We start from the raw sequence: 54,903 nt of genomic DNA on the forward strand, positions 1-54,903 counted from the left end.
CTGATCCATGATGGTGAATTTGTGAAGATTGAAATCTAGTATAGACATGTAAATCCACACCTCTGCTCCCAGATGTTGCCAGATTCATAAAAAAATGGAATTGCTCGTCACTGAAACAAATAAGGGGCAGGTGGGTAGCTCTGTCGCCTCACAGCGAGAAGGTCCTGGGTTCGATCCCCAGGCGGGGCGGTCCGGGTCCTTTCTGTGCGGAGTTTGCATGTTCTCCCCGTGTCTGCGTGGGTTTCCTCCAGGGGGTCCGGTTTTCTTCCCACAGTCCAAAAACATGCAGTCAGGTTAATTGGAGACACAGAATTGCCCTATAGGTGAATGGGTGTGTGTATGTGTGTCTGGAACTGGCGCCCCGTCCAGGGTGTTACTGTGTGCCTTGCGCCCATCGAAAAGCTGGAATAGGCTCCAGCACCCCCCTGCGACCCTAACTGGATAAGCGGTTAAGAAAGTGACTGAGAGTGAATCAAATAAAAATTTGGTTCGGCGCTCAGGTGGCGCAGCGGTAAAACACCATCTCGAACTGCTACCAGCAGGCTGGGCGCCTATGCGAACAATGATCGTCTCATTTGCAGGGAGGGTACTAGAGGGGATTCCTCATAACTGATTACGACCTCTGCTGGCTGATTGACGGCGCCCTTACAGAGGCTGATCCGCATATGAACCCGCCTCATGCAGGTGGAAAGATGCAGTCGGCTACTTCGCACGTGTCGGAGGGGGCGTGTGTTAGTTACGGCTCTCCTCAGTCAGAGTGTTTGTCAATATCAGTAGTAATCGGATACGACTAAATTGGGAAAAATTAGGTTTAGTAAATTCGTGTTTTTTTCTCCTTAGATCTGTCAGCACAGGACGTTTGTCAGAGCACCCGGTCAGAATCACTCTGGGAGGGCAGCCGTACCAGGGCAGCACGGACAGCTTAAACACAGAGAGACCTATGGACACAGGTAATTGCTATAATCCGACAATAATTGCTGTCATATACACCGATCAGCCAAAACATTAGGACCACCTAGCAGAAATGTGCACTTGTCCACTTCACGGCCAGGAATATACACAGACTGCAGCTAGACGGGCTGGGAGTGTCTCGATAAGATCCTGGTAGGTTGCCACAGGTATCTGGAGCCATGCTGACTGCAGTGCATCTTACGGGTGCTGGAGGGTGCCTGGGGGAGGATCGAGGTGGTCCCAGAGGAGGATCGAGCTATTTTGACAGTCTGTTAGGCAGGTGGTCATTATGTTTTGGCTCATGGGTGGTTAATGAGCTGCATGAGATGCTCTAATTGGCGTCTGGTGTGTGTCGAAAAACCTGTGAGTGACCCCTTTGTTGTGTTTTTTCGTGTGTTTGTGTGTTTGTGTGTATGTGTGTGCGTGACACCCCTACCCCCAGCAGGGTCGTGTAATTTGGCAGTGGGCGGGGCGAGTCCCCGTGCTGTGGTGTTCACTGTGGGTTCACCCCCCAGCAGCAGCACTCCTCCCACCTGCAGCCACCTGAGCACACGGCCTCGCACCACATCAGGTGAGAGCTTCGCCCCGCTACCGCCGTCCGTCCCAACTCAGTTAGCATAGTCTATATTAAAAGCGATACCTTGCTTGGCTGTTAGGGTATGTGTTGTGCTAATAACTAAATTCTAAATACTAAGTAACAAAAACAAGGATACAGAATTGTTTCTGGTGTGGATTCTTTTCTGGGGTCCACATATAGGAGATAATTCGAGGCAATTCGAGGCAATTTCCGCATAAATAGTGCCCCATTCTTCTGAAAAAAAGATAAAGAATGCCAGCATAAGCGCAGGCGGAAAAAGCCAGACTGAGACCAGCAAAGCAGCCTCAAAGCGAGACTGAAAATTCAAGGAACTCCTCCAGCAGAAGTGAGTTAATGCCTCCTACTTGCCTATAGTGGCATGGCAGGTTGGCATGATACTGTAATCTGCACCCCCTGCCGACCTATATAAAATTTACAATTGTGACCATATAAGGCTAAATTGGAATCAACAGTGGCAACCTGGCAATAGTGGGGCTTGAACCATAGACCTTCTGATTTACATACTGATGGATGTTGGTGTGTATGTTTCTCCTCAGTGGGCTCCAACAGTTCAGCAGGCTCGCTGTACTCCACAAGTGGAAAGGTGTGTGTGGGTTCTCCCCCTTCTCTGCCCATGGGGAGCTCTCCCCCCGGGGCGGAGGCAGCCCCCAGCAGCCTGCGCTACGTCCCCTACGGCACCTCCCCGCCCAGCCTCGATGGCTTCATCACCTTCGAGGCCCCTGAGCTCCCCGAGGAGACCCTGATGGAGGTAAACACGAACATATAGAGTGAATGACATTACCCTAAATGTGTGTGTGTGTGTGTGTGTGTGTGTGTTCGCCCCGTGACGGACTGCCGACCTGTCCAGGGTTTCCTACATTTCGCCCAGTGAATTAGACCCACCGTGAACCTTAATAGGATATAGTGGTGGTAAAACAGACAGTGAATTAAAAAGAACAATGCTTTAATAGTACGCTGGTGTGTGTGTGTTGGCAGAGAGAGCACACGGACACACTGATGCACCTGCGAATGATGCTGTCCTTTACCGACTGTGTCCTGGAGATGGCCGCTGTGAGGGCCGGAGGAGCCGACCTGGGCGTTTCTGCAGCCTCACTGTACCCACCTCAGGAGAGCATCGTGGTGGATCAGATCAGCCAGCTGAGCAAAGAGTGGGGGTAAGACATGCACAGAGAGTTCAATAAATGTCAACTTCTAATGACTTACTTTACATTTACACTTTTGGCATTTAGCAGACACTCTTACAGAAGTGCTTCCACAGTAAATATTTCCCTACTCAACACTCCAGTTTAAGTAAACAGTAGGATAAGAGCGTTAGTAGGTATGTGTTAGTTCTCAGCTTAAGTGTTTAGTACAAAGGTGAGTTTTTAATAAAGCAATAAGCCACGAGAGGCCGTGCGTTACTGTGATTTTAGCACGGGGATGACGTTTTCGCGAGTGGCTTATTGCTTTTATAAAACGGCGGTCAACATAAAATATAATAAATACAACGTTTAATTCATAAATGTATTTATTGTGTATAAACTTACATTATAAAACGGATAGTTCCGGTCCTAAAATCTGATTGGCTGAGCCGTTGTAAAATCCCCGATAAACGCACACCTATGACCGCCTCACATCATTCCATATTAATACGCCACTGAAAAGAAAAAGTGAATGTTATGTTCGCCCTCATGTTGCCTAGCAACACTGTTAATCGAACTACCTTGCGTCGCGGAAGAATGCTTTATTGTAAGTTTATACACAATAAATACATTTATGAATTAAACATTGTTGTATTTATTGTATTTTATGTTGACCGTCGTTTTATAAAAGCAATAAGCCACGAGAGACCGTGCATTACTGTTATGATTTTAGCACGGGAAAGAAGTTTTAGGCACGACGCGGAAACGTCATCCCCGTGCTAAAATTACAGTTACGCACGGCCTCTCGTGGCTTATTGCTTTAATAAAGCATTCTTCCGCGACGCAAGGTAGTCCGTTAAGTGTTGCTAGGCAACATGAGGGCGAACATAACATTCACTTTTTCTTTTCAGTGGCGTATTAATATGGAATGATGTGAGGCGGTCCTGGGTGTGCGTTTATCGGGGATTTTACAACGGCTTCGAACGCGGCTCAGCCAATCAGATTTTAGGACCGGAACTATCCGTTTTATAATCATCTTTTGAAGACAGTGAGAGACGTTAGAAGAAGTTAATGCTGGTTCTGATAGAAAGGTGTCGGAATACACAGTTAATCGCAGTTTGTTGCGTGTGGGACTGCATAGCCGCAGACCAGTCGCCAACAGGGGGCACGTGAGCATTGGAACTGGACCACGGAGCAATGGAAGAAGGTGGCCTGGTCTGATGAATCACAGTTTCTTTTAAATCACATGGATGGCCGGGTGTGTGTGTGTGTGTGTGTGTGTGTGTGTGTGTGTGTGTGCATCGCTTACCTGGGGAACACATGGCACCAGGATGCACTATGGGAAGAAGGCAAGCCGGCGGAGGCAGTGTGATGCTTTGGGTAATGTTCAGCTGGAAAACCTTGTGTCCTGCCGTCCATGTGGATGTTACTTTGACACGTACCACCTACCTAAGCATTGTTGCAGACCATGTACACCCTTACATGAAAACGGTATTCCCTAATGGGTGGATAATGCACCCTGCCACAGAGCAAAAATGCTTCAGGAATGGTTTGAGAAGCACAACAGCGAGGTGTTCATACCTGACCTGTTCATAAATCCAAATCTGATTCACAGTAGCTGGTTACATTTTGATAACATGAAACGTAAACGCTTACATTACGTATTGAAACGTACTGAGAGTACAAATGAAGCTTCAATAAACTGCAATACAACTGCACACCCAGTTCATTATCAGATTTCTTAGTATGCAGCTTTGTGTAAGTGCAACTACTAAATGTATATGTTCTCACATTTTTCTGTATCGCCCCCTGCAGGCAGGTGGAGCAGCTGGTGTTGTACATGAAGGCAGCTCAGCTACTGGCCTCATCTCTGCACCTGGCCAAAGCTCAGATCAAATCAGCCAAGCTAAACCCTTCGACTGCAGTAAAACAGGGTGAGTCCGTATAGAACTTAATCTTACAGTCTAGTCATTTCCAGTTCCTGACTGCCTGGTTTTCTTTCAGCCTCCATATTTAGGGGTCGCAAGAGCAGATCATTCTGGTCTGCATACTTGATCTGGCGCAGTTGTTATGCCAGATGCCCTTCCTAATGCAACCCTAATTTTTACTAGCACACCAGAGCTGACATTTCGAACGCATCGGTTTAAAACTCCATCCGGCAGGCTGTGCACCCACATAAACAACGATTGGCTGATGTTCTAGGGGGATGCCGGACGGGACCTCATAACTGATGCAATCACGACCCCTACTGGCTGGTGGCGCCTGCACAGAGTCGAGGGATAATGCGTCAATCAGGGGGTGTCTCTCTGTACACAGAGCTGATCCGCATATGAAAAGACGCAGTCGGCTACTGCACACGTGTCGGAGGGGGCGTGTGTCAGTCTCAGCTCTCCTCAACCAAGGTGGAGATTAACATCAGTAGAAAGGAAGCATAATGTAATCGGGTAATTGGATATGACTAGATTAGGAGGAAGATTGGGAAAAATGCTAAAAAAAGTAATTAATTTTGAGAGTTATATAAAAACTGAATAAACGCTTCCTTGTGGAGGCTTTATGTTACATTTTGTAAACCACAGTGGGATCAGATTGCCACAATTTTTTTATTAATTAAGGACATTTTGTATGATGTTTTGATTGATGCATTGCTTGTGTTGCCTGGGTCGCGGTAAAAATCATGGACAAGTTTTAAAATCCCTGGTATACACAGCATATCTGCTTCAAATACGCTTGTGTACAGATTTGTCTTAGACTTGTTGGAATGGATTGGAGAGTTACTATAAACAAGTCACAAAATACGAGTTTGAGTCAAGTCACGAGTCTTTAGGCTAGAGTCCGCAAAACAAAAGTGCGCGATAAATCACGCAGCAAAAAAATCATAACCGCTGCTTACCTTAGCTTATGTTCTTCCAGATGCTATTAAATTTATAACCGTGTGTCCCATTAGGAACAGAATCTGTTATTTTGTAAATGTGCTTATAATTAAAAACCTCCAAACTTTTCCAGGTTGTGAAGTAAAACACGAACTCGTTAGAAAGCCAATCAAGCGTTTCATCGACACATCATCTGTGTGACGCAAACTGAATAAATGCAAATAACAGCATTTCTTACTAACAATTAAAATCAGAAGGTCTGATTGGTTCAGAAAGCGGTCTTTCGACCATTAGCGCCAATTCAGTACGAGCGTTCCATTCACCCCGGTTGTTCCTGTGAAGTGCATTACATAGGGTATTCCAGCTTTTCAAGTGAGATTCCAATCCAAAGGTAACGAAAATGTTTAAATGAAGTGAACAACAAACTGTGTAGGGAGTAGGGAGCGACGCTTCATCACTACGCCGGAAGCTGGCTGTAACATTTACCCATTGCGTGTGTTGCAGGTATATATACAGTGTATCACAAAAGTGAGTACACCCCTCACATTTCTGCAAATATTTCATTATATCTTTTCATGGGACAACACTATAGACATGAAACTTGGATATAACTTAGAGTAGTCAGTGTACAACTTGTATAGCAGTGTAGATTTACTGTCTTCTGAAAATAACTCAACACACAGCCATTAATGTCTAAATAGCTGGCAACATAAGTGAGTACACCCCACAATGAACATGTCCAAATTGTGCCCAAATGTGTCGTTGTCCCTCCCTGGTGTCATGTGTCAAGGTCCCAGGTGTAAATGGGGAGCAGGGCTGTTAAATTTGGTGTTTTGGGTACAATTCTCTCATACTGGCCACTGGATATTCAACATGGCACCTAATGGCAAAGAACTCTCTGAGGATGTGAGAAATAGAATTGTTGCTCTCCACAAAGATGGCCTGGGCTATAAGAAGATTGCTAACACCCTGAAACTGAGCTACAGCATGGTGGCCAAGGTCATACAGCGGTTTTCCAGGACAGGTTCCACTCGGAACAGGCTTCGCCAGGGTCGACCAAAGAAGTTGAGTCCACGTGTTCAGCGTCATATCCAGAGGTTGGCTTTAAAAAATAGACACATGAGTGCTGCCAGCATTGCTGCAGAGGTTGAAGACGTGGGAGGTCAGCCTGTCAGTGCTCAGACCATACGCCGCTCACTGCATCAACTCGGTCTGCATGGTCGTCATCCCAGAAGGAAGCTGACGCACAAGAAAGCCCGCAAACAGTTTGCTGAAGACAAGCAGTCCAAGAACATGGATTACGGGAATGCCCTGTGGTCTGACGAGACCAAGATAAACTTGTTTGGCTCAGATGGTGTCCAGCATGTGTGGCGGCGCCCTGGTGAGAAGTACCAAGACAACTGTATCTTGCCTACAGTCAAGCATGGTGGTGGTAGCATCATGGTCTTGGGCTGCATGAGTGTTGCTGGCACTGGGGAACTGCGGTTCATTGAGGGAAACATGAATTCCAACATGTACTGTGACATTCTGAAACAGAGCATGATCCCCTCCCTTCGAAAACTGGGCCTCATGGCAGTTTTCCAACAGGATAATGACCCCAAACACAACCTCCAAGATGACAACTGCCTTGCTGAGGAAGCTGAAGGTAAAGGTGATGGACTAAACCCAATTGAGCACCTGTGGCGCATCCTCAAGTGGAAGGTGGAGGAGTTCAAGGTGTCTAACATCCACCAGCTCCGTGATGTCATCATGGAGGAGTGTAAGAGGATTCCAGTAGCAACCTGTGCAGCTCTGGTGAATTCCATGCCCAGGAGGGTTAAGGCAGTGCTGGATAATAATGATGGTCACACAAAATATTGACACTTTGGGCACAATTTGGACATGTTCACTGTGGGGTGTACTCACTTATGTTGCCAGCCATTTAGACATTAATGGCTGTGTGTTGAGTTATTTTCAGAAGACAGTAAATCTACACTGCCATACAAGCTGTACACTGACTACTCTAAGTTATATCCAAGTTTCATGTCTATAGTGTTGTCCCATGAAAAGATATAATAAAATATTTGCATAAATGTGAGGGGTGTACTCACTTTTGTGATACACTGTATATACAGTATATCAGGGCTGTCGTTAATCACGTTAATTATCGCGTTAAAATTTTAATCGCGATTAAAAAAATGTATCAAGATTAACATTTTTAATCTAACTATTTTTATTTGGCACATACATGTGTGTCTCTGTGGTAATTATCTGTATTTCAGATGAATTAGGATGTAAAGCGCATGAACTGTCCGATGATAAACTACTTTTAGCGGTTTTCACTTTTTTTACGTGTTGATGAAAAGATGAATGAAACCACGCGATCTCTGTAACGAGTATTTCCATTGGCTGCTAGAGCTGTCCATCAAAACCGTGTAGCTCCGCCTCCTCCCCCTCCGGTAAAAAGTGAAACTCTGTGTGATGTTTCATCTCTACAGTTTATTCAGGTTATTCTATCACATGGTTATAAACATGATTTATATTTGTGATGTTTGTAGTTTTCTAAAAACACATTCGTATCTGATATTTATATGGACTAAGCGTTTACATGGACTGTTTTAATTAACACTTTTTTATATAGCTACAGTCAATTACTTATAGATAATGTCTGCTAACTTGACTGTTTCAGGTATTTATAGATGTTTAAATGGTAATGTAGAACAGTATTTCCCAGTATTCTTTCTGCACAAACACAGTATTAAAGGGTTTTCTTAATAGATCTATGAAATAATCATATCTGTGTTTTGATGCTTTATTGATGCCTTATATTAGATCAAAACATTATGGTTGGTGCACCTGTTTTCAGTGTCAGGGTCATGAACAGGAAAAGATCCTCACTTTTGTCAGATAATGTGCTTTCTACAATGAATTTAGATGTAATAATTTTATCATATTTTATGAATGTTTTATTGGTAAACACGTTCTTGCAATAACAATGTGCATAACTGTTCAAATGTTGCTTAATTATTAGTTTGCGATTAATTGAGATGAATACATATATATTAGGGCTGTCACACGATTAAATTTTAATCGAGATTAATCGAGATTAATTTTGTTCTTTAATCGCGATTAATCTCGATTAAAATTTTTAATCGTGTGACAGCCCTAATATATATATATATATATATATTTAATTGTCACACATAACTAATGTTAACACATGCTGACACTAGGGACTCTTGTTGTTTACGAGTCATGAGTCGAGTCCGAGTCATTTGAAATGAGTCTGAATCGAGTCTGAAGTCGCTGTGTGTGCGACTCCCCATCTCTGGTTACTATTGAGCAGTCTTAACCTAAACCCCTCCAAAAAGAGCCCACTACCCTAATTCTCTCCATTACCATACAAAGCAGCTATTTGACCTTCCAGAGACATTGTACGACTGTACAAACACTAGCATGAGGCAGAAACGCCAAATTTCTCTACATCTTGTTTATACTGGTACTTTCTATGACCAATGTAGTGCCAGTCAGCTTTACGCTAATCATTACACACTTCAGGAACAGTCAACTGAACGCTCTGCTTTCGTCCGCAGTGGTGAAAAGCCTGAACGAGCGCTACAAGAGCTGCATCCTGCTGTGCCGTCAGCTCACAGACAAACTGAACCACTTCTTCTCCGACAAGCAGCGCTTCGTGGACGAGATAAACAGCGTGACGGCCGAGAAGCTGATATACAACCACGCAGTGGAGATGGTTAGAAAGATGGCATTAATAAATGTGTGTGTATGTCTGTGTAATGGATCAACAAAACGTTTGATATGTGTTTTCGGGACAGGTGCAGTCAGCAGCGCTGGATGAGATGTTCCAGCAGACCGAGGACATTGCTTACCGCTACAGCAAAGCTGCCATGCTGCTGGATGGCCTCTCGAAGATCCTGCAGGATCCAGCAGATGTAGAGAACGTCACCAAGTGTAAGTGTAACGCCACACAGCTTACAGCAATAACGATCAGCCATAACATTAAAACCACCTCCTTGTTTCTACACTGACTGTCCATTGTATCAGCTTCTCTTACCATATAGAAGCACTTTGTAGTTCTACAATTACTGACTGTAGTCCATCTGTTTCACTGCATGCTTTTATAACCTGCTTTTACCCTGTTCTTCAATGGTCAGGACCCCCACAGGACCACCACAGAGTAGGTATTATTTAGGTGGTGGATCATTCTCAGCACTGCAGTGACACTGGTGCTGGTATGAGTGGATCAGACACAGCAGCGCTGCTGGAGTTTTTAAATACCGTGTCCACTAACTGTCCACTCTGTTAGACACTCCTACCTAGTTGGTCCACCTTGTAGATGTAAAGTCAGAGACGATCGCTCATCTATTGCTGCTGTTTGAGTCGGTCATCTTCTAGACCTTCATCAGTGGTCACAGGACGCTGCCCACGGGGCGCTGTTGGCTGGATATATTTTTGGTTGGTGAACTATTTTCAGTCCAGCAGTGACAGTGAGGTGTTTAAAAACTCCACCAGCAGCGCTGCTGTGTCTGATCCACTAAATGCTGAAGATGTAAACGAGTCTTATTTATGCCTACAATGTGTCTCCTTTGTGTTTGTGTGAACAGATAAGGCCAGCGTGGACCGGAGGATCTCGGCATTGTGTTACTGCACCGTAACACTGTACGAATAACAGCTGTACAAACCACTGGCACCAGAGACCAGTGTTCCTCTCCATTCTCCTTCCTCAATTCTCCCATTTTGTAGCAGCCAGAGAGAGCACTTTCCATTTTTTCCCCATTCAGTACATTAAAAACTAGTATTATTTTTCCATGACGGACACGTCCAAACAATCACTACCAAAGACTGAACGCAACAATAGAGATTCTTCTGTCAAGACTCGCAACAAGCCGTCCTCCGATGGGAGGTTCTCTTCGTTTTTAAACTGACATGAATTGTTTTTATACTGGACTCCATGAGACTGTTGACTTTATTTATTGGTTTGGACCGGCACGGATGCACGGACGCGTTCTCCCACATGAACTCACAGACTCGACGTCTGTAACATCGTACCAATGCACTTTATCGACGCAGATGTGAAGACGTCTTCTAGGAGGCTACGATGGTCAGACTGAGCCGCGCGGTTTAGACCCCTGAGCGGAGAGAATGAAGAGCTTACTAGGGTCTCTCTGCAATCAGGGTCATTACGGGCTGATCGGGCAGCTGCGACGTTCACCAATAACGGTCAAAAATACTTGAGTCGTTACGTAACATGCGTTTTTTTATGTTCTTAATAATACAGTAGCTTTTTTATAAACTGATGTTTGCATTATGGAAGTATTTGTACGTGCATGTCTGATGTCATGGTTCGTTTTCTTGAATGAAGCTAGTGGTAAGAGCAGTCCTGCGATGCCCTGCCACTCGATGGCAATGCCAATCCAGAAGCACAAATTTTTTATTTGTTGGTTGGTTTGTTTGTTTGTTTGTTTGCATTTCTTACCTGTAAAAGAAAAGAGGTTGTAGAGGTTCGATACTTGTCCACTACTGCCACAGGTCTTCTCACGGACTCCTACGCGGCCCTATAGGAAGAGACCTCAGTTTTGTCTTTGCATGGCAGCTCTGAATTCACAACCTGTATCTGTAAAATACATTCCTGTAGAGCGCAGCCTCGATCGGATTGGATTGGAATGTAAAGACGAAGCATGCGCGGGCACTGAAGACCTATTAAAGGAAACTGAACAACTGAAAGCACTATTACGTCGTATACACCGATCAGCCATAATATTAAAACCACCTCACTGTCCATTTTATCAGAAGCACTTTACAGTTCTACAATTACTGACTGTAGACCATCTGTTTCTCTACATACCACCACAGAGCAGGTATTATTTGGGTGGTGGATGATTCTCAGCACTGCACTGACATGGTGGTGGTGTGCTGGTATGAGTGGATCAGACACAGCAGCGCTGCTGGAGTTTTTAAATACAGTGTCCACTCACTGTCCACTCTATCAGACACTCCTTCCTAGTTGGTCCACCTTGTAGATGTAAAGTCAGAGACGGTCGCTCATCTATTGCTGCTGTTTGAGTTGGTCATCTTCTAGACCTTCATCAGTGGTCACAGGACACTGCACACGGGCACTGTTGGCTGGATGTTTTTGATTGGTGGACTGTTTTCAGTCCAGCAATGACAGTGAGGTGTTTACAAACTCCATCAGTGCTGCTGTCTCTGACATGGTGGTGGTGTGTTAGTGTGTGTTGTGCTGGTATGAGTGGATCAGTGTCCACCACCACCCAAATAATACCTGCTCTGTAGTGTTCCTGGGAGAATACTGACCATTGATGAACAACATGAAAGGGGGCTAACAAAGCATGCAGATAAACAGATGGACTACAGTCAGTAATTGTAGAAATACAAAGTGCTTCTATATGGTAAGTGGAGCTGATAAAATGGACAGTGAGTGTAGAAACAAGGAGGTGGTTTTAATGTTATGGCTGATAAGTGTACGTAGCCTGCTTTTATCTGTACATGTGTTAATTAATACATGGTGTTATAAAGCAGCACTGGCAGCGATGATGTCCCCAGTGAGCTACTTTACTATACATTTGTAATGATATTTTCCCTTTATCCACTTATGAGTCTGAAAATGTACAGCAAGATGAAGACAGAAAGGTATTCTAGCTATTTTATTCTATTCTAGGAAATGTATAGCCAGCTGTGTAGTTTGTAGATAGCATTTCCTGATCCTGGTTTTAAGCACTGTGTATAGAGGATGTATAGAGGACGCTCTGTTAGAAAGGAAGAGTTAAGGTCGGTCGTACCTGTGGAATTTAAATAAAAATAACGACCCCTCATGCTCTGACTTGTATCATACAGCCCCGGCAAATGAACCTCAATCTTCTTTTTCACTGACAGAATATTGTACATGATGGATTTAAAAATCCACGTTGGTTTATTAAACAGGTTTATTTGAGCCACCTGTACTGCCTGTGTCTTTTTCTTCACTGCTTATGTTGCATCAAAGATGTTCACAAGTCACAGAATACGAGTCCGAGTCAAGTCACGAGTCTTTAGGCTAGAGTCCAAGTCAAGTCACGAGTCAATATAATCTACACAAAACATATATTGGAAATGTAGCATAGAAATAAACAAATAATATGTAAGTTCAGATAAAAAACAACAGATTAGCGACTGTATTTTGCCGTTTTACTCAGTACCTTTACTTTTCTAGTCATTGTGCAGATGAATGTAATTTCCGTAACAAGAAGGTACCAGTTAAAAGCTTCAACTTTTCATTGCAAAACAAAAGCGCGCGATAAATCACGGCACAGCGGCCAAAATCCAAAACACAGCAAAAAAAAAAAAAAATCATAACCACTGCTTACCTTATCTTAGCTTATGTTCTTCCAGATGCTATTACATTTATAACCGTGTGTTGACCCATTGGGAATATAATCCGTTATTTTGTAAATGTGCTTATAATTAAAAACATCCAAACTTTTCCCGGTTGTGAAGTAAAACACGAACTCGTTAGAAAGCCAATCAAGCGTTTCATTACCACATCATCTGTGTGACGCAAACTGAATAAATGCAAATAACAGCATTTCTTACTAACAATTTAAATCAGAACTTCTTATTGGTTCAGAAAGCGGTTCTTTCAACCTTTAGCGCCAATTCTGTGAGAGCGTTCCATTCACCCCGGTTGTTCCTGTGAAGTGCACTACGTAGGGTATTCCACCATTTTAAATGAGATTTTAATCCTAAGGTAACGAAAATGTTCAAATGAAGTGAACTTCAAACTGTGAGTCATTGCGAGTCATTTGAAAGGAGTCTGAACGAGTCTCACCTGCAACAGGTGAAAAACAGAGGAGTCAGGGTGTGGCTATAAAATAATAGATACCCATATGAAATTGCTCATATCTAAAATTTAGGAGAGCTGAACGGTGATGGAAAAATTGAGCCAGGATCAGGAATTTGTGATTCAATAATGGTGATTTATTTTTCCAAGTCCAATGACCGGTGCACAATATCATTCATAAAGTAAAAAACAGCGGTACCTTGTAACTCAACGTCCCCTAAACTCAAAGCTGGATTTATCACTGTTTCACTTTTAAACTTGTGTTATAGCTCGGTTGCAGAGAAATTGTAAGAATCAGCTTTTTATTTCAGTGTTTTTATATAATATTTGTGTTATTTTTAGTGTTTAAGTGTCAAAAACAACCCCATTATTTTACATAAGCCTACAATATATGCAGTTCCACAGGACCATGGGACACATTAACAGGTTTCCCATATATCCCTTGAAACTAAACGTCTTTAAAACTCAACACCAGTACCAGAACCAATTAACACTGAGTTTTAAGGTACCACTGTAATTTTAATGAGATATACCAAAACTAAGATAAGGCCTAAACTAACAAACAAACTTAAACTAAACTTAAGCTCAAGTGCTTCTTAACTACAGCACCACCATTACGTCTCCACCATGGCAAAAGAAGAACCTCTTTCTCTACATTGGCTGAAGTCTGCTCTTTAAATACTCTGTGGGTTTGGACAAAACCAACTATAGCTAACTTAGCATTTCCCAGGTTCACCATAATGTGATAAACCAATACATTACATAATTACATTAATAAATAATTTTATATTAATTATCTTAAGGCAATATTACTAACACAATTATATCAGAACACCATACAAAGGAATATTAACAATCCCCCCTCCCCAAAATGGTGCAGTCCAAGGACTTCAAATACCATCAACCATCAGTGCTCGGGTCCTTTGACCCCCAGCACAGCTGCCTGCACACCTGATGCAAACCTGTAAGTAAAATTACTTCAACCAAACACTGCTAACCAAACCAAACCAAATCAAACAATTATCCCACTTCTTAAAATCATCCACACAGTTTGCACTGTTTACCAAGCTAATGATTGTGGTGTTTGTACATTGCAGCAAGTCAAACAATAGTGTAGGGGCTGTGTCTGTATTCATTGCTTCCTATTTGAATTCACTTCATTCATAATCATGTTAATAATTATATGAAGACACAAACATTGTTTTACTGACATTTATCTATATATATATATATATATATATATATATATATATATATATGAATATCTATATACTGACTGCCACTGTTAAAAAGTAATATGCCTTACATATTCCCCTGTTAACATAAATAATAGCCATTCTCTTCCCTGTTAAATAAACTAAAGTTTTGGAGATGCTCTGACCCAGTCGTCTAGCCATCACAATTTGGCCCTTGTCAAATCCTAACACTTGTTCATTTTAACTGCTTCTAACACATCAACTTTGAGGATAAATGTTCACTTGCTGCCTAATGTATCCCACCTACTAACAGGTGCGGTGATGAAGAGATAATCAGTGTTATTCACGTCACCTGTCAGTGGTCATAATGTTATGCCTATACATCTGTTTGCTATAATTAAAATAAAGTACTTAATATTAATATACTCCATTAGGAAGAAATCTCACTTATTCCCATTCCGTCAGTTATACATGTGCATGATTGCTTCACAATGTCAAGCAGCTGAATCACTTGGGAATCATCATCACTTATTTTATTGTCAAACACACGATACCTATAGTCACATTTCTCTAGAATCATCTGGAGAGGCTTTCCACTCCTCTTAATGTGTTCTTGAATGCTCTTCCCTTTCAGCTCATTACCCCAGGTAAAAAGCACCACAGTGTGTTTCCAAGCATGCTCCAGAATGCTCATGTATTCCTCCACCGCCCGCTGATCTCTGCTCCTGAAAGCATCCACTGGGATGACCAGCAGAAAAGTCTGCTGATAGCCTGGCAGACACATCATCAGACTGCGGAGGATCTCCTGTCTGACCCGCTGAGCATCGGCTAAACCAAACGTGCTCCAGCCGGGGGTGTCCACAACGGCCAGTCTCGTCCCGCCTACCCAGCCGTGTCTTTTTGCGCACTGGCTGGTCTTCTTACCAGACTCGAAAGCCCTTCTTCCTAGGATGGTATTTCCCGCCGAGCTTTTCCCTGCATTTCGTCTGCCCAACAGGACGAGTGCCAGTAAAGGGATGTTTGTATCTCCAGCTGAGGGAATTAAAACATGTTTCTTTTGTATTTAGCACACATTCCTACACAATACCTAAATCTATTTATATATTTTATGTATTTATTTATAGACAGGTATACAACATGCTCATAAAAAAGCTCAAAAACTCACCATGCACCGGTACACCTTTAAAATCCATTTCCATCACTTAGATCTTCCTCAATGCCAGCTTTTTTCTTATCTCCTCACTTCAGAATAACAGCTTGTTGACATTTTCTTTATCACACCCACCGGTGACTGACTAATTCAGACTGAGGTACTAAGTTCATTTCTTTGGAATAAGGAATTACCCTGTGTGGCATCGTAAAGGTAAACATTTATAGTGCCTCAGTGCACAAAGGTCTACAAAGAGGTAGTTATATATGTGGTGTGGAGGAACTCCACGGATCAGCCATAACATTAAAACCACCTCCTTGTTTCTACACTCGCTGTCCATTTTATCAGCTCCACTTACCACATAGGAGCACTTTGTAGTTCTACAATTACTGACTGTAGTCCATCTGTTTCTCTGTATGCTTTGTTCGCCCCCTTTCATGCTGTTCTTCAATGGTCAGGAGCACTACAGAGCAGGTATTATTTAGGTAGTAGATCATTCTCAGCACTGCACTGACACTGACATGGTGGTGGTGTGTTAGTGTGTGTTGTGCAGGTATGAGTGGAGTTTTTAAACACCTCACTGTCACTGCTGGACTGAGAATAGTCCACCAACCAAAAATAACCAGCCAACAGTGCCCCGTGGGCAGCGTCCTGTGACCACTGATGAAGGTCTAGAAGGTGACCAACTCAAACAGCAGCAACAGATGATCGATCGTCTCTGACTTTACATCTACAAGGTGGACCAACTAGGTAGGAGTGGACACGGTATTTAAAAACTCAGTGTCACTACAGAGCTGAGAATGATCCACCACCTAAATGATACCTGCTCTGTGGTGGTCCTGGGGGGTCCTGACCATTGAAGAACAGGGTGAAAGGGGGCTAACAAAGCATGCAGAGAAACAGATGGACTACAGTCAGTAATAGTAGAACTACAAATTGCTTTTATGTGGTAAGTGGAGGTGATAAAATGGACACAGAGTGTAGAAACACAATCCTGTCAATAATTATATGAAGGCACGAACATTGTTTTACTGAAATTTATTAATATTTTATATATATCTATATACTGACTGCTACTGTAAAAAAGTAGCATGCCTTATATATTCCCCTGTTAGCATAAATAATAGCCATTCCCTTCCCTGTTAAATAAACTAAAACAGTAACAGGTCATGTTCAGCACCACTGTGTATAGTACATTCTCTATATTGCATCGTTTATAAAAATATACAGATAGTGTTTTTTTTTCTTTAAAACATTCTCCCCATGTTGTTCAACAGCATGAATACAACCAGCATGGATAAACCAATCTGAATGATTAGGACGATCATGCGGACTAGACCGGCCTCTCAATTCCATTTTAAGGTTGAGATCAGTAGCAGCCACACTGAACAGCTTTCGCTTAACACGACACACCTCATAAGGCCTTTTCAGCCCTCAGGACGATCAAATAAAGAAAATAATGAAGCAAATGATATTAGATAATCGACACAGACCGACAGGTAAAAGCTAAGAACAGAGAACATTATTACAAACCCCATCCACCCATTCCCAAAACTACAACCCCAAATCAAAAAAAGTTAGGCCAGTATGGAAAATGTAAATAAAATAAAGATGCAGTGTCCCTTACATTTGCTTTGACTTTTATTAGATTGCAGACAGTTTGAACCTGAGATATTTCATGTTCTGTCTGCTCAACTTCATTTCATTTATTAATATACCTCCATTCCTGCGTTTCAGGCCTGCAACATATTCCAAAAAAAGTTGGGATGGAGGCCATTTAGGGCTAGTAATGAGGTGAAAAAACTAAATAATGATGTGATTCCAAACAGGTGATTGTAATCATGGTTTGGTACAAAAGCAGCATCCAGGAAAGGCTGAGTCTCTGATGAGCAAAGATGATCAGAGGATCTCCAGTTTGATTGAAATGTTTAAAAACAATGTACCTCAAAGAAAGATTGGAAGGGATTTGCATATTTCTCCCTCTACAGTGCACAATATCATTAAACTATTCGAGGAATCGGGAGGAATTTCAGTGCCTAAAGGCCAAGGGTGCAAGCTTAAGCTGAACGCCCGTGATCTTCGATCCCTCAGACGGCACTGCATCAAGAACCGCCACTCATCAATATCTGATATAACCACATGGGTGAGGGATTACTTTGGCAAACCTTTGTCAAGCACTACAATACAGAGTTACATACACAAATGCCACTTAAAACTTTACTCTGCAAAAAAGAAGTCTTGTGTTAACCATGTCCAGAAGCATCATTCCAGATGTTTTTTAGACAAAATGGACCCGGATGCTCCGGACCAAAGACCATCCAGACTGTTATCAGCAACAAGTCCAAAAGCCAGGGTCTGGTCATGGTATGGGTTTGTGTCAGTGCCCTTGTCAAAGGTCATTTACACTTCTGTGATGGCAGCATTAATGCAAAATTAATTAATAATAAATAAAAATACAAAAGACAAAATAAAAGCTGAAACACTAAATCGCTTGGTATCCTCTGTGCCAAAATGTCCTTTAAAAGTGGTGAAAAGGAATGGCAACATTACAAAGTGGTAAATGCTTTACTGTCCCAACTTTTTTTGGAATGTGTTGCAGGTCTGAAATGCAGGAATGGATGTTGAGCAGACAAAACATTGAAATATCTCAGGTTCATCCTTAAGTAAATGTAAGAAACTTTGTGTTTTTATTTTATTTGCATTTCCATATTGTCCCAACCTTTTCTGATTTGAGGTCAAAAAGGTCACACAAGTGTGTGACAAATGAAAGAGCCGTGATCTGCAGCTTTTAGTCCAAATAAAAAAGCAAACAGCTCAGAAAACACTCCTAAATCAGACATGTCCTTCTATACTGAGGTGATATTGGACAAAAGGAAGGCGCAGTTGGGACTAGAGTTCGTTTGCAGTGCATAGCCAGAGTCTTGTGGGACGAAGTCAAAGAGGGTTTTTTTTTTACCCTTCACTGGCTCCTGGCTCCCCAGAAGCTGCCCTCAGATACACACACACACGCGCACACACGCACACAGTGCCAGCAGGACCCTTTCTGCTCCGTATTAAAAACGAGCCGGATACATTAGAAGTGCCAGTTGAAACATGTTATTATGTCAGATTTTCAGTAGAGGGCGACAGTGGGTGATGAAGACCTGATGTGACTTGTAAGCCCCTCATAGGCCTGCTCGCTCGTAGAACAGAACGTATGCGTCACTGCTCCGGACCTGACCAGGGGACATTGGTGTTACCCTAGTAAAGAAAAAAAGAGGCAACATGAGTGATTTTACAACCAATCCATACTACTTACACCCCAGTAAAAACATATACTACTAACTATACTACTTTGTAGTTCAACAATTACTGACTGTAGTCCATCTGTTTCTCTGCATACTTTTTTAGCCTGCTTTCACCCTGTTCTTCAATGGTCAGGACCCCCACAGAGCTGGTATTACAGTATTTAGGTGGTGGATCATTCTCAACACTGCACTGACACTAACATGGTGGTGGTGTGTTAGTGTGTGTTGTGCTGATATGAGTGGATCAGAAACAGCAGCGCTGCTGGAGTTTTTAAACACCGTGTCCACTCACTGTCCACTCTATTAGACACTCCTACCTAGTTGGTCCACCTTGTAAATGTGAAGTCAGAGACGATCGCTCATCTATTGCTGCTGTTTGACTTGGTCATCTTCTAGACCTTCATCAGCGGGCACAGGACGCTGCCCACGGGGCGCTGTTGGCTTGATATTTTTGGTTGGTGGACTATTCTCAGTCCAGCAGTCACAGTGAGGTGTTTAAAACCTCCATCAGCGTTGCTGTGTCTGATCCACTCATACCAGCACAACACACACTAACACACCAGCACCATGTCAGTGTCACTGCAGTGCTGAGAATGATCCACCACCCAAATAGTATCTACTCTGTAGTGGTCCTGGGAGAGTCCTGACCATTGGGAACAGCATGAAAGGGGGCTAACAAAGCATGCAGAGAAACAGATGGACTACAGTCAGTAATTGTAGAACTACAAAGTGCTCCTATATGGTAAGTGGAGCTGATAAAATGGACAATGTGTGTAAAAACAAGGAGGTGGTTTTAATGTTATGGTTAATGTAATGCCTTCAGCAAAAAAAACAAAATTAATGGAAAGTAACCACATATAGAATAAGTACCTGGAGTCGTTATATGTGTACCACTCTCCAGATGCTGGATTGCAGCAGTATGCTGTGTAGTGCCCCCCCATGGTAGTGCCTGAGTGATTGGACACTGCATACAGGTTATACACTGCACTACCTAGAGACAACAACAAGAACACATAGACTGAATGATGTAAAAAACACTGTACATAATAGTGTATAATAATAGTGTATGCAATATGATGCGGTCCTAGCATTCATATGGCAATTAAGTTAGTGTAACAGACTTTTCTGTGGTGTAGTGTACTGACAACGTTTGATGTATGTGTTTACATATTGAGTGCGTTTTGTTACTTTGTGGATTCAATAATCAATGGAAAAGTGTGCTTCTTTACACACGTGATCACATGTGCTTACTCTGTATGATCAACAACTATTATTATTGGCAAGGCTTTATTAAATGAATGTTTATTAAATATTCCTTTTATTGACATTAATAAATGACAATACTAACCGCTCCTGTCAGAAGCAAACTCCCTGAGGTCCAGGTCCTTCATGGGGAAGTTGACAAATGTGGTCAGTTTGCTGGATCTTATTCGAGCTTCAGAGAAACGCTTTAGATCTGAGAGTGTTAATCAAGGAAAGACAAGATCCTACTGATGAATACTAGGTTACTAGGTAACATTTGGTGCAAGGCAGTAGTACAGGACAACAATCCATTGCAAAGATTGGGCCACCACCACTCCCTTTACAGACATAGCCAATCATGTCTGTGTAGACACACAGTCGGCTGATAACTGATGCAGGGTTTTTTATGTTGTAACTCAGGTACTCAGGTGGCTTAGTGGTTTATTACACTAGCCCACCATCACTGAGACCTGGGTTAGAATCTATGCCTGAAAAAATCTAGTGTTCCCCCAAAAAACCCTGAACCTAAAATGTACATCATACCTAAAATCACAACATCACAACATTATCCTGGCCAGGGTCACAGTGAGCCTACAGTAGTTCTACTAGGAAACACAAAGCGTATGCCAGGAATACCCTGGACAGGGCACCAATCAATTGCAGGGCTATTGCAATTACCCAATCGTGTCTGTCTAGACAATGCTGGGATTCAAACCTGAATCACAGCGGTCTTAGCGCCGTGCCACCCAAGCACCCCCAGTTTCTGTATTTATTTACTTATTAACTTAGTAATTGCTTCATCATTATTATGGCCGGGCAAGAAGGTCCTGGGTTCGATCCCCAGGTGGGGAGGTCCGGGTCCTTTCTGTGTGGAGTTTGCATGTTCTCCCCGTGTCTGCGTGGGTTTCCCCCGGGAGCTCCGGTTTCCTCCCACAGTCCAAAAACTTGGAGACACTGAATTGCCCTATGGGTGAATGGGTGTGTGTATGTGTGTCTGCCCTGCGATGGACTGGCTCCCCGTCCAGGGTATTACTGTGTGCCTTGCGCCCATTGAAAAGCCGGGATAGGCTCCAGCACACACGCGCGCGACCCTGATTGGATAAATGAGTGATTATTATGGCCTGGTGCCACCCAAAAACACAGGAATGCAAAAATGCCTGCCAGCCACCACACACTCGCCCATTCACTCACTCACATCTAGGGAGAATTAGGATTAGTCAATGCACCGATTTTGTAGTGTTAGGGGGAGGAAACCAGAGTATCCACAGGGAAACCATCAAGGGATTTGAAAGAACATGCTCATTTTGTCACAGACGATATACAGTATGTAGGTGAGGTTTGAAGCCATGTCCACAATACATCCCCACACTAACTGTCTGTTCTGTCTGCACATCTGGGACTCTTTTTTCCCCCTGTAGTTTACGCATTAGAAACTATAACAATGGTTAATATAATATAGTCAAGGATACGAAGCACTAAGATTTTGGGAAACCGCTGAATGGTAAATTTTTTTGTACATCTTCTTCTGGCTTTACATCTGTAGCATGTCTGTGGAGGCAGAAGTGAGAAGAAATTTCAGGACAAGCAGCATTTTGTTAAATAAAAACAGCTGGAAGTTAGCAACAGAACACTCAAGTCTTACCGGTTTCTCGTCTCCATCCAGCACGTCTTCCTTAGTAAAGAGTCGCACACAGTCCATCAGACTGACCTCTCCGTAGCCCTTCTGGGTGCAATAAACACTGTCAGACACTCATTCAGTCTCATTGTACTGTATTTAAATAGCAGAAAACAGCAAGGACACATGTATGTGTGTGTGTGTTTGTGTATGACTGTAATAGAATTGCTGAGTTGAACTGACCTTGGTGATGGGTAAGGAAAGATCCCAGAAGGGATCGAACACAGTGGAACAGTAACCGCACTCTGTGCAGGTCAAGGAGCTCTTCAGCTGCCCTACGAATAAATCTGAACACACACATGTGAACAAAACATTACATATGGCATTTAATAATGGAGCCACTTGTGTGGCACAATAGTAAATTATGCTAGCCTGCTACTACTTGGATCCAAGGTTTGAATCCCAGACGGTGATTGGCTGTGTCTGAGGGGGAACGGGGAACGTGGGTGAAGGCCTATCCCGGCTTTTCAATGGGCGCAAGGCACACAGTAACACCCTGGACGGGGCACCAGTCCATTGCAGGGCAGACACACATGCACACATACACACACCCATTCACCTATAGGGCAATTCAGTGCCTCCAATTAACCTGACTACATGTCTTTGGACTGTGGGAGGAAACCGGAGCTCCCGGAGGAAACCCACGCAGACACGGAGAGAACATGCAAACTCTGCACAGCAAGGACCCGGACCGCCCCGCCTGGGGATCGAACCCAGGACCTTCTTGCTGTGAGGCGACAGTGCTACCAGCCGAGCTGCCCTCGACCTGAAGTTTGAAATGCAAAATAATAAATGATACCGGTCGGCTGGGCGCCCCCAGCAGGCACGTTTGGCAGTGCCTGCAGGGGCAGGGTGGGAAAAGATCGGACAAAAAAAGTGGGTGGGGTTTTTGACGTTGTGTAAGGACCCTGGTTAGTAGCCCGAAGCGTCTGTACAGAAATGAAAGAACGTGTGTGACTCTTCATGAATCAGTGTGTGACTCTTCATGTGCAAGACTGGCCTCACAGTCATCGAAGGGAGTTAATTAAAAGGGATAAAATGCATAAATTAAAAAGAAAATGAAAAAGAAATGTTGGACAACATAAAAGATTTACTTCAAATAAACACCACCACCCACCCCTCCCCCAGACGTAGCCAATCATGTCTGTCTAGACGTCCGACTGACCGATAGCAGGCTAGTGTATTTTACTGCTCTGCCACTCGAGCTCAAGTCAAATCAGGTAAGTACGACCTTAAAGCTTATTTATTGGCTATATACATACCTACAATTTTACTGTCCTCTCTCTCCAGGTACTTGCTCCACATCTTTTTACCTTTCTCCTCATCACTGTAAAAGAGAATTCAATTAACAGTTCAATCAGGCATAACATTATGACCACCTTCCTAATACTGTGTTCCTCTCTAGACCCATGAAGGTGTGCTGTGGTATCTGGCACCAAGATGTTAGCAGCAGATCCTTTAACTCCTGTAAGTTGTGAGGTGGGGCCTTCATGGATCGGACTTGTTTGTCCAGCACATCTCACAGATGCTTGATTAGATTGAGATCTGGGAAATTTGGAGGCCAAGTCAACACCTCAAACTCGTTGTTGTGCTCCTCATACCTTTCCTAAAGCATTTTTGCTTTGTGGCAGGACGCATTACGCCCATCCTTTAATGTGTTGTGCACTTGATTGTGTGTGTGTTTTAGTTTTCATTTTGTATGGTTGGCACAGCTGGATTAAGGCAGTTTATCCCATTGCATTCAAGCAGTGAGCGTATATAAACTGGCATCTTCAGGTCTGTACACAATTGGTGGATGGGGTTTAGGTTAAGTAAGACACTGGCTGAGATTTGAATGTTGTTTCGGCTGTATGCTTAGGGTCCATTGTAGGGCTATTGAAGGGTGAAATTCCACACAGAGAGGACCCAGACAGCTCCACTTGGAAATCAAACCCAAGACCTTGCTGTGAGGCAACAGTGCTACCCACCAGAGAGTCCGAGTCACAGGTAAGTCGCGCACACAGCGACTTTAGACTCGACTCATGACTCGCAAAAAAATGACTCATACACGACAGGAGTCGCTAGCGTCAGCATGTGTTAACATTAGTTGTGTGACTATATATATATATATATATACACTCGTTGTATATACATATACAGTATATATATATATAATTATTACTATTATAAATATTCTGCTCTCTAATAACGCTCCGGCTGTCTTAACCCACAACACACGCAATGGGTAAATGTTCCAGCCAGCTTCCGGCGTAGTGATGAAGTGTTGCTCCCTACTCCCTACACAGTTTGAAGTGTGTTCATTTGGACATTTTCGTTACCTTTGGATTGGAATCTCACTTAAAATGATGTAATACTCTACGTAGTGCCCTTCACAGGACAACTGGGGTGAATGGAACGCTCCTACAGAATTGGCGCTAATGGTGGAAATACCGCTTTCTGAACCAATCAGACCTTCTGATTTTAATTTTTAGTAAGAAATGCTGTTATTTGCATTTATTCAGTTTGCGTCACACAGATGATGTGATAATGAAACGCTTGATTGGCTTTCTAACGAGTTACAACCGGGAAAAGTTTGGAGGTTTTTAATTATAAGCACATTTACAAAATAACGAATTATATTCCTAATGGGACACACAGTTATTAATTTAATAGCATCTGGAAGAACATAAGCTAAGGTAAGCAGAGGTTAGGATTTTTTTGGCTGTGTTTTGGATTTTGGCAGCTGTGCCGTGTTTAATTTTGCAATAAAAACAAAACATATCAGTTTAAGCTTTTAACTGGTACCTTACAGAAATTACATTCATTTGCACAATGACTAGGAAAGTAAAGGCACTAAGTAAAACAGCAAAATACAGTCGCTAATCTGTTGTTGTTTTTCATCTGAACTTACATATTATTTGTTTAGTTCTACGCTACATTTCCAATATATGTTTTGTGTAGATTATATTGACTGGTGACTTGACTCAGACTCTAGCCTAAAGACTCGTGACTTGACTCTGACTCGTATTTTGTGACTTGTGAACATCTCGGCTACCCACTGTGCTATAAAATGGCAATTATATTTATTCAAATTGTGTATAGCTCTGAGCCGGTCTGAGTCATGCCACTCATCCATGTGCTGCTCAACCACACATACAACATGCTTTAGTAAATTCATGTCTGGTTGTGCTTCATTGAGGAGAAAAAACACTTACGACAAATGGTCAAAGTCTTCGTTGGTGGCACGAGGCCGGACTGTAACCCTGTTCACCTCGTTGTGCAGCCCATCCAGCAGAAAGCGCAGAAACTCCTGAGCATCTTGTTGGCTAAACAAAGCAAAGTATTTTTGTCAATACTGGCTTTCTAACAAAAATGTGCCTTAAAAGAAAGACCAAACTTACTTGTAGCCCACAAATCTGGGCGCATATCTCTGGATCTGCGTTTTAAACTCGGATGGGCAGACGGCATCACTGCCGGACGACGCCCACATCGTCTGTATGAGCTTGGCAAATTCTGCATTTGAAGAAAAGAAGAGGGTTTTAAAGAGGGTGTTTGTGGTTTTGCTCGTACCGACCTGTGCGTGACTGAGGAAATACTCTTACCTTCCATTAGAGCAGTGTTTGTGCGGTTGTTGTTGAGGTCGTGGCGGTGGGAATTGTGCAGACAGTAGTCTCGCAGACTGTGTGTGTTGCTTAGACACTGGAGGATGGAGTTCATAAAGCACTGCAAAAAAACACAAAAACAACTGTGTGATAGAACTTCCAAAATTTGGACTATGTCATCCTAAAAGAAACCCATCTTGTCAGGATATAAATGTTCTATTATGCATTATGCCGTATGCATCTTGTCACCTACACCTTGACGAGTGCAGTGCAGCTCAGCACTGTGTACGGAGAAACACATCCTGACAGCACTCTTTTCCCATCTCTGTGCAGGTGCCATCAATCGGCCAGCAGAGGTCCTAATTGCATTAGTTATGAGAGAATCCCTATCCGGCTTAATCCCACCCCTATCTGAACAACAGGCCAATCGCTGTTCATGTGGCCGCTCAGCCCAGCCGGCAGGCAGAACTGAGACTCGATACGATGTATTCGAGATCCCAGCTCTGGTTCCAGCGTGTGTTTTTATCGCAGTGCCACCTGAGCAGCATGTGATAGATAAATCTTAAATTGATTTTAATTGATTATTGACATTCATAGTCACTTGAGTTGCTCAGTAAGTCTCTGACCCTGTGAAACACTAGTCAATTGAGCAATTACTGTGACTAAAGCTCCTGTTTCATTATAAATATCTCAAATTTACGGGTCGCCACAGTGGATCATTCTGATCAGTGTTAGCATCGGATGCCTATCCTTACACAAACCTCCTTTTTCAATTTTTTGCTATTTTATTTATGCATTTTCTCCCCTATTCTCTTGATTTAGTGTTTAGTGCCAATATTCGCCTGACACACGCGACACTCACCCTCCGACACGTGCACGGTCCACCTACCCCTTCTTTTCTGCCCGTACTTCTGTGGACTTGCGCGTGAGGCACCTCGAGCTTCTAACCAGGGTCCTTACACAGCACCCCCTTTCCAGTCCGGTCTTTTCCCACCCAGCAGACTTTAGTGGCCAATTTAGTCTGCTGCAGGCACTGCCAATTGTGCCGACCGAAACCTAATTATTTTTATCCAGGCTTGGGACTGGCACTAAGTGCGCACTGACAAGTGCACCTCCTGGTGGTTAGGCTGTTCAGCCCTGGTCCCCTGGATCTCAGTGGTAGTTGCCTAGAGTATTGTATATCTGTGCCCTTCGAGTGCCCTAACTGCTGCCCTACAATATAAGGTAATGTTATTTTAGCCTGTTATGTACCATGGCTTGTTATTATTACCAACTTTGGTTGGTAATAGTTCTATATGGCAGAAAGCATTAAAAAAACATCATTGGAGGATTAAAGTTTCTTTGCCAATGTACAGACATAATTCATAACTCATTACCTTAAATGCTGCACTATATACACTGATCAGCCATAACATTAAAACCACCTCCTTGTTTCTACACTCACTGTCCATTTTATCAGCTCCACTTACCATAAAGAAGCACTTTGTAGTTCTACCATTACTGACTGTAGTCAGTTTCTCTAAATACTTTTTAAACCTGCTTTTACTCTGTTCTTCAATGGTCAGGACCCCCACAGGACCACTACAGAGCAGGTATTATTTAGATGGTGGATGATTCTCAGCACTGCAGTGACACTGACAGTGATGGTGGTGTGTTAGTGTGTGTTGTGCTGGTATGAGTGAATCAGACACAGCGGTGCCGCTGGAGTTTTTAAATACCGTGTCCACTCACTGTCCACTCTATTAGACACTCCTACCTAGTTGGTCCACCTTGTAGATGTAAAGTAAGAGACTATCACTCATCTATTGCTGCTGTTTGAGTTGGTCATCTTCTAGACCTTCATCCGTGGTCACAGGACGCTGCCCACGGGGGGCTGTTGGCTGGATATTTTTTTGGTTGATGGACTATTCTCAGTCCAGCAGGGACAGTGAGGTGTTTAAAAACTCCATTAGCATTTCTGTGTCTGATCAAACTCCACACACCACCACCATGTCAGTGTCACTGCAGTGCTGAGAATGATCCACCACCCAAATAATACCTACTCTGTAGTGGTCCTGACCTTTGAAGAACAACATGAAAGGGGGATAACAAAGCATGTAGATAAATATATGAACTACAAAGTGCTTCTATATGGTAAGTGGAGCTGATAAAATGGACAGTGAGTGTAAAAACCAGGAGGTGGTTTTAATGTTATGGCTGATCAGTGTAAATCAACATATTAAAATGCTTAGTCCTAAGCAGGTAAAGGAATCACAGGTATTACACAAGCAGTAAGAGCTCAGGTTAAGACCCCTGCATTGAGTGTAATGATTTATTTTAGGACAACTTGATTAGTTGCCTGGCAAAAGTACCAAACGCAATGAGATAAGATGACAAATAATGGTATTATGTGGAAAGACTAAGTGGAATTTGAAAGGGATATCCAAACACCTGCTGGACTCATCTAGAAAAGATATGACAGAATTAACATCCTATTTTAAGCCTGGTGAAGATCCAGCCTACTACACTACTAATTCTTAAGTTTTATTTTTTTGAGTATTTATTTATGCATTTTTACTCCCTTTTTAGCATAGCCAATTCGCTGCTGGGGACCCCGACCCCACCAATCCCTTCTTTTTTACCCATAATTTAATGCATTTGTGCATTTATTTCCATAAGTGTTAAATGTAACACAATCCGGCCCAAAAGATGCAAATCTGTGAACCAGCTTGTTGATGCTGTGTACATCAAGATGCAAATACATACATACTGACACACAATTACTGACAGATGTAGTCAGAGATAAAACTGGCTGAATATAATCCAAGCAACTGAGATAGGCGTCTTGTTTAAGGGTCCAACAATGGCATGAAACAGCAACTTTTTGCTTACTAGTCCAGTACCCCAACCTTACATTATCCGCCAAATTTAGATATTGCCAATTTAGATTTAGCCCAATTTTTCTATAATGTAATAACAGCTGCTGTGATTTACACATCAGATCATGAAAAAGGTTAGCTTGTGAGTATACTCACTGTATTTCCCAGATTCTTCAGTCCCACTAGGCCTTTGACCCCCTTGGAGTTCTGTAAAATACAAACACACATTGCCAGTCAGTCCCAACACAGTGATCCATTACACAAAAAAAAACAAAAATGGCAATTTCTCATCTAAAATCTTAAACACAGTCACATTTGTTTCTGATTTTTATGAACGGAATAAAAGCCAGGGTACTTGGGTGGTGCAGCATGTTTATTATGCTAGCCCAACACCGCTGGCATCCGGGTTCGAATCTTAGCTGTGCTATCGACCGGCTGGGCGTCTACACGGACAGGATTGGCTACGTCTGCGATGAATTGACATTCTTAATCCATAGGGTTTAATATGATGTCGACCCACCATTTGCAGCTATAACAGTTTCAACTCTTCTGGGAAGGCTTTCCACAAGGTTTAGGAGTGTGTTCATGGGAATTTTTGACCATTCCTCCAGAAGCGCATTTGTGAGGTCAGACACTGATGTTGGACGAGATGGCCTGGCTCACAGTCTTCGCTCTAATTCATCCCAAAGGTGTTCTATCAGGTTGAGGTCAGGACTCTGTGCAGGCCAGTCAAGTTCTTCCACACCAAACTGGCTCATCCACGTCTTTATGGAGCTTGCTTTGTGCACCGGTGCGCAGTCATGTTGGAACAGGAAGGGGCCATCCCCAAACTGTTCCCACAAAGTTGGGAGCATGAAATTGTCCAAAATCTCTTGGTATGCTGAAGCATTAAGAGTTCCTTTCACTGGAACTAAGGGGCACGTCTCCACCACTCTACAGTCCAGTGGCGGCGTGCTTTACACCACTGCATCCGACGCTTTGCATTGCGCTTGGTGATGTAAGGCTTGGATGCAGCTGCTCGGCCATGGAAACCCATCCCATGAAGCTCTCTACACACTGTTCTTGAGCTAATCTGAAGGCCACATGAAGTTTGGAGGTCTGTAGCGATCGACTCTGCAGAAAGTTGGTGACCTCTGGCTGGGTGAGTGAATACTTTTGGCGATATAGTGTATATGAATGGTGTGTGGGACAGGAATTACTGGAGTAATTCAGTGCTATTCGACACTTTTGTTGTTTTCCTGAAGCACTGAAGCACAAAACTGGAAACGTGATCCATCTAAGCTGGAACATAATCTAGCAGCTGAGTGACCATGATGTCATTTAAAAGGCCTGATGGTGACGCTGGTCACAGCACTGAACACTTAGGATACTGATGCCCATTTGGGAGTATTAAAGCTCTTACAGCTATTAGAATGCGAGCGAACATGGAAGAACAGGCACGTCAGTGTAACATTTATTTCATTTTCATCGACTGCTTTATTCTGGTCAGAGTTGTGGCTGATCCAGTTCCACTGGGAAACAAGGGTGCGAAGCAGGAATACCCTGGACAGGGCAGCAATCTATCGCAGTGCTTTGACCACCCCCATCCTAGACATAGCCGATCATTTATGTGTGGACGCCCAGCTGACTGAGAGCACAGGTGTGATTCGAACCTGGATCTCAGAGGTGGTGGGCTAGAACTAATCCACGCGAGTGGTGTAACTTTTTGACTTAGCATCGTATTGGAATGAAACATGTTGGATATTAATCCCTGCTCAGTTTCGCTGTCACTGCTGGAGTATTTTGTGGTAGTATTATCTCTATATGGTGTCATTTTATGTTCTACCCTTTGTGCCAACCCTTGTGTCAGTGATCTTCTGCACACCAACATACAGCCTAACCTTGGTGGTTTCACAGTCTATTAAAACAGGGTTGCGACCTTTGGGTGGGTCGCGAGCCCAAAAAATGGGTTGCAGACAATCATAATAATACTTAAATAAACAAATTTTAACAGGCAGATAAAAAAATTTACTTGGCACAAATGCCCCCACGTGGAGGCTTTATGTTACACCTTGTAAACCACAGTGGGACCAGATTAAAGTATAATTCGTTTTGTGTTTTGTTTTCATAATTGTTTTGATGTGTTGCCAGAGTTGCAGTAAAAATGAGCTCCGCCGTCTTATGCAAGCCCAAAATCAAGGGTCTTGGATTTTAAGTTCAAGTCTTGGCGGTGCCACTAGCCTGCCTGGCAACTTTAACACAATCGGCAGTGTCTGAAACAATGGCTCTTGTTGGCCGGGTAAGGCATCATCTTGAGTGGCAAAAGACTACCAAGAGAGGAGCATGGTCCTCTGATGAAGTTGAAGCTCTTAGTGAGAAATTGGAGGTGTGTTTCAGTCTGCGGTTCTCCTTCGTCAGGTTGTATTTGTGCAGATGGTAGAGGTCACCTGAGTGCACAGCGAAAGGGGGAAAGGCTGTGCGTCACCTCTGTAGGAACTGTATGTTATGCTATTTCGAAAGCAGGCACTTCAACTTGATATGTTGTACTCTGCTGAGCGTCATCACTACTGCCCAATATAGAATCCACTTATGTTTGTACACTGGATGGTCCGTTGTATTTAGCAGCACTGATTACATACCAGCCGTTAGGTGATGATGGTTTCCTCAGCTAGGAAACTACTTTACAGACACTAATTGAGGGTATTGCTGAAGAACGCATTTACAGTGGTACCTTGTAACTCGACGTCCCCTAAATATGAAATCTTTGAAACCCGACGCACTTTGTCGAGAAATTTGTACCCTTAAACTCGAAGTTTCCCTTAAACTCAACATGTGTGTGACTGCTGCTTTGTTCCACCTTTTTTTGTAAATTTATTTAACTTCAAATTAACAATGAACAGTGGCTTTGGCCGCTCAGGTGGCGCAGCGGTAAAGTACGCTAGCGCACCAGAGTTGGGTTTCTAGATACATCGTATCGAAAACTCAGCTCTGCCTTTCCGACTGGGTTGGGCGGCAGTATGAACAACGTTTGGCTGTTGTTCAGGGTTAGGGGTAGAGAGTCGGAGCATAGGTCCTCATAACTGGTGCGACTGCGGCCCCTGCTGGTTGACTGACGGCGCCTGCACAGGGCTGAGGAATAACATTGAGGGGGGTGTGACCCTCCGTGCGCGGTGTCTCTCGGTGTATGAACTCGGCTCGTGCAGGTGTAAAATGCAGGCTGTACTGATTGCGTGCCGGAGGGGGCGCAAGTCAGTCGAGTGGCGTCCCCAGTCAGTGGCAAAAAGGGTCGAATCAGTATAGAGGACACAATCAGGGTAGTTGGACACGACTAGAATAGGGATAAAAGTTGCGGGGGGGAGTGGGAAAAAATAGATAATTAACAATGAACCGTGGCTTTGTTCAGCGTTTGGCTTGAGCGGTGCGATAAACCGTCATCAAAGTGCGAATATGAGACGTGTTTTAACTTGTGTTATAGCTCGAGGTTCTGAGGAATTGTGAGAATCAACGTTCCCGGGAAAGTGATAAACAAACTTGTACCCTATATAATTATAAACAATGTTAAATATAGCAATTGGTAAATACACCGATAAGGCATAACATGACCACCTTCCTAATATTGTGTTGGTCCCCCTTTTGCTACCAAAACAGCCCAGCAACTGTGATGCACTGTGTGTTCTGACACCTTTCTATCAGAACCAGCATTAACCTTTTCAGCAATCTGAGCTACAGTAGCTCATCTGTTGGATCGGACCACACGGCCCAGCCTCTCTCCCCAGGTGAATCAATGAGCCTTGGCCACCCATGACCCTGTCGCCGGTTTACCACTGCAGTTTTGGAGATGCTCTGACCCGGTCGTCTAGCCATCACGATTTGGCCCTTGGTCAAACTCATCAGTGTTATTCACTTCACCTGTCAGTGGTCATAATGTTATACCTCGTCTAATAGAAAAAAGAACCACTGCAGACTTTCCAGACTGCTATGGCTTACTGTGGACTCACAAAGTATTCAGACCCCATTGTTCTAAATGGGGCAAACTGGTTTATCAAATTCTTAAGCAAGACAATCAGTAACCTCTTTAAATGTGAAAACAAGTGCTAGGCTAAACTGAAAGTAAAAGCAACTGGTTTTTCAGCACAAGTGAGTCAACATGCATAGTTTGCCACATTTACTCTCATTTTGTTTCTTTTTTATGTTTTACCACCGCTGTATCCTGGTTAGGTGGCTCTGTTTACGTATGTCTTAAATCACAACACATCAATCAATTTAAAACAAAAACTGAAACTAAGCTGGTTCTATTTTGTCAGATTTTGTGCACCCTAACAATTAATACACTTATAGGGCAGTTGTAGACTAGTGGTTAAGGTTGCCACTGTTGGGTGCCTGAGCTTTGGATAAAAGTGTCTGCCAAATGCTGTACACCAATCAGCCATAACATTAAAACCACCTCCTTGTTTCTACACTCACTGTCTATTTTATCAGCTCCACTTACCATATAGAAGCACTTTGTAGTTCTACAATTACTGACTGTAGTCCATCTGTTTCTCTACATACCTTTTTAGCCTGCTTTCACCCTGTTCTTCAATGGTCAGGACTCTCCCAGGACCACTACAGAGTAGGTATTATTTGGGTGGTGGATCATTCTCAGCACTGCAGTGACACTGACATGGTGGTGGTGTGTTAGTGTGTGTTGTGCTGGTATGAGTGGATCAGACACAGCAGCGCTGCTGGAGTTTTTAAACACCTCACTGTCACTGCTGGACTGAGAATAGTCCACCAACCAAAATATATCCATCCAACAGCGCCCTATGGGCAGCGTCCTGTGACCACTGATGAAGATCTAGAAGATGACCAACTCAAACAGCAGCAATAGATGAGCGATCGTCTCTGACTTTACATCTACAAGGTGGACCAACTAGGTAGGAGTGTCTAATAGAGTGGACAGTGAGTGGACACGGTATTTAAAACTCCAGCAGCGCTGCTGTGTCTGATCCACACAGCATAAATAAATAATCAGTTTATTGTCCTGTAAAATGCTGTTTAAAAATAGCACACGGGAAGAATGAAAAGCATCTTTGTAATATTATCAGGTTTCTAGAACTCTTTCATAATCAGATGATACCTTGTGACTCCTGATTTGGCTGTTTAGTACAAATCATCTTTTTAAAACTCCCTTATCAGTTACAAATAAATTATTCACTTTATTTTTAGCCTGTGGTCAAGGCATAGGCCTACATCACATGGTTAATGTATTACAACCCCAATTCCAAAAATGCTGGGACATTATTGTAAATAAAAACAGACAGCAATGATCTGCATATTATTTTTGCCCTGGATTTAGTTAAAAACATCACATTTATCTTTATTATTTCATGTGTATGCTTATACTACAACCCCAAATCAGAAAAAGTTGGGACAGTATGGAAAATGCAAATAAAATAAAAATGCAGTGTTCCTTCCATTTACTTTGACTTTTATTTGATTGCAGACAGTTTGAACCTGAGATATTTCATGTTTTATCTGCTCAACTTCATTTCATTTGTTAATATACTTTCATTCCTGCATTTCAGACCTGCAACACATTCCAAAAAAAGAGCAATTTAGGGCTAGTAATGAGGTGAAAAAACTAAATAACGATCTGATGTCAACAGGAGATTTGTAATCATGGTTTGGTACAAAAGCAGCATCCAGGAAAGGCTGAGTCTTTGATGAGCAAAGATGATCAGAGGATCTCCAGTTTGTCAACAAATGTGTGAGAAAATGATTGAAATGTTTAAAAACAATGTACCTCAAAGAAAGATTGGAAGGGATTTGTGTATTTCTCCCTCTACAGTGCATAATATCATTAAATGATTCAAGGAACTGGGAGAAATATTAATGCGTAAAGACCAAGGGTGCAAGCTTAAGCTGAACGCCTGTGATCTTCGATCCCTCAGACGGCACTGCATCAAGAACCGCCACTCAACAATAGCTGATATAACCACAATAGCTGAGGGATTACTTTGGCAAATCTTTGTCAAGCACTACAATACAGAGTTACATGCACAAATACCACTTAAAACTTTACTGTGCAAAAAAGAAGCCTTATGTTAACCATGTCCAGAAGCGGCGTCAATTTCTTTGGGCTCGGAGGCATCTAGGATGGACCATCACACAGTGGAAACGTGTATTGTGGTCAGATGAATCAGCATTTCAGGTCTTTTTTGGAAAAAATGGATGCTGTGTGCTCCGGACCAAAGACGAAAAGGACCATCCAGACTGTTATCAGCAACAAGTTCAAAAGCCAGGGTCTGTCATGGTATGGGGCCGTGTCAGTGCCCTTGGTGAAGGTCATTTACACTTCTGTGATGGCAGCATTAATGCAGAAAAGTACATTGAGATCTTATGCTGCCTTCAAGACGTCATCTTTTCCAGAGACGTCCATGCATTTTTCAACAAGACGATGCAAAACCACATGCTGCACACATTACAAAGGCATGGCTGTGGAAGAAGAGGGTACGGGTACTGGGCTGGCCTGCATGCAGTCCTGATCTGTCCCCAGTAGAGAAAGTGTGGAGAATTTTGAAATGAAAAATGTCACAACGACGACCCCGTACTGTTGCACATCTTAAGACGTGTTTGCAGGAATAATGGGACAAAATAAAAGCTGAAACACTAAATCACTTGGTATCCTCTGTGTCAGAACGTCTTTTAAGTGTGGTGAAAAGGAACGGCAACATTACAAAGTGGTAAATGCTTTACTGTCCCAGGTCTGAAATGCAGGAATGGATGTTTATTAATAAAAACATGAAATATCTCAGTTTTTTTTTTATTATTTGCATTTTCCATGCTGTCCCAACTTTTTCTGATTTGGGATTGTACACCAGTAACAAGATTTTTTTTTTGTTACATTTCACTGCAAACCTGAGTTTGTACAATAAATCACTACAGCCAGTTTCTAACACTGACTTGGGTTGTGACCTTTGGCATTACTTGACAACACAGCCTGAAAAGGAAACTTCTTAGAAGTTCATTTGTTTATACCTAACCAGTACTCGGAAACCAGTGACGAGCGCAAAGCCAAATGCCCAACAGCAAAACAAGCATAACAGTAACTCAGTCGAGCAGGACAGTCAGTTCCAACATGACACTGCACATGTGCACAGACCTGTCTCAAAAGTCAATGGTGATAAATGACATTTCTGATTACAGCTAAAGTGCTAGAAATATAAGGGGGAGTAAAAAATTCTATATGATTCTGTGTAGAGTTGCAAAGCTCAAAAAATTTAGGACGGAGGCATGTTTACCACTTCTAATACTTCAGATTGTTTTGTACGCCCCTCCCTCCAGGAGCACATATTGGAGACATATTGTCTTGTTTTTAGTTCCTTTGCAAGGATTGGTCAGTGAGGCTAATGATCCACAGCTGCTCCTTGTTGCAGGTAATGCTCAGGGCATTGAAGGGAGCAGCTGTGGATCCCTCAGTGGAGACTATTTTGACTGTCATGCTTTTGGATAGATCTTTGGGATTTCTTGCTCATGTAGATTTGGCTTTTTCATGATTTTGGTTTGTTGGTCACGACTTTGATTATCTTGCTCATGTTCTTGCTGATGTTAGCGTGTTTAAATTACCCTTAGCAATTAGTGTAGCATTTAGCTTAGCTTAGGGTTAAGTATAGTTTAGTCAGGTTTCTTTTGTGTTTAGATCAGCATTTAGACACGGAATTGCCGTATGTGCATCTGCCCGGCGATGGGCTGGCGCCCTGTCCAGGGTGTTACAGTGTGCCTTGCGCCCATTGAAAAGCTGGGATAGGCTCCAGCACCCCCTGCGACCCTAAATGGTTAAGTGGTTAAGAAAGTGAGTGAGTGTTTAAATTCACAAATGACGCCGCTCAGGTGGCGCAGAGGTAAAACACACACTGGAACCAGAGCTGAGATCTCGAATACATCGTATCGAATCTCGGCTCTGCCTGCCGTCCGGGCTGAGTGGCCCTGTTGTTCATATAGGGGCGTAATTAAGCCGGATAGGGTCTCTCTCATAACTAATGCAATTACGCACTCTGCTGGCTGATCGATGGCGCCTGCACAGAGATGGGAAAAGAGTGCATCAGGGTGTGTCTCTCCGTACACAAGGTTAGCTTTGTTCTCCATCGGTGGGCAATTGGACACGTTAAAAGGGAGAAAAGGGGAGAAAACATAAACAAAATACAAAAATAAATAAATAAATTTACAACTTACAAAGTTGGTCAGCTAGAAATTTTAAAAGTAAATTCTTTGTAAAGGTTCGAGAGAATGAATGAATGCATTTTATGGAATGTACCAGCTTTTCCGGGAACGGTTTGTAGGACTAATGTAGGACTAATGTAGGACTTCTGTGCTGTCAAGAAATAATTACCGCCTCAAAAACTGATAATCAATAGGACTTTTTGACTTTTACGTAGACAAGAAAGAAAACGAAAGAGTGTAAATACAACATGGGCAGGCAGAGAAACAAGTTTAACTAGTTTGACATTTCCAACCTGCATGAATGCTGCTGAGCCCTTACAAAAGCACACATACCTTATGAATAAAAATGTATTAATAATAATTAATAATAAAAGTTTTTCCTATCAGATACATTTCTCATACCTTTGCTTGATTGATAAGGAACCTCACAAAAGTAGAAAGCAGCACTGATCTGGGCACTGATGAGCTGTTCTTCTGTTTATTTGCTTTAATGAAGGGCAGAGTAAAGAAAGTGCGCTCCTCTACTAAAGTCACTGTGTAAGACTGGCGCATGGTGATCTCAATCCAAGCCAAAGTCCAAATCAAACTGGTTTAATTCCTTCTTGACTAGGTTCTCCTCATGTGTGGATTGTCCCTAAATCGGATGCAGCATGTAATCAATAAACAGGATCCATAATGTCCCAGTGACGGTGCGCAACTCGTGGAATGGTTGCGCTCGCGTTGCCGGCTGTCAGCGCGAGTCGCTCGCTCGCGTCAGTTAAGCGCGCGCGTGCACGCACTCGCGCGCACACACGAGCTCACTCTCGAGCGCACTGTACCCGCTTATCAGCTCTACTTACCATATAGAAGCACTTTGTAGTTCTACAATTACTGACTGTAGTCCATCTGTTTCTTAACATACTTATTAGCCTGCTTTCACCCTGTTCTTCAATGGTCACAGAGCAGGTATTATTTAGGTGGTGGATCATTCTCAGCACTGCAGTGACACTGACATGGTGGTGGTGTGTTAGTGTGTGTTGTGCTGGTATGAGTGGATCAGACACAGCAGCGCTCCTGGAGTTTTGAAATACCGTGTCCACTTACTGTCCACTCGATTACACACTCCTACCTAGTAGGTCCACGCTCATCTATTGCTGCTGGTTTGAGTTGGTCATCTTCTAGACCTTCATCAGTGGTCACAGGACGCTGCCCACGGGGCGCTGTCGGCTGGATATCTTTGGTTGGTGGACTATTCTCAGTCCAGCAGTGACGGGTGGGAGGAGGTGTTTAAAAACTCCAGTAGCGCTGCTGTGTCTTGTCCACTCATACCAGCACAACACACACTAACACACCACCACAATGTCAGTGTCACTGCAGTGCTGAGAATGATCCACCACCCAAATAATACCTACGCTGTGGTGGTCCTGTGGGGGGTCCTGACCATTGAAGAACAGCATGAAAGGGGGCGAACAAAGCATGCAGAGAAACAGATGGACTACAATAAGTAATTGTAGAACTACAAAGTGCTCCTATATGGTAAGTGGAGCTGATAAAATGGACAGTGAGTGTAGAAACAAGGAGGTGGTTTTAATGATATGGCTGATCGGTGTATGTGCACAGACAGACAGAATTAAGAAGGGCACTGTTGTACCTCTCAAAATAACACGAAATAGATGAAGTGATTTAACACTGGGTAGGTGTTAAATATTTAACACTAAAGTAATGTTTTACTGTGCCCACCCTAAATAAAAACATAAATCTAATTCTGAATGACTTTGATATGAGCCAAATCGTAGCAGAATCTCTGCTCCTCCCACAGTCCAACGACATGCAAGGGAGGTTAATTGGAGATAAAAAATTGTCCATGACTGTGTTTGATGTTAAAGACTTGAACTGATGAATCTTGTGTAATGAGTAACTACCTGTCCGGCTGTCCACATGATCTTGGAGAAAATAGGATTCATTTGACCGGTTGGCCTTTTGCTATTGCGACAAGTCAAGTAACATACACTATATTGCCAAAAGTATTCGCTCGTCTGCCTTCACATGCATATGAACTTGAGTGACGTCCATTTTTAATCCATAGTGTTTAATATGATGTCGACCCACCCTTTGCAGCTATAACAGCTTCAACTCTTCTGGGAAGGCTTTCCACAAGGGTTTGGAGTGTGTTTATGGGAATGTTTGACCATTCTTCCAGAAGCGCATTTGTGAGGTCAGACACTGATGTTGGATGAGAAGGCCTGGCTCACAGTCTCCGCTCTAATTCATCCCAAAGGTGTTCTATCGGGTTAAGGTCAGGACACCAAACTCGCTCATCCATGTCTTTATGGACCTTGCTTTGTGCACTGATGTGCAGTCATGTTGGAACAGGAAGGGGCCATCCCCAAACCGTTCCTACAAAGTTGGGAGCGTGAAATTGTCCAAAATCTCTTGGTATGCTGAAGCATTAAGAGTTCCTTTCACTGGAACTAAGGGGCCGAGTCCAACTCCTGAAGAACAACCCCACACCATAATCCCCCCTCCACCAAACTTTACACTCGGCACAATGCAGTCAGACAAGTACCGTTCTCCTGGCAACCGCCAAACCCAGACTCGTCCATCGGATTGCCAGACGGAGAAGCGTGATTCGTCACTCCAGAGAACACGTCTCTACTGCTCTAGATTCCAGTGGCGGCGTGCTTTACACCACTGCATCCGACGCTTTGCATTGCGCTTGGTGATGTAGGGCTTGGATGCAGCTGCTCGGCCATGGAAACCCATTCCATGAAGCTCTCTACACACTGTTCTTGAGCTAATCTGAAGGCCACATGAAGTTTGGAGGTCTGTAGCGATTGACTCTGCAGAAAGTTGGGACCTCTGCGCACTATGCGCCTCAGCATCCGCTGACCCCGCTATGTCATTTAACCTGGTCTACCACTTCATGACTGGAAAATTCACGACTGGACTTGTTGCACAGGTGGCATCCTATCACGGTACCACGCTGGAATTCACCGAGCTCCTGAGAGCGACCCATTCTTTCACAAATGTTTGTAGAAGCAGTCTGCATGCCAAGGTGATTGGTTTTATACACCTGTGGCCATGGAAGTGATTGGAACACCTGAATTCAATGATTTGGATGGGTGAGTGAATACTTTTGGCAATATAGTGAATCAAATGTTTCTAAACCGTTCATCAGGATTTAACAAGAACAGCAATATCCAAGCTCCAGTTCACAAAATAACCATAAAATATTCTTCTTTATAAAAACATCAGCTAAATCAGCAAAGCATGTTGTTGCTGGAAATGTAAAGTCTGCTCAGTTTCAATGGAGGAGCCCTGTCATCAATTTTTATCTGACAGGATCCTTTGTTGGCCCACAAAACACATCTCCAGTAAGTACATCCAAGAAAAATCCAAAGAACAAAACAAGACCACCAGCGTTCTAACCTTATCTCCGTTTATTCAATAAATCTTTGACAACTAGTGCAATACTTGCATTTCTCATCTGTTCTACCATTTAAGCCAGTACACAAGTGTATAGCGCCTACATTCTGCATACTGTTAGTTGATAAGTGCACTCATGCATGGACTGTCTCAAATCCAGAGGAGCTCTAGAGGAGGTTTTCCTCAAGGATGTTCGCTGCATTCATCCATGTCTCAGTTCTTACCAGACTCCTGGCACCTCAAAAGCATGAATCCCCCTCACACACTTAGTGATTCTCTCTCCGACACACACTCCTTGGCAAGCAATCGGGTGTTACAACAGTCTTATGCGCTACTTACTACCACAGAGGTAGTTTCCTTACATTTACTTTGACTTTTATCTGATTGCAGACAGGATGAACCTGAGATATTTCATGTTTAATCTGCTCAACTTCATTCATTTGTTAATAAACATACATTCCTGCATTTCAGGTCTGCAACACATTCCCAAAAAAGTTGGGACGGGGGCAATTCAGGGCTAGTAATGAGGTGGAAAAACTGAATAATGATGTGATTCCAAACAGGTGATTGTAATCATGGTTTGGTACAAAAGCAGCATCCAGGAAAGGAGTCTCTGATGAGCAAAGATGATCAAATGTGTGAGAAAATTATTGAAATGTTTAAAATGTTCAACAACAGCTGATATAACCACATGGGTGAGGGATTACTTTGGCAAACCTTTGTCAAGCACTACAATACAGAGTTACATGCACAAATGCCACTTAAAACTTTACTGTGCAGAAAAGAAGCCTTATGTTAACCATGTCCAGAAGTGGCGTCAACTTCTCTGGGCTCAGAGGCATCTAGGATGGACCATCACACAGTGTATTGTGGTCATATGAATCAGCGTTTCAGGTCTTATCTGGAAAAAATGGATGCCGTGTGCTCCGGACCAAAGACAAAAAGAACTACCAGACTGTTATAAGAAACAAGTCCAAAAGCCAGGGTCTGTCATGGTATGTGGTTGTGTCAGTGCCCTTGGTGAAGGTCATTTACACTTCTGTGATGGCAGCATTAATGCAGAAAAGTACATTGAGATCTTAGAGCAACATGTGCTGCCTTCAGGATGTCATCTTTTCCTTTTGCACCACATGCTGCACACATTACAAAGGCATGGCTGCGGAAGAAGAGGGTACGGGTACTGTGTCAACAACGACCCCATATTGTTGCACATCTTAAGACGTGTTTGCAGGAAGAATGGTACAAAGTAAAAGCTGAAACACTAAATCACTTGGTATCCTTGGTGCCAAAATGTCTTAAGTGTGGTGAAAAGGAATGGCAACATTACAAAAAGGTAAATGCTTTACTGTCCCAACATTTTTTGGAATGTGTTGCAGGCCTGAAATGCAGGAATGGATGTTTATTAATAAATGAAATGAAGTTGAGCAGATAAAACATGAAATATCTCAGGTTCATCCTGTCTGCAATTAAATAAAAGTCAAAGTAAATGTAAGAAACAACCTACGGCATGTAAATCCACTCAGCAATATGAACACAAGTACTAACTTACGTGTCTTACTGACTCCTCCTGAAGGGGCGAGCTGGAGCGTCCATTAGCCGCGTAAAAGCGACCGCTGTTGCTGCTCAGGGCCTCCTGAGTACAGCTGCGCGACATCCCAAAACCTGAGCGCAAGCTGCTGCTGCTGCTGCTGTAGGACTCTGCTGCTTTGGCATCGCTTGTCCTGCTCCTGTAAGTCCTGCTACTGCTGCTGCTGGAGGCATCGTTCAGTGCCAGCGTGGACAGCTCCCGCGTCAGGTCGCTCTGGCTGACGGACTTCCTCCGGCTCAGGGAGACGCTAGACGACACGGGAGAGGTGGGGAGGTAGCTTGACCGTGCCGGCGTGTAGTTGTAGGACGAGTAGGTTGAGCCGCCGTTGAGTCCAGAACTGTAGCTTTTGAACGGTGTGCGGCTCAGGCTCTCGCTGCGGCGTCCGCCCAGAAGGTCGGCGCGTGGGATCGTGCGCCCGCGCTCGGGCTCTGACGAGGCACTGTAGTTCCTTGTGCGGCTGCCGCTCGAGCTCAGGTAGCTGGACGGGGAGTAGGTCGTTGAAGGGGATTTGTAGGGGAGCTTGTCTCGATCGTAAGTCCCGAGCGAGGGGGTCAGGGAGGAGCCGTAGGAGCTGTAGTGGCTGGTATAGGAGGAGCCAGCGTAGCGCTTGGCAGTGGAGGAGACGCGAGACATGCTGGGAGCTGGGTCGGAGATGGGACGGTGGCAGGATGCATCGACTGCAAAATAATAAGAATAATAGTAATTAGCATAAAGCTCAGACTGCAACACATTTACTAAACCCTTGCTGGGGGCATTTGCGTGGCATAGCAGTGGGGGTAGCTGAAATAGTCTAGCCACTGAGACATGCACTTGTTTGTTTGTGCTCAGTGCCCACCCTAGACCTGAATAAAAATAAGAGTTGCGTCAGGAAGGGCATACCCTGGACGGGGCGGTAATCCATCACTGGGCGCAGGTTTTCAAGTTCCTTAGACATAGCCAATCATGTCTGTGCAGACGCCTGGCCAGTCGGCCGATAACACAGCTGAGATTTTTTTTCCTCTGAATTTTCCCGCCAAGTTTTCCCCCTAATTTAGTCATATCCGATTACCCTAATTGTGTCCCGCTTCACGTCTAATGATACAACCCTCCACTTCTGACTGAGGAGCTTCGCAACTGACACACGCCCCCTCCGACACGTGTGCAGTACCGACTGCCTCTTTTCACCTGCACGAGGCGAGTTCATATGCCGATCAGCCTTGTGCATGGAGAGCCACACCCTGATCAGCATTATTCCTCAATCAGCCAGCAGAGGTCGTAACTGCACCAGTCTGGCTCATGCCACCCTAAACAACAGCCAATCGTTGTTCATGTGGCCGCCCAGCCCAGTCGGATGGCAGAGCTGAGATTCGATACGTTTACATATTCGGCATTTAGTGGACGCTTTTATCCAAAGCGACTTACAGTTCAGTTACAGTGACAGTACACAATCTAAGCAATTGAGGGTTAAGGGCCTTGCTCAAGGGTCCAACAGTGGCAAGCTGAAAGTGGTGGAGCTTGACCAGCAACCTTCTAATTACTAAACCAGTACATTACCACTAGGCTACAGCTGTCCCCTTACGATGTATTCGAAATCTCAGCTCTGGTGTGCTAGTGTATTTTACCGCTGCGCCACCTGAGCGGCTTTATTCTTTCTTAAATTAGTGTTGAGAAGAAACTGAGTGCCAGCCAACAGCTACCGGATGGCAGCAGAGTAGCAGGTGGACACACCAAAACAGTGTAATATTTATAGGTCTTTATTCATTAACAAAAACACAGAGCTTACTCTGGTACTACTGATAATACCCGCAATGATGCCGCTCAGGGGGCGCAGCTGTAAAAACACACGCTGGAACCAGAGCTGGGATCTCGAATACATCGTATCGAGCGGCAACATGAACGACGATCGGCCTGTTGTTCAGATATGAGCGGGACTAAGCCGGATGGGGTCTCTCTCTCATGACTGGTGCAATTACGACCTCTGCTGGCTGATTGATGCCGCCTGCACAGAGATGAAAAAAAAGAGTGCTCTCAGGGTGTGGCTCTCCGTACACAGTGCTGAGCTGCACTGCACTCGTCAAAAAGTGTAGGTGATAAGATGCATACGGCATGCTGCCCACGTGTCGGATTCGTTCTCCTCAATCGGAGCAGGGATCGAGGGCCGTACATCGTATCGAATCTCGGCTCTGCCTTGCCGGCTGAGCGGCCACATGAACAACGATTGGCCTGTTGTTCAGATATGGATGGGACTAAGCCGGATGGGGTCTGTCGAAGTAGCACTGATTTGTGAAAGTATGTACCACAGGTAAGATCAGTGAATCCAATGAGTTAGCTAAACTGCTGTTTAAACAATTCAGTAATAAAGTGGTACATAATGGCGCATTACCCAGCTCTGGTGTCAAGTATAATCCCTGCTTAAAATGGTAAACATTTGCTTAGCACATTGTGTAAGCCTATTGCACCAAGTTCCTCCCACATTCTTCCTGGAAGGTCCAGTGCTAGGCAGTTAGACCAGGCTGTGCACTGCAGACTCTGCTGTGTGTCTGTGTAACATGAGTCTCCGCAGCAGAGCCGCATGTGAAGGTGGTCGAGTGCGTTCTCATGGTGAAGCAGGCTCCGGTTCACGGGGCACTGCGACATCTGAATAAATAAAAGTATCTGGTGTTGTTGATGGTGCGTGTTGGGTTCGGGAGAAAGCTCCTATTTCTTTAACTGCTCGCGATCACGCGTACACATTTGCATTCGTTGCTCCTGCTACTGTTCTCTTAGTGCGGTCCGTAGAGGCATCAATAATTCAGCGCTGAGATGTGGGGTAGGCAGCAGTGGAGGCGGTCCAAAGCACGTGGCACGGCCAAACCACAAACACGCGCTACAGACGAGAACCCACACGACGCTGGGCAGCCTTTGTCAAGCCACATTTAGTTGGTGTCCTTTCCAAAGTAAACAAAGAGTAACCGACATGATGGAGACATGCAGGCAGTTACTATGGTGCTCGCAAATCGAACCCAAGCTGATTCACCAAGCTTGTTTCTACACTCACTGTCCATTTTATCAGCTCCACTTATCATATAGAAACACTTTGTAGTTCTACAATTACTGACTGTAGTCCATCTGTTTCTCTACATACTTTGTTAGCCTGCTTTAATGCTGTTCTTCAATGGTCAGGACCCCCACAGGACCACTACAGAGCAGGTATTATTTAGGTGGTGGATCATTCTCAGCACTGCAGTGACACTGACATGGTGGTGGTGTGTTAGTGTGTGTTGTGCTGGTATGAGATATTAGACACAGCAATGCTGCTGGAGTTTTTAAATAGTGTCCACTCACTGTCCACTCTATTAGACACTCCTACCTAGTTGGTCCACCTTGTAGATGTAAAGTCAGAGACGATCCCTCATCTATTGCTGCTGTTTGAGTTGGTCATCTTGTAGACCTTCATCACTGGTCACAGGACGCTGCCCATGTGGCGCTGTTGGCTGGATATTTTTGGTTGGTGGACTATTCTCAGTCCAGCAGTGACAGTGAGGTGTTTAAAAACTCTAGCACATATCATACCAGCACAACACACACTAACACACCACCACCATGTCAGTGTCAGTGCAGTGCTGAGAACGATCCACCATCTAAATAATACCTGCTCTGTAGGGGTCCTGTGGGGGGTCCTGACCATTGAAGAACAGCATGAAAGGGGGCTAACACAGCATGTAGAGAAACAGATGGACTACAGTCAGTAATTGTAGAACTACAATTGATAAGTGCTGATTAAATGGACAGTGAGTGTAGAAACAAGGAGGTGGTTTTAAGTTATGGCTAATCAGTGTACATAGATGTTTTAAAGCACCATTTGCTGCCATCTAGATAACAAATTGTTCCTGCTTGTTTCAGATGATGTCAAACCCTATTCTACACATGCTGCTTGGTAGTATGAATGTACAGGTACTAGACTGGACAGCCTGCAGTCCAGACGTTTCCTAGTGAGAATGTGTGGAGCTGTATGCGGTGTAATATACTCTATCAAGGATCCAAAAATAAAAAAGCCCTTCACTTTCAAAACCACAATAATTGTTGTCCATATTTCACAATTCCAGAACAGGCAACATGTCTGCTGTATTGCAGCTTATGATGCAATACTTATACGTTTATAATGAGAGTATATACAGAAAACAATAAAGTTAATCAGTCAAAACATTAAATATCTTATCTTTGATACATAGTTGAGTAGTCACAGTAATGGCTTATAAAACTAAAATACCCCAGCATGGCTATAATAAAGAAATAAAATAATCATTTTTTATTTCAAAACTAAGGGGCAGTTATACCCAACATGCTTGTGTCCAGTGTGTCTGGTACTTAAGCTGAAGTCTAGAGCACATCTATATTTACCCTGAAATCTGAGCAGATAAGAGCTCTGTGTCCACCATGGCCAAACTGACGCCTTAGTGCTACCCTCTAACCAGTGGCAGACTGGTATGAGACCCTTCTCATCTAAACCTCAAGCTTTACTATCAAAAAACTATGAAATGAAAATCTTAATAATGACTAATTTCATTTTAGTTCCATTTCCTGGATCTTCTAGAACTGACTGTAAAGCATTACGTGTAATCTGGTTGGGTTTGAACTCTCATCCAATTAAATGTAGAAGTTCCTAAAGGGTCTTCATTACACTTTCATACATGAACCTCTTAGCTTGGACATCTGGGGAGTATATTATGCTTGCCCACTACCTCTGGAATCCAGGGTTTGAATCCCCAGCGGTGCTATCGACTAGTCAGGAGTTTATACACAGACATGATTGGCTCCATCTGAGGGTGATTGCCTAGGTCCAGCGGTGGAATGGCGCCCTGTCTGGGATGTGTTACCGCATTGGTCCCAGTGAGATATATATATATATATACCATAACATTCAACCATAACATTAAAACCACCTTCTTGTTTCTATACTCACTGTCCATTTTATCAGCTCCACTTACCAAATAGAAGCACTTTGTAGTTCTACAATTACTGACTGTAGTTCATCTGTTTCTCTACATACTTTTTTAACCTCCTTTTACTCTGTTCTTCAATGGTCAGGACCCCCACAGGACCACTACAGAGCAGGTATTATTTAGGTGGTGGATCATTCAGGGCACTACAGTGACACTGACATGGTGGTGGAGTGTTAGTGTGTGTTGTGCTGGTATGAGTGGAGATTTTAAACACCTCATTGTCACTGCTGGACTGAGAATAGTCCACCAACCAAAAAAAACATCCAGCCAACAGTGCCCCGATGACCAACTCGAGCAGCAGCAATAGATGAGCGATCGTCTCTGACTTTACATCTACAAGGTGGACCAACTAGGTAGGAGTGTCTAATAGAGTGGACAGTGAGTGGACACGGTATTTAAAACTCCAGCAGCACTGCTGTGTCTGATCCACTCATACCAGCACAACACACACTAACACACCACCACCATGTCAGTGTCACTGCAGTGCTGAGAATGATCCACCTGCTAAATAATACCTGCTCTGTAGTGGTCCTGTGGGGGTCCTGACCATTGAAGAACAGGGTAAAAAAAAGTTAAAAAGTATCCTCACTTCTTTTATTATTTTATTTCATTATCATTGTTTACCAGTGTGTCAGGGAGGGTCCTGTTTCCCTTGGAATTACAAGGCAAAATGCAGTAACACACACCGGACAGGGCGGCGATCCACCCCCTTCACACCTGGCCACTATGTTTCTATGTAGACGCCCGACCAGCCGATAGCACTGCTGGGGATTCGAACCCTGGATACCAGCAATAGGTGGCTAGCACAATTCACTGCAATGCCACTCGATCGCCCTGTCACCAACTTTCTAAGAAATATAGGTATCTTACTGCGTATTTATTTGCTACTCTTTTTTAAAATATTTTTCTTTATGCATTTTCTCCCCTTTTTTTTTTAGCGCGTCCAATTGCCCGATATGGGCAATATCCAATTGCGTCATGCTTCCTCTCCACAAATGCCGATCCCCGCTCTGACTGAGGAGAACGAAGCTAACTTACGCCCCCTCCGACACGTGGGCAGCATGCCGTATGCATTTTATTACCTGCACTTTGACGAGTGAAGTGCAGCTCAGCGTTGTGTATGGAGAGACACACCCTGAGAGCACTCTTTTCTCATCTCTGTGCAGGCGCCATCAATCAGCCAGCAGAGGTCGTAATTGCACCAGTCATGGGAGAGAGACCCCATCCGTCTTAGTCCCGCCCAAATCTGAACAACAGGCCGATCGTCGTTCATGTGGCCGCTCAGCCTTAGCCGGCAGGCAGAGATGAGATTAGATACGATGCATTCGAGATCCCAGCTCTGGTTCCAGCGTGTGTTTTTACCACTGCGCCACCTGAGCGGCTTGCTTTGCTACTCCTAACCAGTAGATTAATCCACCCTAGAAAGGAGTGCATAGCAAAACCAGCATGACAAAATGCCTTTCCACAAGCCGAATGCAATTCCGTTTTTATGATGTGATCAGCGTTACTGGAGCCCGAGTATCACGTATGTGCTATATACTCTGCTATAAGATAGGTGTTATGTAATAGGTACCTGCTGCAAGTAGAGCCGTTCTCTTAGTTCCAGCCAATGGAAAAACAGCGCTGGCAGTTTTTTACATCACAGATCCGACTCTCATTGCTCAAACTTAGACAAATAAAGAAACAAAAACAGCAATGTTTATCAATGCAAAACCACTAAATCCAAAAATTGCCCTGATTCTGATTGTATGTATTCTATATAATTAATTATTTACCACTTAGCCAAAGCAATATACAAGTCCAGCCAGTAAAACTTGACTCGGCATGTTTACAAATTCACATGTCGGACCATGTGTGGCACAACTAAAAAAAAAAACACAGCAAAACAAATGTAGGCTATTCCTATATGACAATGTAATACAGGTGTCAAATGTAAACAACATAACAACATATACACACGCGCATCGTACAGATCATATCGAAATGATAGGATTATCCCAAGCGCATCAGATTTTAAAAAATATATAATATTTTAAAATGGAATTGAGGCTCACCAGTGCTGCTTTCTGCAGCTAGACAGGGTGCTGCTTTGGAGGCTTCGGCCCCAGAGTGAGAAGACCAGGGAGGATTGCATGAGCACAGTGAACCCGAATGCCAGAGATCATGTTACTGCCATGGTAAATATAGCTGTTGCCTACGACCTCAATCGCTCACTCAACACTAAATGGCATTCCAGCTCTTAAAGGACTAGCATTGATGCTTTTCATGGGCAAGGAGGGTTGTTTACTAGTGGTATTTGGACTTTTTGGTACTGCTAAAACTAGGGACGGCTATGTCCACCACAGTACCTAAGTACCAAACCACACATAATGGCTGCAATAACGTTTTATATGGGTTCCCTGGGTTTCCTTTTATCTCCCCGATCTGATCAAGGAAAGCCACAACACCTCACTCCACCAATCTCACACATGTCCAATCTGTGGTTGCTTCTTATCACCTGCCAGTGTTGGGTTCCTACACAGAGCTGTACTTCATATGGAAAGACACTCTACGCTGTATGTGACAACCCCCCCCCCCTTCCCCCCCTTTTCATTTGTGAGCAGGTGCCTGGACCTGTCCTGGAGATTGCGTAGTGTTTGTGAGAACCCCAGCCAAGTTCGCTGAAATTCAAACACTCCACAGTGAGTGATGTGCTAGCGCATCAGACCCTGTGCCATGCGAGTCCGCAAATAATGCGCTTTTACCCTAGTATTGGCCTTTAAACAACTGGAAACCATGTGCATGCCCTTTACCATGAAAGGAATTTCAAATATGTTGGAGCTATGCGGTATAAACAGTATAAACAAGCGGGGCGGCGCAGTGGCTAAGCGGGTAGCACTGTCGCCTCACAGCAAGAAGGTCCTGGGTTCGATCCCCAGGTGGGGCGGTCCGGGTCCTTTCTGTGTGGAGTTTGCATGTTCTCCCCGTGTCGGCGTGGGTTTCCTACGGATGTTCCGGTTTCCTCCCACAGTCCAAAGACATGCAAGTGCGGTGAATTGGAGACACTAAATTGTCCAAGACTGTGTTTGATACAGTATAACCTTGTGAATCGATTAATCTTGTGTAATGAGTATCTACCGTTCCTGTCATGAATGTAACCAAGGTGTAAAAACATGACGTTAAAATCCTAATAAACAAATAAACATTTGACCAATCAACAATCTGCCCACTTTTTTATATGCTTGGTCCCTGTCTCAAGAAAAGTAACCAACTTTTTTGTATTTTCCCCCAATTTTCCTCCCAATCTAGTCATATCCAATTACCCGATTGCACTACACTTTCGTGCCGAGTATAGCCGTGACGAACACACGCCTTCCTCAGACACATGCAGTAACCGACTGCATCTTTACACCGGTACAAGGCGAGTTTATATGTGGATCAGATTTGCACATAATGGGCACGCACTGATCTCATTATCCCTTTTCTCTGTGCAGGCACCATCAACCAACCAGAGGTCGTAATTGCATCAGTTATGAGGAATCCCCTCCGGTACCTACCCTACAAATGTGCCAATCATCATTCGTGTAGGTGCACAGCCTGGAAAGGTACAGTAGAAGTCACTTGGCAATTGAAACAACCACTAAATGTGGGATCAATGATTTATAAACGTGTAATACACTAGAATACACTGCAGTGGAAAGGGTGCATAAATACATCGATCAGCTTCAACATTAAAACAGCTCCACTTACCATATAGAGACACTGTGTAGTTCTACAATTACTGACTGTAGTCCATCTGTTTCTCTGCATGCTTTGTTACCCCCCTTTCATGCTGTTCTTTAATGGTCAGGACTCTCCAAGGTGGTGGATCATTCTCAGCACTGCAGTGACACTGACATGGTGGTGGTGTGTTCGTGTGTGTTGTGCTGGTATGAGTGGACAACACTCAGACACAGCATCGCTGCTGGAGATTTTAAATCAGTGTCCACTCTGTAAGACAGTCCTACCTAGTTGGTCCACCTTGTAGATGTAAAGTCAGACACGATCACACACCTATTGCTGCTGTTTAAGTTGGTCATCTTCATCAGTGGTCATAGGATGCTCCCTACGGGGCGCTGTTGGCTGGATATATTTGGTTGGTGGACTATTCTCAGAGGTGTTTAAAAACTCCATCAGCATTACTGTGTCTTATCCACTCATACCAGTACAACACACACTAACACACCACCACCAGTGGTCAGTGTCACTGCAGCGCTGAGCATGACCCACCACCTAAATAATACCTACTCTGTGGTGGTCCTGTGAGTCCTGACCATTGAAGAACAGCATGAAAGAGGGCTAACAAAGCATGCAGAGAAACAGATGGACTACAGTCAGTAATTGTAGAACTACAAGTGCTTCTAAATGGACAGTGTAAATAAATGTATGCTTTATGCTATGCTGCTCAACAGCGCCACTCGTGTCCAGAAAGCGCATCGCAAACCTTGAACTGCAGCGTACATGGGAAAATCAGTTGACTTCATTCAGAATGAACTGCACTGCATAACCTTATCATAATGCTAATAGCTACAATAAACTACTGTCTTGTTTTTGTCTACTAATTAACGTATAAGGGGTTAAATAAATGTTAAAGCATAAAGCAAACGGCAAAAATGCAAGCTAGTGTAGTTACATGTAAAAAAAAAAAAAAAAACACCATTATTTATTAGCAAGCGAATTCGTTTAGCCTAATAGCGTTTGCTAATATTTAATTCGGTTTCTATAGTAACTTTGAGTTAGCAGCGTGCTAATATGCTAACTAGAGCTTTCTGTGCAACCGAGTCAGTCCGAGCCGTGGGAAGAATGTGTAGTACATTACTCACCTCACAGAGCAGTGTAGCATTCTGCTCTACTCTCTATCCAGCCATTACACACAGCTACTTACTGTACAATACTACAAAATAATTCGACTTTATACATAAGCCAGCAACCGACCTTATTAAATAATAAACCCCCGAATCTCAACCTTCTTATAACGGTTCTCTCACTTTAACTCAGACGTCAGAGGTGCGTTCTGTCACCTGATTGGCTCAAACCGTTCACTAAACCGTAAGCCTGTGTTCCCGCCCACTTTGTCACCCGGGTGACTGAAGTAAACAGATACCCTAATCCTGACCAGAACAAATAGATAAACCACCTCCTTGTTTCTACACTCACTGTCCACTTTATCAGCTCCACTGACCATATAGAAGCACTTTGTAGTTCTACAATTACTGACTGTAGTCTATCTGTTTCTCTGCATGCTTTGTTAGCCCCCTTTCATGATGTTCTTCAATGGTCAGGACCCCCACAGGACCACTACAGAGCAGGTATTATTTGGTTCTCAGCACTGCAGTGACACTGACATGGTGCTGGTGCGTTAGTGTGTGTTGTGCTGGTATGAGTGAGTATGTTTTTAAACATCTCAATGTCACTGCTGGACTGAGAATAGTCCAACCAAAATTATCCTGCACCTTGTGGGCAGCGTCCTGTGACCACCGATAAAAGTCTAGAAGATGACCGACTCAAACAGCAGCAATAGATGAGCGATCGTCTCTGACTTTACATCCACAAGTTGTACCGACTAGGTAGTGTCTAATAGAGTGGACAGTGAGTGGATACGGTACTTAAAAACTCCAGCAGCGCTGCTGTGTCTGATCCACTCATACCAGCACAACACACACTAACACACCACCACCATGTCAGTGTCAGTGCAGTGCTGAGAATGACCCACCACCTAAATAATACCTGCTCTGTGGTGGTCCTGACCATTGAAGAACAGCATGAAAGGGGGCTAATAAAGCATGCAGAGAAACAGATGGACTACAGTCAGTAATTGTAGAACTACAAAGTGCGTCTATATTCTCAGTGAAGCCGATAAAATGGACAATGTGTGTAGAAACAAGGAGGTGGTTTTAATGTTATGGCTGATTGGTGTATGTATGGTGGAGGGCCATTTATCTGAAGACAGTATGTATGTTAGAGGGACATTTGGCTGTGGAGGGTATGTATGGTGGAAGGACGATTGACATTGGAGGGTATATATTGTGGAGGGCCAAATCACTCTGAAGGGGGTGGTATGTATGGTAGACAGTCATTTATTTGAAGACAATATGCATGATAGAGGGTCATTTGGCTTTGGAGGCCATGGTATGGTATTTGGCAGTAGATGATATATACAGTGTATTGGCATCTGACTTGTATAATCCATATGTATAATTCATTCCTGGTATGCACCATCCCTGTTCTGGCCATGGAGTACTGCAGACTTGCATGTGCCACCGCTTACACACAGAGCCTTATTAGATATAGAGAGTCACGCTATGTTCTATGTGTATACACCACCACTCATGTTGGTGCTTCGATCAGTCCAGGCAATCATTTATTGCAACAGAAGCCAGAAGCAACCCATCCAACCGACCCTCCTTCAGACACGGACATTTATGACTTAATATATTAAACCGCTGCGCCACCCGAGTGTCCGTTGAGGTATGTAAAGTTTACACGCACAGGGTTTTGTCTTGGTATATATGTGGTTAAAGGGGTGTATGTATCCATCAATAAAAAGGGACCCCCACTGACCAGACATTATGTGTGTTGTGGACCATTTTAGCAATGCAATGGCAGGTAGTGTGTTGTACTGGTGTGGGTGTCTTATGTGAAGCAGAAAACAGTGCTGGGATGAAAACAGGGCCAAAAATACAAAGGCAAATATGAACCAAACAAATCTTGAAGTTGTAAACACACCTTATATATTTTATTTTCCTTCCATTTTTTGACATTTCAGTCATTACCTGGAGAAATATTAATAACTTGTTGCAAACAAATGACCACTTGTTTATGCAACAGCGGGGCAATTTGGTAACATGCATTTAAATAGTACTGTTTATAATGTGCTGAATTCTAATGAAACAAAAATTTATTTACTGGATGGGTGTAAAGTGACCCTTCATAACGTCAGAAAATTAAATGGCACAAACTTAGTGATTCTGACAGACAAAACAATTTAAAAACAAGTTAATCAAACCACCTGATGCCCTAATGTAATTAATTTGACACACTCAAAGCTTAACACTTGGCACACAAAAAAAAAAAAAAAAAAAATACAAAGTGTACTATACTGACTATTTTAAAATAGTAAAAAATAATAAATACAATGTTCACTATACTGTTTTTAAAATAAATAAAAACATAATACTACAACGTTCACTAAACTGTTTTTAAAATAAACAAATATTAAATAGAAAGCTCACTATAATGATTTAAAAAAAAAAAAAAAAGTTCACAGTACTGACTTTAAAATAAAAGTTCATAATAAATAAAAATAATAAATACAAAGTTCACTGTCATTTTAAAAATAAATACATAATATTAAATATTAAGCTCATTATAATGATTTTAAAATAAATAATAATAAATACTAAACTCACTAACAATTTTAAAATAAATAAAAAGTTCACTGTACTGACTAAAATAAAAAATAAAATTCATAATAAATAAAAATAATAAATACAAAGTTCACTGAACTTAAAAATGAAAAAAAGGTTCATAACAAATGAAAATAATAAATACAAAATTCACTATACCATTTTTAAAATAAATAAATAATAAATACAAAGCTCAATGTAACAATTTTAAAAGAAATAATAAATACAAAGTTTACTATACTGACTTTAAAAAATCTTAGTTTTTTACATTCTACATTTTGTAAAATTCTCTTGAATCTTTATTTAACTGATAAAAGTAGAAAGAAAAGATTTCCAGTGTTTTCATTTATCAACTTTATTATAATTCGGACATATAAAGGCTTTTAGCATTTGATGCCTGCAACACACTCCAAAAAAGTTGGGACAGATGTGTGTTTACCCCTGTGTTCTATCACCTTTAGACACTTTTTTAATGGTTTGGGAACTGACGTTAAAAAAACAAATAAACAAACAAACAAATCTGTGACAGACTAAGAGCTATCCAGATTCCCTGAATCTTTTTACAATATTATAAATAGTAGACAAACGACTGAATTATTTGCAATCTTGCATTACAATTCTCTCCTGAAGTTTGGTACAAACTGGTGAGCCGTGACCCACTTGTAAACACTGATATTTTGGTGGATCCTCTTTTTATACCCGATCTTGATACCCTCACCTGTTACCAATTTTGATACTTATTGTGGAACTCTGTCATTTTATAAAAAAATTTACTCAGATTTTGCCTCTTTCCCAACTTTTTTGGAGTGTGTTGCCTGCATCAAATTCTTAATGTTTTATATTTACAAAATACAATGCAGTTGATCAGTGAAAACACTGGAAATCATTTCTTTAAATAAATATTCAAGAGAATGAACAAATCACAGATTCTTCTTTTATTGCATTTAACAAAACGTCCCAAATTTTTCAGAAATGTGGTTTGTA

The 54,903-nt window shown here is 43.0% G+C and overlaps 3 protein-coding genes across 7 annotated transcripts in view; 1 reads left to right on the plus strand and 2 right to left on the minus strand.

Annotated features, from left to right (window-relative positions):
* The window catches only part of ulk2 (unc-51 like autophagy activating kinase 2), a 53,043-nt gene extending 40,557 nt beyond the window's left edge, over nt 1-12,486 (plus strand). For 2 of the 3 annotated variants that reach the window (XM_063017257.1, XM_063017259.1), the window contains exons 20-27: nt 841-950; nt 1,394-1,522; nt 2,086-2,297; nt 2,525-2,703; nt 4,486-4,604; nt 9,113-9,270; nt 9,353-9,488; nt 10,142-12,486. In XM_063017257.1, the coding sequence (XP_062873327.1) occupies nt 841-950; nt 1,394-1,522; nt 2,086-2,297; nt 2,525-2,703; nt 4,486-4,604; nt 9,113-9,270; nt 9,353-9,488; nt 10,142-10,206 (1,108 nt within the window). In that variant the 3' untranslated portion in view covers nt 10,207-12,486. The remainder of the gene's footprint in view (nt 1-840; nt 951-1,393; nt 1,523-2,085; nt 2,298-2,524; nt 2,704-4,485; nt 4,605-9,112; nt 9,271-9,352; nt 9,489-10,141) is intronic. The other variant, XM_063017258.1, reaches the window with a different exon arrangement.
* An 843-nt stretch (nt 12,487-13,329) lies between these two features.
* Nucleotides 13,330-16,050, minus strand: LOC134334250 (GTPase IMAP family member 4). Its single transcript, XM_063016487.1, has 3 exons — nt 15,733-16,050; nt 15,079-15,599; nt 13,330-13,359 (listed from the first exon to the last, which is right to left on the minus strand). The coding sequence occupies exons 1-3, from the start codon at nt 15,764-15,766 to the stop codon at nt 13,330-13,332; spliced, it is 585 nt and encodes a 194-aa protein (XP_062872557.1). The 5' UTR covers nt 15,767-16,050.
* A 2,740-nt stretch (nt 16,051-18,790) lies between these two features.
* Nucleotides 18,791-51,441, minus strand: usp2a (ubiquitin specific peptidase 2a). 3 transcript variants are annotated; one of them, XM_063016850.1, is made up of 14 exons: nt 51,337-51,441; nt 48,069-48,161; nt 41,496-42,211; nt 28,517-28,567; nt 25,503-25,623; nt 25,302-25,413; nt 25,116-25,226; nt 23,184-23,248; nt 22,105-22,208; nt 21,889-21,966; nt 21,716-21,794; nt 20,353-20,460; nt 19,875-19,995; nt 18,791-18,957 (listed from the first exon to the last, which is right to left on the minus strand). In XM_063016850.1, exons 3-14 carry the CDS (start codon nt 42,165-42,167, stop codon nt 18,882-18,884), a joined length of 1,698 nt encoding a protein of 565 aa, XP_062872920.1. In that variant the 5' UTR covers nt 42,168-42,211; nt 48,069-48,161; nt 51,337-51,441; the 3' UTR covers nt 18,791-18,881. The 3 variants fall into 3 exon arrangements, with proteins under 3 accessions (XP_062872920.1, XP_062872919.1, XP_062872921.1); XM_063016849.1 differs by having other exon boundaries at nt 21,889-21,969; XM_063016851.1 differs by lacking the exon at nt 28,517-28,567 and having other exon boundaries at nt 21,889-21,969; nt 51,337-51,440.
* Between the last annotated feature and the right edge of the window lie 3,462 nt (nt 51,442-54,903).

Source organism: Trichomycterus rosablanca, chromosome 20, assembly GCF_030014385.1.
Source record: "Trichomycterus rosablanca isolate fTriRos1 chromosome 20, fTriRos1.hap1, whole genome shotgun sequence".
NCBI lineage: Eukaryota > Metazoa > Chordata > Actinopteri > Siluriformes > Trichomycteridae > Trichomycterus > Trichomycterus rosablanca.

Bases quoted from the DNA above. Each gene is read 5' to 3' on its own strand.
- usp2a (XM_063016849.1), bottom strand. From the start codon at position 42,167: ATGTCTCGCGTCTCCTCCACTGCCAAGCGCTACGCTGGCTCCTCCTAT. The intron at 25,227-25,301 runs GTAAGTTTGGTC...TGCTTTGTTTAG, and splicing joins CCCAGATTTGTGGGCTACAA to CCAACAAGATGCTCAGGAGT. The intron at 21,795-21,888 runs GTAAGACTTGAG...CTGCCTCCACAG, and splicing joins TGGATGGAGACGAGAAACCG to ACATGCTACAGATGTAAAGC.
- LOC134334250 (XM_063016487.1), bottom strand. From the start codon at position 15,766: ATGGAAATGGATTTTAAAGGTGTACCGGTGCATG. The intron at 15,600-15,732 runs GTGAGTTTTTGA...TAATTCCCTCAG, and splicing joins TAAAGGTGTACCGGTGCATG to CTGGAGATACAAACATCCCT. The intron at 13,360-15,078 runs GTGATTCAGCTG...CACCTGTTGCAG, and splicing joins TAAGTGATGATGATTCCCAA to GTGAGACTCGTTCAGACTCC.